Below are 72,089 nucleotides of genomic sequence, written 5' to 3' on the forward strand. Positions count from 1 at the left end.
TATATTATTTCTAACTCTATCAATTATAATGTAGTTATTAACTTCAATCTCAATAGCTCTATAAAAAAGTGTTGGACTTGGCCTTTTTCCCCCAAAATTTTTCGCTTTTGACCCCCTTATCTGGATTGTCTCCCCCATGGGATTAAACCTGTATAGGCCATGAGTGGTGTGAGACCCCTTTTGAAAAATGTAATTACCTGACATAATGTGAGCACTTGTAAAAACCCCCATTTTAAAACTGCACCTGACTGAAATGTATTGCTTTTAAAATGGATGCCATGGCCATGGGTTTTGCCACTGGACTGACATAGGTCAGCGGTCTAGTTAATATTACCCAGCTACCCCTAGCTTTTGGAGGGAAAGCCTGGCACCCAGGGTGCTCACCCCCTCCCCTAGAACCAGTTTAGGCTAGATGTGCCAACATTCTAGAAGGTCCTGGCACTGCCTGGGAGGAGGGGATAAATAGGGGGAAGTGTCACCAGAGAGTCAGTCAGCGCTGGGACAAGGAAGGGAGGGGGACCTGCTGTGAGGTGCTACCGCCACATGGGCCTGTGAGCTGGGCCCTGCACCCCTATAAACCCCCCCGCTGCTGTCCCCATGGGCCCCTGACAAGGGAGGACTCTTCATAGGTCCCTGACGCCGTGGGACCTTGAACTACGCCAGCGCTGAGGGAAAAAGGTGCCCAGAAGAGGAGGAATGCTGTGGGCTTGAATCCCCCAGGAGGTGAGGAGAGTGCCCCTGGGGCTGGCTGTGGAGCTGTTCGCCCCCCTCCGTGAGGAGCCTACTTGGAAACCCTAGTTCGCCTACCTAAGCGCTGAAAATTCCAAGACTGTTGCTGCCCTGACCTGAACTGTCCTGTCTGGGAAGCGCTATAATTTGGAAGCGCTAGAGAAGGACTGGGAGGAGCTGCGTGTCCCTAGAAGCCCTGAACTACCTCTATTCTGTCTGCTGAGAGGGAGGAGCAGTGCGCTGTAAATAGCGCCATCTGCTGAAGGGAATCGCGCTGGGTGGCCTTTTAGAAGCGCTGGGCTGCGAGGAGCCGACTGTGAAGCGCTGTGAACTGCCTGATCCCCTTTGCAGTTCTGCCTGGTTTCAACTGCTGACTAAGCTGCCTGATCTGCCAGGCGCTCATCCTTCGCAGCGCTAGCATCCGGAACTGAATAACTACTGAGGCGGCTGGACTTACCCCCACATCGTGAGCCACCCAAGCGCTGTTCTCTGAGGACCTTAAGCTCTGTAACGCCCAGCGCTGCGTGTGTGCCTGGGGGCGCTGCCTCCTCGAAGCGCTGGCTGACCCCCAATCACCACCGCGGCCCGTGCAGCTGATTCTGCCCTGTCAGGCGCGGTGACCTGTTGCGGCGGCCCCCGGTGTGAGGAGAGGGCCGCCGGAGTTTGAAGTGGGCCGCGCTAGGCCCGAGGAAGCCGTTCCGCCAGCCTCACGTGACGGGGGTGCGTCAAGTCACGCCCCCGCCGCGCAGTGATTGGCCGCGTGGCCGAGCCCCTGGCAAGCTAGCTTCAGATTGGACCTGGGGCTCGGTACACGCCATTGGCTGCCATCCACGCGCCTCCCTCCTGATTGGTCCCCGGGCCCGGCAAGCACCGGGGAGGGCCCGGGACGGCAGAGATATCCACGCGGGGGCTCAAGAAGTGCATCGGAGCCCCTGCCCGCCACTGACATCGCCGGAGGGCTTAGCAAGAGGCCCACCTGCCGGCGCAAATCAGCGGAAGGCCCTGACCCGCCAGCGCAGGCCCCCGGAAGGCCGGGGCAACGTTAAAGCTGAAGGGAGGCCCCGAGGGAAGCGCCGGAGTAGCGCGGGGCCCCCCTGACTGACCCACAACACCAGAGCGAGGAGGTGACGCTGCAGGGCCCGGGAGTGCCGGTGGAGCTTTGCCATTTCGTAGAGGAAGAGAAGCCAGAGCCCTACGGACGCCGGAGAGGCATCAGGAGCCCGGTGAGTGGGGCCTTGGGCACACTGTGTGGGAGTGGGGTGAAGAGGGCAACGGGGCACAGGGTCGGTGCTCGCCCCCCCTCCCCTTAGTTTGGACAGTTGTAGTTGGGCCCCGTTGGCCCCAGACGCCACGGTGGTGGCCCGGACTAACCCTGTGGTGGGACTAAGCGAAACTGTAAGGGCCTGGAGAGAAGGAACTGGCCCCCCCCCTCCCCTTTGAACTGGGACGGGAGGGGCATGTCTTCACATTAGATGCTCTGAGTTAGGCTTCGTGGTCATACGCCCGGGTTCATCTTCTATCCACCCATGAGTCAGTGCCCAAGGAAATGTTCTTCTTGATTAAGGGAAGGGGTAACCTGTCATGAGGAAGTGGATGTCCTGGATTAAAGAAAGGTTGCCCGAAGCCTGGTACTCGCAAATACTAAAGGTGTGGTGCACTACTGTGCCTAGTTGTATTGTAGGCTGATTACCCTGCTAATGTGAAGATGCTAATGATATGCCTACACTAAAGTTATTGAGGTCCAGGTATTCTGTTGTTTATACATGCTGGGAGTTTGTATGCTTTGGTACCCCTGGGTTTATGATAGAGGAAACCTTGCTGTGTTTCATTACAGGTGTTCCTGTCTATTATTATATGATGTTTTTCCCTTACAGGGGTTGGGTTGGCGTTGTCACGCATGAGGTGTAATTACGCTAATATGCATCTTACAATTTCAGCCAACCTCCCAAGGATTAAGGCCTGAGTAGGCCCTGCCTGATGTGTAGTTCCCTAGGTGGAGGGGGGAAGAAACCTAGTGTTTTATTACAGGTGATCCTGCCTGATGTTAATGCCGGGTGATTCCTATTCTTTTTACAGGAGTCGCCAATGCCAGCTATTTTGGGTTCTTACCCCTAATGTTTGATTGCATGTTTAATGGGCGAACACGCCAAATGGATTTGTCCCTTACATGGACGTCATTGATGATATGTGCCAAGTGCTAACCTTTTTATATTTCAGCTAGACACTATGGACTATGGACTCAACCCTTTTTGTCCCATGTAAATAATCCCCCACTGAAGTACTTGGCTCTGGTGCCAGTTGGCGCCGTGTTATGATGACACTGGTAATGCATTTTTGCCTTGCAGGTTGGAGATACTAAACTGCTTAATTTTCCACCTCAAATTGGTGTCCTGCCTCTTTTGTAGTGTGCCTGGTGTGTTGACTGAGGGTACTGCGTGAATGCTTCACATGTCCTCGAAGTTTGGCCTGCCCGCTTGATGCCATGCTACCCCCTTTGAGACTTGGGCAACCCCCATTTCCAACATTTGGTGGCAAGCGGTGGGATAGGACTTGTGTTTGCGCAGTACCACAGCGGCCACGGGTTACACTGCAAATAGAGCTTTGGATGTAATCTGAGCCTTGTTGTGGGGATTATTGTGTTTTTTATTGCTTCCTCCTGAAGAGTGTTCTGAATTGTCCCCTTGTTCCACTGGGAGGGTGTGTCCCGGGTGTACCTCGCCACGATGGGGTTGATCTACCAGGAAGTGGAACTGATGGAGTACACCGAACAGGAGGTGATAGACTTCCTCCTGGAGAGAGGGATACCCCCAGTAGGGAACATTAGGAGGAACCTGTTTCTCTATGAGGCCCTCAAGAGGGGAGAGCCCTTAGAGATTGATGGGGACTTGTCTGACTACCCCCCCGAGGTTTTAAAGGGTCAGTGGGTTAGAGACCAGAGAGAGGGCTCCCCATCCAGAACCCTGGGAGGTAATTACACCGATGAGGAGGAGGAAGAGTTTGAGAGGGCGGAGACGCCAGTAGCTGTGGAGGACACCGAAGATAGGGAGTCTCGCACTGGGTCCAGTCCCGGGGGCACTGCCCCATCCCTTTCCCTGTCCCCAGAAGAGTGGGTAGATAGGAGGGAAGAGAGGGAGTATCAGCTGGCGCTGGCAAAGCTCAGGCATGCCGAGGGCTTAGCGCAGCTGAGGGTAGAAGAGCAGCGACTGGAGACTGAAAAAGTCCTAGCGCTGGAGAGGATGGCGGAGGCGGAGAGGGCCTTCGCCAGAGAGAGATCAGCTCAGGTGGGTAGGTTGACCCCTGAGAGTGGTTTCAGGAGTCTGGATTCACCGAGGTGGGTGGGATCCAGTGGTGGCAGCGAGTGTAGGTCCAGTGCAAGGTGTCCCACTCCCGAAGCCCAGGAGACTGTGCCTGATTCCCCGGAGGAGGAGGACGGGTTAGTGTTGAGGGGCAGGGGAAAGCTGTCCCATCAGTCCTGGGGAGAGTTTGAGGAGGAGTGTTGGACTGTACTGGAGGATTGGGTGGTGAGGAGAGCAGTGGAGGATTGGGAAGGGCTGTGCCATGCCATTATCCGGGAGCACATGCTGAGGAGTTGTTTCCCAAGACTGCGTCACCATCTGTTGCAGTGCGGGTTCTCAGACCCCAGGGAACTTGCACGGGAGGCAGACCTCTGGGTAAGGGCCAGAGCCTCTGGGAAGGCTGAGGGGAGTAATCCTGAAGGGAGTGAGACGGGGAGGTGTCCCAAGGTACCCCAGCTGCGGCCACCAGGCCTGGAGTGTTCTTTAAGAGAACCCAAGCTTGGGAGGCTAGGCTGCCCCGATGTGTCATCCAGAGGGAAGGGATCCCCTTATGTCAGGAGAACCCGAAGCATCATTAATCAGAGCTCCAGGGGTTCGGGGGTCTGACCAGTCACAGGGTCTAGATCTTGGACTGGGGTTCCAGGTTCAGGGGTTGCCTGACCTGGCAGGTGGGGTTCCTGTAAAGCAGGTCCCTACCAAATTGACTCCCAGGGGTACCACTTCCAGTGGGAGGGTGCGGAACTCTGGGAGGGGGTGCAGAGGGAGGAAGGTCTCTTCTCTGTCACCAGCTCAGCCACAGGGCGCAGATCCCGGGTTGGGTGGCCAGGGTCAGGAGTTGCCTGCCCTGGTGGGAGGGACATCTGTAATCAGAGTCCCCCCGGAAGTGACTCCCAGGGGTACTTCTCCGGGTAGGAGGGTGCAGAATTCTGGGAGGGGGTGCAGGGAGAGGGAGGACTCGCCCCTGTCACCGGTTCAGCCTGTGAGTTTCGACTCCAGGTTGGGGAGAGAGTTGTGTGAGGGTGTCCCCAGGCGTAGGAGATGGAGGAACCCAAGGAGGAGAAGTAGGGGGAGGGGAGCCTCGCCCCTAAGGGCTGGTCATTCTGAGGGTGTAGACCCCAGGTGGGTGGACCAGTGGAAATTTGGAGAGAAGAGAGTGGTTCCAGAGTATCACAAGCCTGAGGCTAGAGCCTCCCACTCTAGGAAGGAGAGACATCCCACTAGGGAACACCAGTGGGGTGGTTCTGTTGGTGAAGGGAGGGTTGCGAAAGAGAACCATTGGGTTCCAGAGTGGAGGAGAGACTGCAGGTGCTCCTGTAGTTGCAGGCCTGCGTCCACCTTTTTCCGCCCCAAGCAGGGAAGCCCATCAAGGCATTGATGTGTCTACCCTGGCTTTTGGCTGGGGGGGAGTCGTGTTGGACTTGGCCTTTTTCCCCCAAAATTTTTCGCTTTTGACCCCCTTATCTGGATTGTCTCCCCCATGGGATTAAACCTGTATAGGCCATGAGTGGTGTGAGACCCCTTTTGAAAAATGTAATTACCTGACATAATGTGAGCACTTGTAAAAACCCCCATTTTAAAACTGCACCTGACTGAAATGTATTGCTTTTAAAATGGATGCCATGGCCATGGGTTTTGCCACTGGACTGACATAGGTCAGCGGTCTAGTTAATATTACCCAGCTACCCCTAGCTTTTGGAGGGAAAGCCTGGCACCCAGGGTGCTCACCCCCTCCCCTAGAACCAGTTTAGGCTAGATGTGCCAACATTCTAGAAGGTCCTGGCACTGCCTGGGAGGAGGGGATAAATAGGGGGAAGTGTCACCAGAGAGTCAGTCAGCGCTGGGACAAGGAAGGGAGGGGGACCTGCTGTGAGGTGCTACCGCCACATGGGCCTGTGAGCTGGGCCCTGCACCCCTATAAACCCCCCCGCTGCTGTCCCCATGGGCCCCTGACAAGGGAGGACTCTTCATAGGTCCCTGACGCCGTGGGACCTTGAACTACGCCAGCGCTGAGGGAAAAAGGTGCCCAGAAGAGGAGGAATGCTGTGGGCTTGAATCCCCCAGGAGGTGAGGAGAGTGCCCCTGGGGCTGGCTGTGGAGCTGTTCGCCCCCCTCCGTGAGGAGCCTACTTGGAAACCCTAGTTCGCCTACCTAAGCGCTGAAAATTCCAAGACTGTTGCTGCCCTGACCTGAACTGTCCTGTCTGGGAAGCGCTATAATTTGGAAGCGCTAGAGAAGGACTGGGAGGAGCTGCGTGTCCCTAGAAGCCCTGAACTACCTCTATTCTGTCTGCTGAGAGGGAGGAGCAGTGCGCTGTAAATAGCGTCATCTGCTGAAGGGAATCGCGCTGGGTGGCCTTTTAGAAGCGCTGGGCTGCGAGGAGCCGACTGTGAAGCGCTGTGAACTGCCTGATCCCCTTTGCAGTTCTGCCTGGTTTCAACTGCTGACTAAGCTGCCTGATCTGCCAGGCGCTCATCCTTCGCAGCGCTAGCATCCGGAACTGAATAACTACTGAGGCGGCTGGACTTACCCCCACATCGTGAGCCACCCAAGCGCTGTTCTCTGAGGACCTTGAGCTCTGTAACGCCCAGCGCTGCGTGTGTGCCTGGGAGCGCTGCCTCCTCGAAGCGCTGGCTGACCCCCAATCACCACCGCGGCCCGGGATGTCCGTGCAGCTGATTCTGCCCTGTCAGGCGCGGTGACCTGTTGCGGCGGCCCCCGGTGTGAGGAGAGGGCCGCCGCAGTTTGAAGTGGGCCGCGCTAGGCCCGAGGAAGCCGTTCCGCCAGCCTCACGTGACGGGGGTGCGTCAAGTCACGCCCCCGCCGCGCAGTGATTGGCCGCGTGGCCGAGCCCCTGGCAAGCTAGCTTCAGATTGGACCTGGGGCTCGGTACACGCCATTGGCTGCCATCCACGCGCCTCCCTCCTGATTGGTCCCCGGGCCCGGCAAGCACCGGGGAGGGCCCGGGACGGCAGAGATATCCACGCGGGGGCTCAAGAAGTGCATCGGAGCCCCTGCCCGCCACTGACATCGCCGGAGGGCTTAGCAAGAGGCCCACCTGCCGGCGCAAATCAGCGGAAGGCCCTGACCCGCCAGCGCAGGCCTCCGGAAGGCCGGGGCAACGTTAAAGCTGAAGGGAGGCCCCGAGGGAAGCGCCGGAGTAGCGCGGGGCCCCCCTGACTGACCCACAACACCAGAGCGAGGAGGTGACGCTGCAGGGCCCGGGAGTGCCGGTGGAGCTTTGCCATTTCGTAGAGGAAGAGAAGCCAGAGCCCTACGGACGCCGGAGAGGCATCAGGAGCCCGGTGAGTGGGGCCTTGGGCAAACTGTGTGGGAGTGGGGTGAAGAGGGCAACGGGGCACAGGGTCGGTGCTCGCCCCCCCTCCCCTTAGTTTGGACAGTTGTAGTTGGGCCCCATTGGCCCCAGACGCCACGGTGGTGGCCCGGACTAACCCTGTGGTGGGACTAAGCGAAACTGTAAGGGCCTGGAGAGAAGGAACTGGCCCCCCCCTCCCCTTTGAACTGGGACGGGAGGGGCATGTCTTCAGATTAGATGCTCTGAGTTAGGCTTCGTGGTCATACGCCCGGGTTCATCTTCTATCCACCCATGAGTCAGTGCCCAAGGAAATGTTCTTCTTGATTAAGGGAAGGGGTAACCTGTCATGAGGAAGTGGATGTCCTGGATTAAAGAAAGGTTGCCCGAAGCCTGGTACTCGCAAATACTAAAGGTGTGGTGCACTACTGTGCCTAGTTGTATTGTAGGCTGATTACCCTGCTAATGTGAAGATGCTAATGATATGCCTACACTAAAGTTATTGAGGTCCAGGTATTCTGTTGTTTATACATGCTGGGAGTTTGTATGCTTTGGTACCCCTGGGTTTATGATAGAGGAAACCTTGCTGTGTTTCATTACAGGTGTTCCTGTCTATTATTATATGATGTTTTTCCCTTACAGGGGTTGGGTTGGCGTTGTCACGCATGAGGTGTAATTACGCTAATATGCATCTTACAATTTCAGCCAACCTCCCAAGGATTAAGGCCTGAGTAGGCCCTGCCTGATGTGTAGTTCCCTAGGTGGAGGGGGGAAGAAACCTAGTGTTTTATTACAGGTGATCCTGCCTGATGTTAATGCCGGGTGATTCCTATTCTTTTTACAGGAGTCGCCAATGCCAGCTATTTTGGGTTCTTACCCCTAATGTTTGATTGCATGTTTAATGGGCGAACACGCCAAATGGATTTGTCCCTTACATGGACGTCATTGATGATATGTGCCAAGTGCTAACCTTTTTTTATTTCAGCTAGACACTATGGACTATGGACTCAACCCTTTTTGTCCCATGTAAATAATCCCCCACTGAAGTACTTGGCTCTGGTGCCAGTTGGCGCCGTGTTATGATGACACTGGTAATGCATTTTTGCCTTGCAGGTTGGAGATACTAAACTGCTTAATTTTCCAACTCAAATTGGTGTCCTGCCTCTTTTGTAGTGTGCCTGGTGTGTTGACTGAGGGTACTGCGTGAATGCTTCACATGTCCTCGAAGTTTGGCCTGCCCGCTTGATGCCATGCTACCCCCTTTGAGACTTGGGCAACCCCCATTTCCAACAAAAAGTCACAAGTGCAACACTACCTTCTGAATTGTATAATATTGAATTATTTATTTAAGGTGGATACGCAAATCCATGCATACGTTATACTGCAGACCGTGCAGAGAGCCGCAACAGGGTTGCAACTCCAACCACAAGGGAAAAAATATATTTAGCTCCCCCATTTCCATAGGATGATTTCGGCCCTAGAGCACCCATTCCCCGAGGCCCGACCATTTTTTAAAAATATTGTTCTTCCTTTAAGGAAGGGGGGGCGAGCGACATCCTCCCTAGGCCATTTTCAGCCCCATGGACACCCTAGCCCAGTGCTTGGACATTTTTTCATTTTATTTTTAGTTTCTAAAAGTGGGGTGCCACGTGGCCCCCCTCCACAGGCTGATATTGGCCCCAGGGACCCCATCCACCGGGGCCTAGCTATTTAATTAAAAAAAAGGGGAAGGGGCCACATTGCCCCTCCCGGGCCATTTTTGGCCCCATGGATCCCTTCCCCCAGGACATGGCTGCAACGTTGGAGGACCACGGGGGGAGCCCCAATGCCCCCACAGTACCTGCTGGCTCCTTGCCTCCTGCTGGATCCGGCATAGATTTTGGACAAAGGGAGCTGCTAAGATGCATCTCTCTTTGCCGAAAAGCATTTTGCTTCGCTTCATGGAAGTGAGAGTAGATTTCCGGCTCTTGTTTCCAAGAAGGGAAGCAGAGTTCGCTTTGGCACCCAGGGACATTGCTGGAGCCAGCCCTGGGGGGTGGCTTTCCCCAGGGCCTTGGAGGATATCTGGAGGGGTGTTGTTGAGCTCCCCTCCCATCTTTCTAATAGTCCTTGGGAGGTGGTGGTCCCAGAGGATTAGGGTCCACAACGGACCCCCACATATAGTTGATCTATGCCCCAGGGAGTTTTTGGTCCCCAGGGCAGTGTGGGGGGCTCAAGCCCCCCACACTTCTTTTTAATTTTAGTACCCGGAAGGGTGGTGGTCACCGGGGCAGTGTATGAGGATAGAAAGCCTGCTACACTTCATTCAAAAATTAAAGCCCTTGGGAGGTGGCATTCCCGGGGGCTGCAGGGGGCCACCTGGCCCCACATTTAAATAAGCATCAGCCAAGGGGACCTGGCCCACCCTTAGCTTAAAAGAAATGAAACAGAGGGTCAAGAAATGCTTTCTTTGGCCCTCGGGCCCCTGTGGGACCCCCTGAGCATGCCTTGTGGGTCAGGGTGTTTCTAATCTGACCCTTTTTTATCATTCTTCAACCTTTTTTTACCTTCCTGGTTTGAAGTGTTGCAGTCAATCATATCTCAGGTTCGAGAGCACTCACAGATCCTTTGCATCGCTAGATACCCAATTTGAAATGTCTTTATATTTCTCAAAAACTACTGAACGGATTTCCACTATTTAACAAAAAGACCACTTTCTAAACCAAGAGCTACCTTTTTGCCAAATTTGGTGTAATTCCGTTCAGCAGTTTGGGCTGTAGCATTGTCAAAAGTTTCCTACAGAAATTAACTTGCAGAAAATGTGTTTGGGACCTTTTTTCCCCGGCTCCCATTTAATGATTCACCCAGTAATTTTCAACACAGCAACTGAAGTGAGCAGACCATTAGTTTTGAAAATTGTGCGAAGATTCGTCAAACAGTGCCAAAGATATTGGCAAAAGAAAAAAAGCTTTTCCTATGGAAACTGGCACCTGCCAGTAGGTAAAATATATATGTATATAAAATATAGGTTTCAGAAACATTATAGTTAGAAATTAGTATTTAAATTTTTTTAGAAATTCATAGAAAAAACATAGGTTTCAGAGGTGTTAGAGTTAGCTGGACATTTCACTCGTACAAAACCATAGAAATTCCTCTGTTATAGCTGGTTCTGCTAACTATAACTTGCGCACCTGCAATGCACTGCTGATGATGTCACATATTACATCATTCATGACATTGTCAGTGACATCACTGATGACATCACTGATGACATATCAAATGACATCACTGATGACATCATCCAGTGAATTTGGTTAAGTTTAAAATTTAAATATGTATTATATGTATACCAATCTGTATTGAAGATTGAGTGGATATATAACTGTCTGGATGGAGGATTTAGTAGCTGTCTGACTGTCTGTTTAAGTGAGTAATTAAAAATGTCTCACTTAATACATGGATTAGTAACTAAACTATGTGAGTTTGTGCATCACTGTCCCTGTTGTTGTATAACATGCTGCATCAGCTGGTCACTAACTACATGAGTGTCTACATTCGTTATTGATTAGTTGGGTGAGTATTTGTATGGGACACTGAGTTTGTGGTTGGTTGGATGGGGTGTATGTAACTCTATGCATCAATGTGTGAATGGCGACCTCTGACCCTGCTCGAAGGCAGGTTGCTCCCCACACTGCTGCACGCTCTGCCTGACTTTTTTTTTGCCTAATCATGTATTTTTTCCCTCGGCCTAACTTGCTTTCTTGCCCAGGCTTGTTTTTATTCCTCTGTGCCTGTACTTGTTTTCTTGCCCATACTTGTTTTTATTCCTCTGTGCCTGTACTTGTTTTCTTGCCCAGACTTGTTTTTATTCCTCTGTGTCTGTACTTGCTTTCTTGCCTCAACTTGTTTTTCCTTCCTGTGCCCAGTTTTCTTGCAGCCCGCCCGTTTTTCCCACTGCTGCGTCCCTGCGGCCCTATCCCCCTGCAATCCCATTTGCCAACTGCTCCCACCTCCCAGCTGCTCCTCCCTCCCACATTCCTTCATATGGAGGCCGCGCAGCGGGCGCGCTGCTGGCACGCTGAAGGCAAGCCCATCTGCGCCTGGACCGTGCCCAGCAACAGGATCCCTGGACGCCGTTAACGTCATGGCGCCCCACACGCTATGATGCCAGAACTCTCCACGCACTCATTGCCGGACCATCACACACCTGCTTCCTGGCTGCCCCGAAGCACACCCACAGAGCTTTCACCTGCCGAAACTGCAGCTTCACAAGCATCCGCCCCACCATCCTGCCGACCAGGAAAGAATCCAAACACCTCAGATGCATCCTTCTCAACACCCGCTCCGCCTGCAAACAAGCTACTGAACTCTGGGACCTACTCGACTCAACCTCCTTAGACGTCGCCTTCCTGGCGGAGACCTGGCTGAACCCCGCCTCGGCAACCGACATAGCAATAGCCGTTCCGGAAGGCTACAAGGTCACCCGCAGGGACCACACCAACGGAGCAGGCGGAGGAATCGCCATCGGCCACAGGAACACTCTCAGAGTCTCGTCCAACACCGAAAACACCCTCAGCACCACCGAACACCTGCACTTCCAGATCCACACGACACCAACACCACCCTCAGAAGAACCCTCATCTACAGACCCCCCGGAACCTGACCACAGTTCAGCGACTCTATCGCCAACTACTGCAGCACACACGCCCCCGGGTCCACGGACTACATCCTCCTCTGAACTGAACTTCCACCTCGAGAACAACAATGACACCAACTCCACCACCCTGATCGACAACTTAGCCAACCTCGGACTCAGACAACTCATCACAAAACCCACCCACTCCGCCGGTCACATGCTTGACCCCATCTTCTCCGCAAGCCCCCATGTCTTCTTCAACCACACCACCGAACTCCACTGGACAGACCACTGCTGCATCCACTTCACCTTCACCCCATGCACCACCACAGCTAACAGAAGCCTCGCCGCTGCTGGAGCAAAGTCACCGAAGACCAGCTAACCACCAAACTCACCCAGACCCAGAGCCCACCCGCTTACCCATCCGACCCCGCCACCGCTGCCGGCAACCTCAGAGAGTGGAACAATGACTGCGCCAATACCCTTGCCCCCATCAAGAATCCCTCCAACAGTCACACCAACAAGAAAGCCAGATGGTTCACTGAAGACCTCTGGGCCTCCAAGCAAACCTGCTGAAAGAAAAGATCTGGCTCCGTGAACGAAAACCGGACAGCCACGCAGCCCACAAGTACGGCACCAGCAGACACCATCACCTCATCAAATCCGCCAAAAGGGCCTCCTTCAAAGACCGCCGAGACAGCAACGTGCACAACAGCAAAGAGCTCTTCAACATCTTGAAGGGACTCTCCAACACCAGCTCCAACACCAACAACATCCCACCCTCGCAAGACCTGTGCGATTCCCTGGCCACATCCTTGCACGGCAAGATCACAGACATCCACGACAGCTTCAACGCCACGACCGCCCCGAAAACCACTGAGACCTCCGCCCCCATGACCACCATCTGCACCACCCACCTGCTCTCCTGGACCAACATCAACAACGACAATACCATCAAGATCATGAACACCATCCACTCTGGATCTCCGTCAGACCCATGCCCACACCACATCTTCAACAAAGCCAGCACAACCATCCTACCCCAACTCCAGAAAGTCACCTCCTTCGAGACAGCATCCTTCCCGGAGAGCTGGAAGCACACCGAGATCAACGCCTTACTCAAGAAACCCAAGGCGGACACCAAGACCTCGATTACTTCCGGCCCATTTCCTTGCTCCCGTTCCCGGCAAAGGTCATCGAGAAGACAGTCAACGAACAACTGACCCGCTACCTCGAGGAGAACAACATCCTGGACCCTTCCCTGTCCGGGTTCCGCAGCAACCACAGCCCGAAGACTGCCCTCATCGCCACCACCTATGACATCAAGTCCCTGCTGGACAATGAAGAAACGGCAGCCCTCATCCTCCTGGACCTGTCAGCCGCCTTCGACACGGTCTGGCACCGCACACTACAAACACACCTTTCTCAAGCAACACTGCATGAAGTGTAAGAAACTTATATGCTTCGGTGAGCAGTCAGTGGATGCAGTTTGTGCTGCGCAACGCAACTGTCGTTGGTAATTTTTTTTTGTTGTTTTTGGAATGATAAGTAATTCCAAAAGTTTTCTGTTATATTTGTTCTTTTTTGTTCATTTTTTGAAAAAACATCAAAAAAATACAAAATTGTTAAAAAAAAATGTAGAAAAAAATACTAAAGAAAAAAGAATAAAAAAATTCTTATCAGAATTACCTTATCTGGTTAAAGAAAGAACTATAATTGCAAGGTAATGTGTGAAAGTTTGGTTGAATATATGTATACAGCATGATTGAGTGAAAGAATGCTTTAGTAGTGTATGGTGAATTTATAGGTGAAGATTTATGAGGAATTACTGCAGCGTGACACTGCCAGCTCCTTAGCTGCACTGCACTGTGGCACTTCCGAGGCACAGGGATGTGACATATGTACATGAACATGTTGCAACTCTTTGCTTCCCTCTGCACTGTTGCACAAACTGCAGCCATGCGGTGACACAGGTACTCTTGCACCATGGTGCAAGGATGTCTGTGTCGTGCGGAGATTGTTTTTGTGCCGAAGGGACACCTTCCTGCACAAAACAAACTGTAAAGGCATTTTTGTCTTTCAATATATGCAGTGGAATACAGCATGTATTGAAGGAGGAAAAAATGAGGTGAAATGAAAAGAATTCTCCTTGTTGCGCCTTGCCACACCAACTCTAGGATCGCGCAGCATTCACACACATCTCCAGATTTACTATTTCTCATAAATCTGGAGAAGTGTCTTGTTCTATTGGTGTTGCTTAGGAACACCCACAGCAACACCTATGGAACGCCCCTTCAATGCAAAGTTCTGTGCATGAAGGGGTCGTATTTACAAGGAGTGGAAAAACCATGCTGGGTGGCTTTTCCACTCCTTGTAAATATAAAGGAATGCCTTGAACTATCACTACATTACAAAAAGTGATGCACTGGTGGCGCAGGGTGCTTGTAAATTCGCCCCATAAGTGCTTAGGTATTAGCATACTGATACAATAAGAACATAGTGCTGGATGGGTGATTGAAGAATTGCATGAGTCTTACAGGAGGTATCCTACGCTGCATGGGTATTTCTTCAATATTTAATGGAGTGGACCAATAGTATGTATTTGCTTAGAGATTATTAGGGATTATGCACAGCATATTTTATGTGTACTTGTGTTGGTGCCTAGGTCATTTCATAAGAATACCACCAGTAACTGGAATAATGACAGTGCTGCAACCAGAGTGAACACTGAATTTATAAGTGCTTACGTGTTGGTGGAATGATAGGATAAGTAGATAGTGGTAGATAAGTGATTAAAGAAGTACATGGGACAGACTGGACGATTCCTATACTGCGTGAGTACTAACTGGATATTTAGAAGAGTGTATCAATAGTATGCAGCTAGCTAGAGGTCTGCTTGGATAGTGCACAAAATAATATAGCTGTTCTTGTGTTAGTAGATAGGCATTTCCATGAGTTCATGATTAGTAACTAGAATAATTACAGTTTTACAAACAGAGGGTATAGTGAATCTATAAGTGCTTAGGTATTGGTGGGGTAATACAATAAGTATATAGTGCTGGATGGGTGATTGGAGAAATGCATGGGAAAGACAGGAACATTCCTACACTGCATAGGTACTAACTGGGTATTTAGAAGAGCATATCAATAGTTCATAGCTGGTTAGCCGTGTGCATGCATAGTGTGCAAAATATTGTACCTGCACTGGTATTAGTGACTACGCTATTCCTTAAGCATACAACTAATAACTGGAGTAATTTCAGGGTTCGAAAGAAAGTGCGTGCTGAATTTATAAGTGCTCAGGTATTGGTGGAGTGATAGGATATGTAAATAGTGCTGGATGGGGGAATGGAGAAGCGCATGGGACAGACAGAAGGATTCCTAGACTGCATAGGTACTAACTGGGGGCCCGATTCACAGAATGAACTTACTACTTTTGGCATTCACAGAATGCACTTACTACTTTTGGTATTCACAGAATGAACTTACTCATTTCGGTATTCACAGAAGTTAGGACTACTAACTTTAGGACTCCTAAATGCCTTCTGTGAATACCGAAAGTCTTAAAATTAGGATTTTTCTCAATTTAGTAGTAATAAAGTTAGGACTCCTAACTTTAGGATGCCTAAATGCCTTCTGTGAATACCGAAAGCCTTAAAATTAGGATTTTTCTCTTTTTAGTAGTAGTAAAGTACGGAAGTTTTCTGCTGGTATTAAAATTGCATGTTTCAGTCTGCATGTCAGAATTTTTTTATGAAATAGAAGAGGCTTTGAGAAGTCACTCAAAATGTGCACTAATTTTCCTTTTTTCAGCACTAATCATAATTTCTAGAATTAGCGAAGAATCCAGCCCATCGGAGGGCGCCTAATTGAGCATTTATAAACTGGGTGTGTCAGAAAGCACAAACTGAGACGTCGAGCCTCTGAAGAAAGAGCAGGAGCTCTGAAACGCGTCAGGCTGATATCGACATTCAGGCTGTTAACACATATTGGTATGCTGGACGCTGTTCTCTAAAATAAAGGGCTTTCTGCCAGTTGCCGTCTGCGTGCATCCTTGCCTTGGGGGCACTTGGAGCTTGGATTTTTCACACTGCAGTCCCGCCGTGAAGGATTGCACTACCCCGTTATCACTGGGGGCCACTGGGATAGGAATCATGACAAGCCTGCTGATGTGGGATGACAATGTAATAAATGGAGAACGGACCCCCACATTCTGAGGCCCATTGGAGGGCTTTGAATAAATGACTACAGTGATAAATATGTGCCTCCATCTGTGGAGTTTAATCTCTGAACACAAACTACAAGGCCCAGAGGGCCCAGCGAAGAACTCAGCCCATCGGAGGGCGCCTAATTTAGCAATTATAAACTGAGTGTGTCAGAATGCACAAACTGTGATGTCGAGCCTCTGAGGAAAGAGCAGGAGCTCTGAAACGCGTCAGGCTGATATCGACATTCAGGCTGTTAACACATATTGGTATGCTGGACTCTGTTCTCTAAAATAAAGGGCTTTCTGCCAGTTGCCGTCTGCGTGCATCCTTGCCTTGGGGGCACTTGGAGCTTGGATATATATATATATATATATATATATATATATATATATATATATATTCAATGAAAAAACCATAGGTTATAGGCCATATATAGTTAGGAATTAGCATTTACAAAACCTTATTTTACTCGCATAAAACCATTGAAATTCCATATATAGTTAGCTAACTATAAGCGCTAACTATATATCGCGCACCCGCAATCCACTGCTGATGATGTCACATATTACATCATTCATGACATGGTCAGTGACATCACTGATGACATCACTGATCACAACATCCAGTGATTGTATGTGTCTGTAAAGTTTAAATATGTTTCACATATTGAAGAATGAGTGGATGTATAAGTGTCTGGATGAAGAATTTAGTAGGTGCATGACTGACTGTATGAGTGAGTGATTAAATGTGTCTCACTGAGTACATGGGTTAGTGACTAAACTGTCTTAATTCGTGCATCAGTATGTTTGTTGTTGTGTAAGCTGCTGCATGTGTTGATCAGTAGCTATAAGAGTGGCCATATGGGTTATTGATTGGTTGCCCAAATATTTGAATGGGAGGCTGAGTGTGTGTGTGGGTGGCTGGGAGGTGCGTGACTCTGTGCATAGATTTGTAAGCAGTTGATTCACTAGGAGTATGAGTTCAAGAGTGCATGTGGAAACAGCTATATGGGCGGTTGACTGTGCATGGGTGTGTTGGTGAGTGAATGGATTTCTCATTGCTACATGTGCAAGTAAGTACGTATGTAAAACACAATACATGTGAGAGTTGAGATATATAAATAACTGAACATAAGAGCCAGTGAATGTGTGAGTGGCTGTATCGATCACTGTGAGCTTGTATCAGGGATTATATAAGAGAGTAAATATGTGTTATTATATGTTTGAATAAGTAAGATGTGTATAACTGTATAGTTGAGGAAATGGAGGTGTGATTGATTCTTTGCATGACTGACTAGGTGTGTGAGTAACTCCATGGATGAGTGACAGTCTGTGAGTGTCTGTTTATACTGAGTGTATGTAAGGTTATATTAGAGTCTGAAGAGGTTCATTGTATTATCACATGAGTGATGTGATCAGTGATGACAAATGAGATGTCATCAGTGATGTCATTTGAGTTGTCATCAGTGATGTCATCAGTGATGTCATTTGAGATGTCATCATTGATATCATTTGAGTTGTCATCAGTGATGTCATTTGAGATGTCATCAGTGATGTCATCAGTGATGTCACTGACCATGTCATGAATGATGTAATATGTGACATCATCAGCAGTGGATTGCGGGTGCGCGATATATAGTTAGCGCTTATAGTTAGCTAACTATATATGGAATTTCAATGGTTTTATGCGAGTAAAATAAGGTTTTGTAAATGCTAATTCCTAACTATATATGGCCTATAACCTATGGTTTTTTCATTGAATTTTCAAGGTTTTGTAAATGCAAATTCCTAACTATATATCCACTATAACCTATGGTTTTTTCTGTGAATTTCATTGGTTTTTTAATAGCAAATATGAAAAGCTTTAAAATGTCAAGTACGTGATAGATAAAAACATTTTCGTATTTATGCACGCTGATGTGCTTTGAACGCTGCCCCCCCCCTCCCCTCTTTTGCCTTAGTAGTACTCTCTCTTTGCAGATACTGAAGGGTAGTTAACGCAGGCCTTTACCCCCGTTGTAATCCGTCGTGCCTCCTTGTCTCTCCATTTGATTGATTGTTGTCCAAGCATTTACTGTTTTAGAATTGGTTCTCTTTGGATCATTCTCTATTTACAAACAAGCACAAAGTCGCAATACTCTGTTTAGTCTTTGCAGATAGTGAAAAATCGTGTAAAAAAATAAAAGTAATCGAGCAAAATCAGTAGGCCACTAATTGGATCTCTTTTTGACCTCGCTAAAATAGAAATATTAGGAACAACCCTTCTTGAGAAATACGAAAATAGTGAGATGAACTGAGCTCCACACCATGAGGGCTGCAAGACAGCTCGGCTCCATCACCCATCCCGCACAAAATAACGACAAACCCTATGCAAATATTAAAAATATAGACAACACACCAGCAAAGAAACAGGGTAAAACATTTTATTAAAAAACTATTTACATAACGTTGGTTTATAAGATGATGTCTGTAGTGGACCGATGTGTGAATAGATCGAAAACAGCACAAGGCTCCAAGATCCGGATAGCAAGCTCCTGGATGTTGGGTGCCATAGTTTAGAGTTCTGAATTTCAGCCTTTTTCAATGCCTGTGCTTTGTTGAATCAAAATGGCGGCTTGACACAAAGCTGACTCAAGCGTTGTTACTGATGCTATGCAGACCAAAACTGGTTTTCAGTTTGTACATTTTTCTAGATTTTTCAATCCAAGTTTGGTTGACTTTGTAGAACGATGGCTTCAGATTTTCAACATACGGTGTGGTGGCGCTGACTGGGAGGGGGCGCTTCGCTCCTGCCCCCTCCCCAAGTAAGATTTTCATACGTGAAAGTACGTTAATGGTTTTGGTCCCTGAGATGCTTCGATGTCACTACCATTCTCAAATAGCATAAGTTCTGGATGTTGGGTGCCATAGTTAAGAGTTCTGAGCAGTGCTTGTAACACTGTCTGAAGCTTATTTCCACCTACTGCAGCTTCACTATTCTCAAAGTAAGTGAGTGTCGTTTGTGGACCTGACTGCATTAGAAAACAATGTGATATGTTACCTTCCTAAACAGCTTGACGGAGGCCCCTGAGGGGCGGTGTGATGGCCATGGACTCGGAGAAGACGCTTGGCTCCGACACCCTCCCCAAGTCTTATAGCACTGGTGTAGCCTGAGATCGCCCCCGACATAGGCGGCCGGCTCCCGGGGTCCGGCGGAACTTTTTGCCTTTTGATGACTCTTCAATTCTGGACCTTGTCCCACAATCCGTTTGACCTGAAGACAAGCTGTAGTGGGGCGCCCCTTTATCGTTTTAGTTGCCATTCCGCCCGCTTTTGCTACACTGTGCCTCTTCCGCCATTCAGCTGTTTTCCGCCCGCTCTTGCGACTACAGCGTCTCGCTCACCATGTAGTTGAGATGCGCCCGCTCTTGCGGTGCAGCGATAGGCGGCTGCCACAGGACTCTCAAAATGGCGGCCGGCTCTTCGGTTTTGGGCCTGGTCCACTAAAATGGCCCTGGGACACCTTGGAACTCGGACGCTTGTCTGCTAGGGCTTGGGTCCCATTCTCGAAAAGCGTCCCCTCAGCCGTGAAGATTCTACAAAAGTCTTGGGGGCCTCCGACTCCCGCAGGCTTCTGGTGGGGAGCGGCTGCCATGATTGCTCGTGGAATGGCCACGACGGAGCTACGCGATGGTAGTGGTCTCATGCTGACGCCAGCTTTAGTCTGAAACATCCAGAAACACTGTAGACTACCAATTCGATCAGTTCCGGTAGCGCCCCAACATGACCCGGAAGAGAAGAACTTGCCCTCCCCTCTTTGACTGATGGTTCTTGTTGCCTGTCCCCTCTGTTGTCATTTAACAGAACTTTTTGGACTGCTGAAAGGGGTTGTGTTCTGAACGCTGGTTGGTGGAGACATTTAGACTATATTCTTGACCTACGTTGTCGCGTAATGCGTTTTATGACACGCCGCGTTAGCGCACCCGGAAGTGATCCGAGGCGCGGCGCGCAGCGCGTAACGTAAGCATAACAGGCCATGTGACTTGTTAATAAAACTTTTCATTGGTTCATTTTACTTTTGTTAATTTAATGATGAAAAGCTTGGTCATATGACCTAAAAATTACGCTTTTTATTATTTTCGAACAATATTTTTTTTTCAAACATATGTTATAATATTCCAGGCTAATGTACTTTCCCGGAAAATTTACAACTGTCTTGCAAGTAAAATATATTCCTTTTTCGAGAAAAAGGGCGTTTCTTCCTTCCATGACGGAGCCGTTGAGTAAAAGAGATTCGGCCTGCTGTCTTAGTCGCCGATACGCCTGATTATCAGATTCTTATCGATCACTTTATGTTGCAGACATGAAAAACACAACTGCCCTTGACCATTTATCTTTACTGCGTTCCTACATATTATACCTTTTATCCGTCATGTAATTGGACTGCTTTATTTCACTTGCCTTTTACTGATTCGAAAACAGTCACTAAAAGTAAAAACTTTACAAATGAAAATACTACTACCGTGTTTTGTTTTAAAAACCTTTATTGTGAAAATGTCAGTATACAAATACGGGCCTATAACCACGTGGGCCGGCCACGGAGCAAACTGAAATCGTATATGATGAGGAGACATTTACACTGTAGAAGAACGTAACGAGCGGGCCATTAGGTGACAAGAACAAAGGTGTCTAACAGTTGCGGAATCGGTGGACGTACATTTTGTAATTAAAATACGACAGGGCCACTTACAATAACATTTTCTAGATATACATTTGCGGGCAAAGAGTTACGAGTCCCATTTATACCGGCGCCATTTTGGGCGAGGCCGGGCAGGTCCAAGATATAGTCAAAATGTCTCCACCAACCATCGGCCAGACCAGAACCCCTTTCGGCCCTTTATGCTACAAGATGGTGTCTTCCATTCAGAAAATATTGGTGGCAGCATTTTGAAAGGAAACAGAAACAGCCGTTCTCCTAGTGAGTTTCACATTGTTACATTTAGGAAGAATGTTGAAGAGTAGTATGTGGAAAATCTGAAGCCATTTTTCTACAAACTCTCAATCAGACTTGGATGGAAAAAAAAAACCTGAAGAATGTACAAACTGAAAACCAATTTTTGTCTGTATAGCACCAACAGTAACGCTTGAGTCAGCTTTGTGTCAAGCCGCCATTTTCATTCAATCAATAGCGTCCCCCTGCACACATTCAGGGACCTGGTCGTGTCTTCAGATGAAACGCATTGTAGGAAAAGAAGCAGAAAGGAAAAGGAAAAAAGTTCCGCCGGACCTAGTGAAGCTGCAGCAGGTGCAAATAAGCTTCAGACAGTCTTACAAGCACTGCTCAGAACTCTCAACTGAGGCACTCAACATCCAGGACTTGCCATTCGGATCTTGGCGCCTTGTATTTTTGTTTTGTTTTTGATGGAGGGGAAACAACAAAAAACAGACATTGAAAAAGGCTCAACAGTGCAGGGCGCCTTGTGCTGGTTCCGACCTATTCACACATCGGTCCGCTACTGACATCACCTCGTAAACCAACGGGGCACCCCACGCCGACTTTCGGCGCAGCATTGTAGGATGGCCACACCAGTGCGGCAATTTGCTGGACACCACCTCGGTGCCATCCAGATCTCGGCGCGTTCATTCAATCAATAGCGTCCCCCTGCACACATTCAGGGACCTGGTCGTGTCTTCAGATGAAACGCATTGTAGGAAAAGAAGCAGAAAGGAAAAGGCAAAAAGTTCCGCCGGACCTAGTGAAGCTGCAGCAGGTGCAAATAAGCTTCAGACAGTCCTACAAGCACTGCTCAGAAATCTCAACTGAGGCACTCAACATCCAGGACTTGCCATTCGGATCTTGGCGCCTTGTGCTGGTTCCAACCTATTCACACATCAGTCCACTACTGACATCACCTCATAAGCCAACGGGGCACCCCACGCCGACTTTCGGCGCAGCATTGTAGGATGGCCACACCAGTGCGGCCACTTGCTGGACACCACCTCGGTGCCATCCGGATCTCGGCGCGTTCGAGTCACTGTACCGGAAGAGTGACCGGAACTCAGCTGAACACGCCGTCTTTCGGCGCAGCATTGTAGGATGGCCACACCAGTACGGCAATTTGCTGGACACCACCTCGGCGCCATCCGGATCTCGGCGCGTTCGAGTCACTGTACCGCAACAGTGACCGCAATTCAGCTGGACACGCCGTCTTTCGGCGCAGCATTGTAGGATGGCCACACCAGTGCGGCAATTTGCTGGACACCACCTCGGTGCCATCCGGATCTCGGCGCGTTGTGCTGCCTTCGGCCTATTCGCACATCGGTCCGCTACTGACGCCGCCTCACGTGCCAACGGATTTTCTACGCTTTTTGTAGCCCTATGTCGCATAACAGGTCATGTGACTTGTTTATAAAACTTTTCATTGGTTCATTTTACTTTTGGTTTCCTAAAGATGGAAGGCTTGGTCATATGACCTAAAAATAACACTTTTCATTGGTTTAGAACATTTTTTTTTCCCAAACGATGAAAGCCCCACCTTGTTTCTGGATCATTCAGACTGAAGCTGGCGTCAGCATGAGAGCACCACCATCTCGTGGCTCCGTCGTGGTCATTCCGCGAGCAATCATGGCAGCCGCTCCCAACCGGAAGCCTGCGGGAGTCGGGGGCCCCCAAGACTTTTGTAGAATCTTCACGGCTGAGGGGACGCTTTTCGAGAATGGAGCCCAAGCCCTAGCAGGCAAGCGTCCGAGTTCCAAAGTGTCCCAGGGCCATTTCAGTGGACCAGGCCCAAAACCGAGGAGCCGTCCGCCATTTTAAGAGCCATGTGGCAGCCGCCTATCGCTGCACTGCAAGAGTGGGAGCAACTCAACAACATGGTGAGCGAGACGCTGTGGCCGCAAGAGCGAGCGCAACTCAGCTAGATGGCCGCCACCTGGGGAGGCCCGTTCACGCCGGCTCCCCCACGCCCCCCCCCCGGGCCGCCGCACGCCAATTTTCGGAGCAGCATTGTAGGATACCAAAACCAGTGCAGCAGTTTACTGGACATCACCTGGGTGCCTGTCGTACATGTTGTGTCAGCCATGTGACACTGGACACAGACCGCTACTGACGAGGCCTCCCCCCGCACCACCCGGGACGCCCCACGCTGTTTTTCTGTGCTGCATTGTAGGATCCCTAAACCAGTGCGGCACCCAGGCGACATCACCTGGGTGCCGTCCAGAACTCTGCACGTTGTGCTGCCTTGGGACTATTCGCACAACAGACCGCTACTGACGAGGCCTCCCCCCGCCCCACCCGGGACGCCCCACGCCAATTTTCGGAGCAGCATTGTAGGATCCCTAAACCAGTGCGGCACCCAGGCGACATCACCTGGGTGCCGTCCAGAACTCTGCACGTTGTGCTGCCTTGGGACTATTCGCACAAAAGACAGCTTCTAACCATTGTTGCTTTTTGTGTTGAGAAATGTTTAAATGTTTTTAGTTTTTGTTCCGTTTGTTAAAGTTAGTAGTTAATAAAGTTTTATAACCTTACTTTGTTGGAGTGTTATCTATTTTTTTAAAAACGGGTGAATGGGGCCTTGAATCGGGTTATTGTCATGTGTGGGCTTTGGAAGTGTGCTGCTGCAGGATCGGACATTTCAAACTCAAATGCACGTTCTTTTTCTTACCTTTCCGAAGCATGGAGCGCAATAGCAGGCAGAGAAAGGGTGATGCACGTGTTGAACACTACCTGACCTGGCAAGTTGCTGGCAGTGCCCACCCGCCCGCTCCTGAAAGAGGGCACACACACACCGCCGCCCCGAGTACTTCACAAATCTTTAAAAGACCATGCGCTTGTTCATGAGGCTTAAATGGTTTATCACCTCTTCTAGAACCCCTGCATCGACCCTCTGACGTTTCATGGAAAAATTACCATGTAACACAATACCAAGCCCTGTCAGCTGAAACCCCCAAGGAATCGTGGGGCATATTATCAAGGGGGTTTATCTCCGCTTTTTTGGCTTTAAAAACCATGAAAGCGGAGATAAAATTATTTCCCTATTATCAAGCTGTCGCTAACACCAGTTAGTGACAGCTAAAAGGAGATAGCGACCATCTTGGGCCCCGCTTTGCATGTCAGTGATACTTATCACTAATGACATGCAAAGTGGCGTGCCAAGATGTTAGCGACTGGAAACAGTCCCTAACATCGCTACCTTCTATTACCAACTTTTGGAGATATTCGCGCTAAGCGCGAATATCTCCAAAATCTAACACCTGCCCTGAGCAGTTCTTAGCCATGTTATCCAATGGGAGGTGGATAACATGGCTAAGAGCATTAGGTCGATAATACATGAATATCGCTGACTTTTCTGCGATAATAGCAAGGTTTATCTGCGATAAAAATCGCCGATGTGCGGCGATAATTTTTGTCTCTAAACAAGTTAGAGACAAAAATTATCGCTAGTTGTTCGTAATATGCCCCCGGGTTTTTGCTTGCAGAAATCGGGAGGCGGGAGACTAGCACTGAAATCAGTACTCACACGCCTGAATCAGGAGGATTGGCATGTCTGAATTCTCTACAGCTGGGGCCATAAACTACATCCGCAGGGTTAGGTGATAGCCTGGAACCAGCCTGGCATCTAAAATGGCTGCCGTGCACGACAAAATTGTGGCATTCGAAAAAAGGCAAGATGGCGCAGCCGCTGGAAGAGATATATCAACATATATCAGCCTCCTCAGCCACCCTCAGGAAACATAGGGGATTAGGATATGTCTCCCGCACCCCCTTATACCTAGTACTTTAATTAACGAAGCACAAAATGGCGAATTCCCGTTTCGCTACCAGTTTGCGGCCCAGTTCGCGGCCCGTGAAGCGCTTCTACCGTGAAAAATCATTTTTTTTTTATTTTCCCCACGGGACCCTTTAATAACCCCAACAACATTCCTAGGGGGTCAAGAGGGGGATACCTTGCCCCCTTTCATTAAATTCCCCCTTAGTTTTTCACCTTTTCTTCTCTCTCGATCCTACCGAGAGACAAGATGGCGGCCGCTCCGGACTGTCACGCAGCAAAAAAAAAAAAAAAGCTCACGCACAGCCGCTGGAAGAGATGTATCAACATATATCAGCCTCCTCACCCACCCTCAGGAAACATAGGGGATTAGGATACGTCTCCCGCTCCCACTTATAACTAGTAATTTAATTTACGAAGCACAAAATGGCGAATTCCCGTTTCGCTACCAGTTCGCGGCCGCGCTTCTACCGTGAAAAATCATTTTTTTTTTATTTTCCCCACGGGACCCTTTAATAACCCCAACAACATTCCTAGGGGGTCAAGAGGGGGATACCTTGCCCCCTTTCATTAAATTCCCCCTTCGTTTTCCACCTCTTCTTCTCTCTCGATCCTACCGAGAGACAAGATGGCGTCCGCTCCGGACTGTTTAGAATGTTGACAGACACCGGAGAGCCAATCAGCTTTCTGCGCGCAAAGTTCCGATAAGCGAAAAGTAAGCGGACCGGATCGCTGCCCAGAGCGCTGTTACAGATATACATCTTGGTTTGAACGTTAATTTCTCAAAAACTACTGGAGCACATATATTGAGACCTAGCAAAGGCACATCGGGCTAACAGTCCCTACAATTTTGCCAAGTTTCGTGCAAATCCATTCAGCCGTTCGAGCTAAAAGTGAGTCCAACCGCCCTATGGAAAACTCAATGCAAAAAACGCGTTTTGGGACCCCCCTTTTTTCTCAGCCCCCCCTTGACGAAACCCCACCAAATTTTCAGGGGCTGCTCAGAAACAAAATGTGCCATTTTCCTGAAAATTTCAGCCGATTCCGTCCACAAACGCCAAAGTTATTAGACATAGAATTTTCAAAAGTCCCATAGGGAAAAAATTCTAACTATATATACCTACTGTGAATATATATATATATTCACTGAAAAAACCATAGGTTATAGACCATATATAGTTAGGAATTCGCATTTACAAAACCTTATTTTACTCACACAAAACCATTGAAATTCCATATATAGTTAGTTGCACTAACTATATATCGCGCACCCGCAATCCACTGCTGATGATGTCACATATTACATCATTCATGACATGGTCAGTGACATCACTGATGACATCACTGATGACATCTCAAATGACATCACTGATGACATCTCAAATGACATCACTGATGACATCACTGATGACATCTCATTTGACATTACTGATCACATCACTGATGATATCATTCATGTGATAATACGATGAACCTCTTCAGACTCTAATATAACCTTAGATACAATCAGTGTAAACAGACACTCACAGACTGTCACTCATCCATGGAGTTACTCACACACCTAGTCAGTCATGCAAAGAATCAATCACACCTCCATTTCCTCAACTATACAGTTATACAAACTTTACTTATTCAAACATATACTAACACATATTTACTCTCTTATACAATCGCTGATACAAGTTCACAATGATCCATACAGCCACTCACACATTCACTGGCTCTTATGCACAGTTATTTATATATGTCAACTCTCACATGTACTGTGTTTTACATATGTACTTACTTTGACATGTAGCACTGAGATATCCATTCACTCACCAATACACTCATGCACACAGTCAACCGCCCATACAGCTGTTTCCACATGCACTTTTGAAACCATACATCTAGTGAATCAACTGCTCACACATCTATGCACAGAGTCATACACCTCCCAGCCACCCACACACACACTCAGTCTCCCATACAAATACTTGGGCAACCAATCAATAACCCATATAGTTACTCATATAGCTACTTATCAACACATGCAACAGTTTACAGAGCAACAGACATAATGATGCACAAATTAAGACAGTTTAGTCACTAACCCATGCACTCAGTGAGACACATTTAATCACTCACTCATACAGTCAGTCGTGCACCTACTAAATCCTTCATCCAGACACTTATACATCCACTCATTCTTCAATATGTAAGACATACTTTAACTTTACAGAAACATACAGTCACTGGATGTTGTCATCAGTGATGTCATCAGTGATGTCATTTGAGATGTCATCAGTGATGTCATCAGTGATGTCACTGACCATGTCATGAATGATGTAATATGTGACATCATCAGCAGTGGATTGCGGGTGCGCGATATATAGTTAGTGCAACTAACTATATATGGAATTTCAATGGTTTTGTGTGAGTAAAATAAGGTTTTGTAAATGCAAATTCCTAACTATACATGGTCTATAACCTATGGTTTTTTCAGTGAATTTTCAAGGTTTTGTAAATGCTAATTCCTAACTATATATGGTCTATAACCTATGGTTTTTTCAGTGAATTTTCAAGGTTTTGTAAATGCTAATTCCTAACTATATATGGTCTATAGCCTATGGTTTTTTCAGTGAACATATATATATACATACATATATAAACATATATCATCTGTATATCTATATAAATACAAACATAAATGCATGCATACATATACTTATATGCATACAGATGCATGTTATTTACATGAAAGTTGAAAAAACACTAATAAAAGCAAAGCTAAAAAGCCACCTCCTTACAAACAGAATGGCTTTAACTTAAACGAGGGCGAGATCTATTGCATTTTCAATGCTTGTTTACTTTGGTTCCATCAAGAAGGCATTCAGATGTGTCACACATTTGCCATAAATTCTGAATGTTAGCACTCTAGTTGCACATTAGATCACTGTAGTAAAGCTACTGCTCACCAGGGACGTCTGCTGCTGGTATTCAAAGTGCATGTTTCAGTCTGCATGTCAGAATTTTTTTAATGAAATAGAAGAGGATTTGAGAAGTCACTCAAAATGATCCCTAATTTTTCTTTCTGAAGCACTAATCATACTTTCTATGGCAAAATTAACCCCCTCATGTTGTTCCTTTTTAAATTGAGTGTTTTCAGACTTACCACTTCATTCCAATCAAGATGGCTTCTGGTGTGCCATACTTTTGTCATAAGTAAGACTGTTAGCGCTCTAGTTGTTCTTTAGAACACTCTGGGACATTCTGTCATTGGGCTATACTTGGGGTCCATCTGGGTGATATTTGGGCTACATTTAGGCTCTTTTGTCTCTGGTGGCCATCCTGGGAGACTGTATGTCAGAATATTTTAATGAAATTGAAGAGGGTTTGAGAAGTCACTCAAAATGTGCCCTAATTTTTCTTTCTGCAGCACTAATCATAATTCATATGGCAAAATATACCCCCTCATTTTGTTCCTTTTTAAATTAAATGTTTTAAGAGTTACCACTTTATTCCAATCAAGATGGCTTCAGGTGTGCCATACCTTTGTAATAAGTAGGACTGTTAGCGCTCTAGTTGTTCTTTAGAACACTCTGGGACATTCTGTCATTGGGCTATACTTGGGCTACATCTGGGTGATATTTGGGCTACATTTGGGCTCTTTTGTCTCTGGTGGCCATTTTGGGAGACTGCATGTCAGAATTTTTTAATGAAATAGAAGAGGATTTGAAAAGTCACTCAAAATGTGCCCTCATTTTTCTTTCTGCAGCACTAATAATACCTTCTATTGCATAATATACCCCCTCATTTTGTTCCTTTTTAAATTAAATGTTTTAAGAGTTACCACTTTATTCCCATCACGATGGCTCCAGGTGTGCTATACCTTTGTAATAAGTAGGACTGTTAGCGCTCTAGTTGTTCTTTAGAACACTCTGGGACATTCTGTCATTGGGCTATACTTGGGCTACATCTGGGTGATATTTGGGCTACATTTGGGCTCTTTTGTCTCTGGTGGCCATTTTGGGAGACTGCATGTCAGAATGTTTTAATGAAATAGAAAAGGATTTGAGAAGTCACTCAAAATGTGCCCCAATTTTTCATTCTGCAGCACTAATCATACTTTCTATGGCAAAATATACCCCCTCATGTTGTTTCTTTTTAGATTAAATGTTTTAAGAGTTACCACTTTATTCCAATCAAGATGGCTTCAGGTGTGCCATACCTTTGTAATAAGTAGGACTGTTAGCGCTCTAGTTGTTCTTTAGAACACTCTGGGACATTCTGTCATTGGGCTATACTTGGGGTACATCTGGGTGATATTTGGGCTACATTTAGGCTCTTTTGTCTCTGGTGGCCATCTTGGGAGACTGTATGTCAGAATTTTTTAATGAAATTGAAGAGGGTTTGAGAAGTCACTCAAAATGTGCCCTAATTTTTCTTTCTGCAGCACTAATCATAATTCATATGGCAAAATATACCCCCTCATTTTGTTCCTTTTTAAATTAAATGTTTTAAGAGTTACCACTTTATTCCAATCAAGATGGCTTCAGGTGTGCCATACCTTTGTAATAAGTAGGACTGTTAGCGCTCTAGTTGTTCTTTAGAACACTCTGGGACATTCTGTCATTGGGCTATACTTGGGCTACATCTGGGTGATATTTGGGCTACAGTTGGGCTCTTTTGTCTCTGGTGGCCATTTTGGGAGACTGCATGTCAGAATTTTTTAATGAAATAGAAGAGGATTTGAAAAGTCACTCAAAATGTGCCCTAATTTTTCTTTCTGCAGCACTAATAATAACTTCTATTGCATAATATACCCCCTCATTTTGTTCCTTTTTAAATTAAATGTTTTAAGAGTTACCACTTTATTCCCATCACGATGGCTCCAGGTGTGCTATACCTTTGTAATAAGTAGGACTGTTAGCGCTCTAGTTGTTCTTTAGAACACTCTGGGACATTCTGTCATTGGGCTATACTTGGGCTACATCTGGGTGATATTTGGGCTACATTTGGGCTCTTTTGTCTCTGGTGGCCATTTTGGGAGACTGCATGTCAGAATGTTTTAATGAAATAGAAAAGGATTTGAGAAGTCACTCAAAATGTGCCCTAATTTTTCATTCTGCATCACTAATCATACTTTCTATGGCAAAATATACCCCCTCATGTTGTTTCTTTTTAAATTAAATGTTTTAAGAGTTACCACTTTATTCCAATCAAGATGGCTTCAGGTGTGCCATACCTTTGTAATAAGTAGGACTGTTAGCGCTCTAGTTGTTCTTTAGAACACTCTGGGACATTCTGTCATTGGGCTATACTTGGGCTACATCTGGGTGATATTTGGGCTACATTTGGGCTCTTTTGTCTCTGGTGGCCATTTTGGGAGACTGCATGTCAGAATGTTTTAATGAAATAGAAAAGGATTTGAGAAGTCACTCAAAATGTGCCCTAATTTTTCATTCTGCAGCACTAATCATATTACTATGGCAAAATATACCCCCTCATGTTGTTTCTTTTTAAATTAAATGTTTTAAGAGTTACCACTTTATTCCAATCAAGATGGCTTCAGGTGTGCCATACCTTTGTAATAAGTAGGACTGTTAGCGCTCTAGTTGTTCTTTAGAACACTCTAGGAGGCTGCAGTAGAACACAAAGGAATCAACTGACAGTCTCTGTCCTTGTTGGATGTACATGTTTTACTGAGAATGTCAGACTTCATTTTCACATGACTGAGAAAGATAATGTGCATTTACAGAAAATATGCTTTCAGTTTAGCTTATAGATCCCCTTCCAAACCACTGTGGGAAAATCATGAGATATTAGTTTTCTTTCAAACAATATTCATGATATCACAGCAGAAGGTTTTTTCACATGGTAAAATCACCTTAGAACCCACCACAATTCCTAAAACGAGTATGGTACCATCAACAAATGATTTATAATGTAACTAAAGTCCTAAAACCCTCTATTAACTACAATGCTTTTTAATGAGGTGCTATCATGTATATTGGTCCCAAGATGGCTGCCAACACTTCTTGGATGAAGTGCTGACAGCCAATCAGATCAGATGTGTGGTTAGGCTCCGCCCAGATATATATCTTTTTTTGAACCTAAATTACTCAAAGTCCACTGGAGCACATATATTGAGACCTAGCAAAGGCACATCGGGCTAACAGTCCCTACAATTTTGCCAAGTTTCGTGCAAATCCATTCAGCCGTAGAGCTAAAGGTGAGGCCAACCGCCCTATGGAAATTAACATGGGAAAAACGTGTTTTGGGACCCCCCTTTTTTCTCGGCCCCCCCTTGATGAAACCCCCCCAAATTGTCAGGGGCTGCTCAGAAACAAAATGTTCCATTTTCCTGAAAATTTCAGCCAATTCCGTGCACAAACGCCAAAGTTATTAGACATAGAATTTTCAAAAATCCCATAGAGAAAAAATCCTAACTATATATATATATTCACTGAAAAAACCATAGGTTTCACACCAGTTATAGTTAGGAATTAGCATTTAAAAAACCTATTAAATTCACTGAAAAAACCATAGGTTTTGCACCAGTTATAGTTACCTGGAAATTTTACTGACATAAAACCATTGAAATTCCCACGTTATAGTTAGTTGGACTCACTATAACTTGCGCGCCTGCAATGCACTGCTGATGACGTCACATATTACATCACTCATGACATGGTCAGTGACATCACTCATGACATCACTGATGACACCATCCAGTGAATGTGTGTCTTTCTGAAAAATAAATATGTTTTATATATGTATATGTAAAGGTCGATGGAAGAATAAATGTTTTAATAAGTGTGTAAATGGATGTTTTAAAAAAAAAGTTGATTGTTTAACTGGCTTATTAAATGTATCTTCGTGAATACATATATTAGCAAATACATTTTAAATATTTAAATATATGTATCAGTGTTTCACTTTGTGTATAAGTGGCTGCATGGGTTGGTGAGTAGCTATATGTGTGTGTATAGGGGTTATTAGATATTTTTTTAGTATCAGAATGAGTGTCTGTATGGTTTGGTGGGGGCATTACTTAGCACATAGCTGCATCAATGACTGACTCACTGTTTGTATGTGTTTTGAAAACAGCATATGTGCAGGACTGTATGGGTGGAAGAGTGTGTATATGTGTGTGTTAGTGAGTGAATGACTGTGTCACTAGTGTCTTTATCAGTAACGACATATGTTTTAATCTAGTATATGTGAGTATTGATGTATATAAGTGAGTATATGTGAGAGTGAGAGATTGTAAGAGTTCCTGTTTAATTAAGTATATGTTTCTATAAGTGATTGTTTAAGAGAGTAAGTATGTGTAAGTTCCCTTAGAAGTAAGGTGGTAGTGTGTGTATACTTGTATATGCAAATAAATGGATGTTCAAAAGTTTATTTGCATGTGTGAGTATGTGTGTGAGTAACTTTTGGATGACTGTCGGTGTGTAACAGGATTTATAGGTGTATCACTACAAATGATGAGTGAGTATATATATGAGTGACTATATAGAACTGTTGGTGAATGAGTGGATGTGTATATAGATGGTGGAATTACTGAATTGTTTGTTGTAACTGGTATGGGTATCTCCACTTTTTTGAAAATGTTAAATACTATTTTTGAATATGTGTTTCAAGGCTTATATTACACTGAAAGGAGGTCTGTCACTCTGTCACAAGGATGGTGTCATCAGTGATGTCATGAGTGATGTCACTGACCATGTCATGAGTGATGTAATATGTGACGTCATCAGCAGTGCATTGCAGGCGCGCAAGATATAGTGAGTCCAACTAACTATAACGTGGGAATTTCAATGGTTTTATGTCAGTAAAATTTCCAGGTAACTATAACTGGTGTAAAACCTATGGTTTTTTCAGTGAATTTAATAGGTTTTTTAAATGCTAATTCCTAACTATAACTGGTGTGAAACCTATGTTTTTTTTCAGTGAATTTCAAAGATTTTTTAAATGCTAATTCCTTTCTATATCGAGTTTCTAACATTTTTTTTTTTTTTACAATTTCCTGTTTTGTGTAAGTATTCATTTTTGATTTTTGTTTTTTATATATTTTTTTCTTTTTGCGCTCTGGGTACGCGCTCCGGTAAGCTCTCCGGTAAGCTCTCCGGTAAGCTTTCCGGTAAGCTCACCGGTAAGCTCACCAGAAAGCGCACCCAGAGCGCTACTTTCGTTCGTGAAAAAAATATGAATGAAAAGTTAATAATAATGCAAAACATTTTGTACCATACAAATAAAATCAGTTTTTTTTATAAGGAAAATGATTATGCATTTCCGTAAAAGTTTGATGACGTCACTTCGGCGCGCAAAGTAAGCGCCCTCGGAGGCGCCTACGTTCGCGCCGCGTAAACGCACCCGGAAGTGCCTACGTTCAGAAATGAGGCCTACGTTCAGAAACGCACCCGGAAGCGCCTACGTTCGCGCCGCGTTTGCGCACCCGGAAGCGCTCCGGAGCGCGCATCGTAAGCGCGTCGGGTCATGTGACCTTAAAATAACACTTTTCATTGGTTGCTAACAGTTTTTTTTACAAAGAATGAAATCCCCACCCATTTCCTTCACTTCTTCTTTCACTTTTGTGACTGCAAGACCTGCCTTTTTGCTCCTGGATATTTGTTGGTTTTACCATGGCTGCAAGACAATCCAGCAGTGAGGATGATCCAGAATTCATCAATGAAGAGCCTCCTCAACGAAAAGATAAGGAACATTTCATTTGGAAATTTTTTATATTCCCACCTGGACTAAAAAAGGTAAATACGCCAAAAGTGCAGTGCAGGATCTGCAAAGAAGAGCTGTCACGAGGAAACCCTTTGAAAAAGTACTCTTTTGGGAACTTCACAATGATCCGGCATGTGGAGAGGAAGCACCCCCAGAATTTTGCCCGGGAAAGTGTCAGGGCTCTGGCACAAGAGGTTCCCAGTGATGGGGCCTCTACATCAACCGGAGGAGCAACTTCTTCTGGGAGGGGGCAATCGCAGGAGCTGGTGCCAAACATTCAACCTGCATTTAACCATGGTGTCCTCAGATGCAGATACTGCAATCAACTCCTCACCTATGGGGAGCAAAGTGTCCAGCTCATGGTTCGAGCATTGGAGAACCATTGCTGCCCTTCCCACCCCTAATTTATTTTGTTTTTTTTGCTCCTGTTGAGCAGTTTCCATTCCCTGTTTTTGTTCCTGTTTAGAAAAAAGAAGAAAACCAAAAGTTCTTTTCAGAACTACCTCCAATTCTCATCAAAGAGCTATATTCTTAAAAAATGAAAAAGAGTAAGTGAAATAGAGTGCATTGATAATGGAAAGGAGAATGAGTAAGAAAGAACAGAAAGGTATGAGTGGAAAAAGGAAGTGAAGTAGGAGGACTGAAAGAAGGTGAGTGCTAGGAAAGAAAGTTATGAGAAGAAGAGTGAATATGGGGAATGTTGATATTCAATGGAAATGTTGAAAAGGAACAGGGGTGTGAAAGGATAAGAAAAGATGCATTGCTGGACTTGAAGGCAGAAGGCCTCATTTATAAAGTCATGCGTCACTTTAACGCCACCAAAACATCACTTTTTGTGACACAACAGTCCAATAAAAAATGCACCTTATTTATTCATATTTACAAAGTGGCGTTTCTAGGTAAATACGTCACTTTGTAAACCCCTGTGCCACATTATTCCTGGTGTAATGTATGCAAAAGGGACGTATTGACGCAAGAAAGGGTCGTAGCGGTGACACAGTGAATAAACTGAAGGCCTCATTTCTGAAAAGTGACGCATCGCTACGTGAAAACAGCGATGCGTCACTTTTCTGGGCGCACTCTTTATGACATTCCAGATGTGTCATATTTAATATATGACGAATCATGTCGCAAGGAGTTACAGATACGTCAGTATTTCTGACGTATCTGTAAACACAAAAGTGACGCATTGCTGGAGTGCGTCACAAAAGTGACGCAACTCCAGTAATGCGTCCTTTCCTATGGGGAAAGCACCATGTGAAAGGTCTTGCGTCAGTCTTACACCTGCTGTGCGGCAGGCGCAAGATTTTGACGCAACAGCATCCTAAAAGTGACGCAGTGAAATCTCATAGATTTCACTGCGTCGCTATTAACAAGCTTTTTGCGGGGGAACGCCCCCTCTGCATACATTATACCTGACGCAGGTATAATGTGGCGCAGTGTTTTAAAAAGTGACCCATCTACCTACATGGGTCACTTTTTAAATATAGCGCAACGAGGCGCATTATTTTACACCGCTGGTGCGATGCGTCACTTTTCTGTGCGCACTCCTTACGACATTCCAGATGTGTCATATTTAATATATGACAAATCATGTCGCAAGGAGTTACAGATACGTCAGTATTTCTGACGTATCTGTAAACACAAAAGTGACGCATTGCTGGAGTGCGTCACAAAAAAGACGTAACTCCAGTAATGCGTCCTTTCACATGGGGAAAGCACCATGTGAAAGGTCTTGCGTCAGTCTTACACCTGCTGTGAGGCAGGCGCAAGATTTTGACGCAACAGCATCCTAAAAGTGACGCAGTGAAATCTCATAGATTTCACTGCGTCGCTATTAACAAGCTTTTTGCAGGGGAACGCCCCCTCTGCATACATTATACCTGAGACAGGTATAATGTGGCGCAGGGTTTTAAAAAGTGACCCATCTTCCTAGATGCGTCACTTTTTAAATATAGCGCAACGAGGCGCATTTTTTTACACCGCTGGTGCGTCACAAAAATTGACGCACAGGCGGCGCAAAACTGGCAGTGCAAGGCCTTCATAAATATGGTCCTGAAATTTCCCCTTACTTCGCTCACCGGTGCGCTTCCCTGTGGCGGTACCGGGCGCTCCCCCCGCGTAAATCGAAAACATTTTTTTTTTTCAAATGCCCCTTTGGACCCTATTTTAGCCCCCACATTAAACCTAGGGGTTCAGGAGGGGGTCTACCCTGCCCCCTTATGGTCAATTCCCCCCTTTGTTTTTTCCACCTCTTGTGTCTCGATTTTACCGAGACATAAGATGGCGGCCGCTCCAGACTGTTTAGAATGTTTACAGACACCCCAGAGCCAATCAGCTTTCTGCGCGCAAAGTCGCGTGTCGCGCCTGGTGCGCTCCCCGGTGCGCGCACCGGAGCGCGCCTATAGATATATATATTTTTTTGAACCTAAATTACTCAAAATCCACTGGAGCACATATCTTGAGACATAGCAAAGGCACATCGGGCTACTAGTCCCTACAATTTTGCCAAGTTTGGTGTAAATCCATTCAGCCGTTCGAGCTAATAGTGAAATCGACCGCCCTATGGAATTAAGCATGGGGAAAACGCGTTTTGGGACCCCCCTTTTATCTCAGCCCCCGCTTGTCGAATCCCCCCAAACTTTCAGGGAAAGACCGGAACTTGACGAGGCCATTTTGAGGAAATTTTCAAGCAGATTCGTCAACCGGTGCCAAAGTTATTCCAAATAGAATTTTGAGATTTAACATTGAAAAAAATCCTAACTATAACTACCTACTGGCGACCGCCAGTAGGTAATATATATATATATATATATATTTATATATATATATATATATATATATATATATATATACCTTGCATTCACTCCGTCCGACGCTGCTGCATCTCAGTCACACTTTTTAGACTGTTGAAAAACGAATAAGCCAGACCCAATTCTGGTGCAAAATCAGTACTTTATTCTGTGAAGCAGAATAGCACCCAGCAAGCCCGCATGACGCGTTTCGCCTCTAGCCAGAGGCTTGATCACATCATACATTGCTTGAAAGGCATGAGGGTACTTATTGAGCTCATGAAAGGAGGGTGGCGCTAATTGTACATGGCCTACCCTAGTTAACCCTGTATTGATCAGTAAGCATACCAATCTCTCTTTATGTTAAATAAATGGCGCAGTGCCATGCTTTCCAAATTTGGACAAGTTGTTTGTGCAACACATATACAGTGCAAAATACGCAACAATAATTTAACTTATTGCATATCTTATTACAATCTTTAAAATCACAATCAAGAGAGAAATATATATAAAAATGTAAATAATTACTATACATTCATTATTTATATTTTTATTACTCTGCCCAGGCCTAGTAACAACTTTGTTTAATGTGTTCTTTTAGAGTGGGCTACTGCCCCATCTTATTGCATGTATTAATTTTCATATATATATATATATCTATATATATATATATATATATATATATATATATATATATATACATATATATATTCACTGAAAAAAACCATAAGTTTCACACCAGTTATAGTTAGCTGGAAATTTTATTGACATAAAACCATTGAAATTCCCACGTTATAGTTAGTTGGACTCACTATAACTTGCACGCCTGCAATGCACTGCTGATGACGTCACATATTACATCACTCATGACATGGTCAGTGACACCACTCATGACATCACTGATGACACCATTCAATGAATGTGTGTCTTTCTGAAAAATATATATTTTTTTTATATGTATTTGTAAAGGACGATGGAAGAATAAATGGTTAAATAAGTGTGTAAATGTATGTTTGTTTTTAAAAGAATTGATTGGTTAACTGCCTTATTAAGTGTATCTTAGTGAATACATATATTAGCAAGTAACTTTTATATATTGAAATGTATGTATCAGTGTTTCACTTTGTGCATAAGTGGCTGTATGGGTTGGTGACTGACTCACTGTTTGTATTTGTTTTGAAGACGGCATATGTACAGGACTGTATGGATGTATGAGTGTGTATATGTGTATGTTAGTGAGTAAACAACTGTCTCACTATTGTCTTTTTCAGTAACGACATATGTTTTAATCTAGTATATGTGAGTATTGATTTATAAAACTGAGTATATGTGAGAGTGCGAGATTATAAGAGTTCCTGTTTAAATTAGTATGTGTTTATATAAGTGATTGTTTAAGAGAGTAAGTATGTGTAAGTATTCTTAGAAGTAAAGTGGTAGTGTGTGTATATAGCTGTATATGCAAATAAATGAATGTTCTTTACTTTTTTTGCATGTGTGAATATGTGTGTGAGTAACTTTTGGATGACTGTCGGTGTGTAACAGGATGTATAGGTGTATCACTACATATAATGAGTGAGTATATGTATGAGTGACTATATAGAACTGTTTGTGAATGAGTGGATGTGTATATAGATGGTGGAATTACTGAATTGTTTATTGTAACTGGTATGGGTATCTCCACTTTTTTGAAATGTTAAATACTATTCTTGAATATGTGTTTCAAGGCTTACATTACACTGAAAGGAGGTCTGTCACTCTGTCACAAGGATGGTGTCATCAGTGATGTCATGAGTGATGTCACTGACCATGTCATGAGTGATTTAATATGTGACGTCATCAGCAGTGCATTGCAGGCGCGCAAGTTATAGTGAGTCCAACTAACTATAACGTGGGAATTTCAATGGTTTTATGTCAATAAAATTTCCAGCTAACTATAACTGGTGTGAAACCTATGTTTTTTTCAGTGAATTTAATAGGTTTTTTAAATGCTAATACTTAACTATAACTGGTGTGAAACCTATGGTTTTTTCAGTGAATTTCATGGGTTTTTTAAATGCTAATTCCTTTCTATATCAACTTTCTAACCTATGTTTTTTTTTACAATTTGCTGTTTTGTGTAAGTATTAATTTTTGATTTTTTTTATATCATTTTTTCCTGGGGCGCTCTGGGTGCGTGCTCCGGTAAGCTCTCCGGTAAGCTCTCCGGTAAGCTTTCCGGTAAGCTCACCGGTAAGCTCTCCGGAAAGCGCACCCAGAGCGCTACTTTCGTTCGTGAAAAAAATAAGAATGAAAAGTTAATATTAATGCAAAACATTTCGTACCTTACAAATAAAAGCAGTTTTTTTTAATGAGGAAAATGATTATGCATTTCCGTAAAAGTATGATGACGTCACTTCGGCGCGCAACGTAAGCGCCCTCAGAAGCGCCTACGTTCGCGCCGCGTGTACGCCCCCGGAAGCGCCTACGTTCGCGCCGCGTATGCGCCCTGGAAGCGCCTACGTTCGCGCTGCGTTTGCGCCCCGGAAGCGCTCCGGTGCGCGCAGCGTCAGCCCGTCAAGTCATGTGACCTTGAAATAACACTTTTCATTGGTTGCTAACAGTTTTTTTTACAAAGAATGAAATCCCCACCCATTTCCTTCACTTCTTCTTTCACTTTTGTGACTGCAAGACCTGCCTTTTTGCTCCTGGATATTTCTTGGTTTTACCATGGTTGCCAGACAATCCAGCATTCCATTAATAAAGAGCCTCCTCAACGAAAAGTTAAGGAACATTTTATTTGGAAATTTTTAAAATCCCACAAAAGTAACGCAACTCCAGTAATGCGTCCTTTCACATAGGGAAAGCACCATGTGAAAGGTCTTGCGTCAGTCTTACACCTGCTGTGAGGCAGGCGCAAGATTTTGACGCAACAGCATCCTAAAAGTGACACAGTGAAATCTCAAAGATTTCACTGCGTCGCTATTACGAAGCTTTTTGCGGGGGAACGCCCCCTCTGCATACATTATACCTGACGCAGGTATAATGTGGCGCAGGGTTTTAAAAAGTGACCCATCTACCTAGATGCGTCACTTTTTAAATATAGCGTAACGAGGCACATTTTTTACACCGCTTGTGCGATGAGTCACTTTTCTGTGTGCACTCCTTACGACATTCCAGATGTGTCATAATTAATGTATGACGAATCATGTCGCAAGGAGTTACAAATACGTCAGTATTTCTGACGTATCTGTAAACAAAAAAGTGATACATTGCTGGAGTGCGTCACAAAAGTGACGCAACTCCAGTAATGCGTCCTTTCACATAGGGAAAGCACCATGTGAAAGATCTTGCGTCAGTCTTACACCTGCTGTGAGGCAGGCGCAAGATTTTGACGCAACAGCATCCTAAAAGTGACGCAGTGAAATCTCATAGGTTTCACTGCGTCGCTGTTCTGACCAACTTTTTCGGCCCTCCTTTGAGGGAGGATGATTGGAAGTGACTCCAGTCTATTATCATTCTAGTGCAAGGAGTAGAACCATAGACAGGGCCTATTCAAAGGGCACAGTAATGCACTTTTGTACCCTTTTCCTTAGATCAGGGCTTATAAATTTATGTTAGGGGAGCAAGAGTGTTAGTATATCTTCTATGGAGTTATGCTTATTTCGGGCCTTGTAGGCCTCAAACGGGAGAGACTCCATCTTGCTCTCTGCCCCGGCAGCTTGAGATGCTTCTAGGTCAAATGTAATGTTTTAGTTTTGAAGTATTGTTCGCTTGGAGAGAACCGGCTCAGGCTGGCCCTTATCGAAAGACTGTATTTTTTCTCCACTCCGAAAACACAACATCAGATCGGCCGACTGAGAACGTGTCCTTGGTACGGGGAGGTACAAGAATTTGGTGGGCGGCAGGTTACTGGCCGTAACTTTCCATGAAAGGACAAGCTTCCATATTAGCGAAAGCATGAGGCAATGAGTTAGTCAGTCTGTAGGCGGCAGCTAGCCGTTAGCATCAATGCCATTAATTATTTCCAGGCAGACAGTCGCCATTTTGAAGTCTGAGAAAGACCAATAAGCTGATACTCTCTTAGAAAGATTGAAGTTATTTTAGTTGGAGCAGCTGGCGAGCTTTGACCTATACGATCAGAGCATTCCGAATGAAGCAGTTAGTCAGGAGAACGAATACCAGAGTGGCTGAAATTATATTATAAGTTATAAGATCGAAGCCGAGAAGTGAAGATGGTCCGTGATTGAGAGGAGAGAGGAGTAGCGCAGAACAGCCGGAGAGAAAGCAGCTAATAAAAGGAAGGTTCCAGTGACTTGGAGGGAAGCCGAGAAGACAGAGCATAGCGGTGCAGACTGCCGAAGTGTGACTTTAAGACGAGCCAAGGCACAAACGAGAAGGGAACCTAGATGACTGCTGAATCCAGACTCCACATTAATCAGGTGACGTCGACCTTTTTCTCATAGTGTGCACATTCTAACCTTTCACTTTTCTTTGCAGGATATATGTCATGGTGTAGTATTGTGTTTTTATGATCATTGTAATAAAGTACCCCAGTTCTTAGTGAACTAGCATGTGCCTCGTATTCTTGTTCAATCAGGGTAACCTGTTCTTCTAGTCAGGCATTGTTTTCATGAACGGATGTAATTCACGGTCAGGTAAGAAGTGACTGAGCAATGAGGGAGAGAGGGACCCCTTGATGTGAAGAATAGATTGTACATCATCTCATTCGGTAAACCGTTGTATAATTCATAATATTGTAGTATCATATCCCGAGTAGCCAATGAAAGATTCCTTCCAAAGGTATTTATAGGAAAGTGATCGTCGTTGGTAAGCGGCGTTAATGAGAACACCAGGCGGGACACTGGTGCTGATACCCACAGGATTGCGGCTTGGGATGTAAGTAACGAGAACACCAGGGAGGATACTGGTGCGTAGATTTGCCGGATTGTGGATCGGGATGTGAGTGAGAGAACACCAGGGAGAAGCCTGGTGCGTAGACACGCAGGATTGCGGCTTGTCGAGCGAGCACTGACTGTGGTCAGTGTGTAATGGTAACTAATCGGAACTGCCCTAGGGTAGACTAGTCTGGGCCTAAGTTGCCGTGAGACTAACTGGTATGAGTGGGATATTGTAGAAAACCTATGCATGTATATTGCTAATTCCCCATCCTTAGGTACAAGGCATATACATACCTATTGTAAATACGTCCTAAGGAGGGAGGTGATCACGTTCCGGCTGGGTTGGAGGTGCTCTGAGGAGCTGATCCTATCTGGTCCGAGAATCCGGCCGTTACATCTGGCGTCACAAACTGTTTACAAAGCCTGTGTGCGCTGTATTGTTTTAATCTTGTTGGTTTGCGCTCGGTTTGTACGTGGTTTCTTTTGTATATTATTTGTTGATAGTTGTGTATATCTTTTTTGTGTGTCAAAATGTTTTCGCGAAAGTCGAAATCTACTTTTAAATTGCCTGTTGAAATTCCCGGCTGGGAATCAACGCCTTACGAGGCCTTGGCCCGTGAGTGGGCCGATTCTACTGGTTTGAGTGAGAATTGGACTTCTTGTTTGGAGCTGGCGGAGCCGGCTGATGTGGTTTCTTGCTTGCAGAAGGCACCAGTAGTGAAGGGTGAGGAGCTTCCTATTTTAGGTCGCAGAGGTTGGATCGTTTTGACTGCATACAGAATTCTTCATGAGAAATATGTGAAATTACAGCAACGATTTGTGGATATGGAGGAAAAGTTTGTTGAGGTGCAAAATGCGCATACTCTTTTGCGATGTCAAAATAAATTGCTTGCCGACAAACTTGAGACTTATCAGACAATTGCTGAAAGGGCTGCTGTTCGCATTGCGAAATATAAGTATAAGCATCGTCGCGGTCGTGTTTGTAAACGGAAAGTGCGTCTGGTCGTGGCGAAAGCCGGACTGGATTGGAACCCCGACAAATGGGATGGTAATATCTGGGACTCAAATGATTCTGGTTCCTCGGCTGAGGAGTCTGACAGGCGTGAGTCTTCTCGCTCCGGACGTGACTGTAAATCTACTCCTTGTGACAAAAATGATGATTCTGGCAACCGTGGTCGCTCTTCCCATTCTAATGACGTTTCTCATCCTGATTGTTCCTCTAAATCTATGGATCGGGCTTCTTCGGATGCTCGTCCGGAGGTTTCTGCGCACCCGGTTTTTTGACGCAAATTACAACAGGCTCCTGGTAACCCAAATGGTATTGCTCTGGATAGCTTGGAAGACTTTACTCAACAGGAAGTTAGTGATATTTTGCAACGATTTCGACAACGGCCTGGTGAGACCTTACTTACGTGGATGGTGCGCCTTTATGAATTGGGCGCTGCAGGTATCATGTTTGATGCAGGAGATGCCTTAAAATGTTGCTCTTTGAGTTCCGATTCTACTGTACAAGATCATTTTCGAAATTTTAATGGTGCTGGCCAGATTAGTCTACTCCAGTTAGCGACTGACGGCTGTAACCATAAATATCCTACTGAATCTGACTGGCCTGTCAATGACAAGCCGTGGTACACTTTGCGCGATGCGGCGCAGCGATTGAAAGAGGAGGTGATGAAAACTGCGATTTTTCTCAGTACTGCTGACAGGTTGTTGGATGGCTTATTAACATCTTCTGTGCGGAATCGCATTATCCGTTCTTCCCCTGTTGCTTACAAGCAGGTTATGATGACTTTGTTGATTAATCAAACTGGCAATGCTTTATCTATGGTGCTTGAATCTGTTCGTCAGCTTGGTGAGTTGGGTGACTGGTTTAAACCTGAGAGACAGTCCAGACCGGAGGGTCGTACTGCTGGAGATTATAAGTTCTCTAGACGTGATATGTTTCTTGCGCTGTTGGATGATGGTGTGAAAAAGGAGGACATTGATGGTGAACCTAATAATCGCTTATGGGAAATGTTTCGCAAGCGTGGTTTGGATCGTAAGGAGGGTGCCCGTCGTGTGCGTTAGAATGATTGTGATCGTGGTTGTTCTGATGACAGTGGTGATGACAGGCGTTGTGTGGATTCTGATCATCGTGGTGAACGGCAATATGAGCGTGATGTGGCCCCTCGTCGTGAGAAGGAGAGGGGGCGAGAGGGGGAAAGAGAAAGGGGGAGAGATGATCGTGTCTACAACAGATATAGAGATGAAAGGGATCAGTCCCCTGAGTTGAGGAGAAGGGAGGATCGACACAGACTTTCCGATCGTAATTCACAGTACCATACAGATGACAGGAATCCATTTCGTAATGGAGATGGATATGAACAGGATGTTTTGATACCCAAAAAACATGAGAGCATTTATCATGATTTGTCCTGGTTGACAGAACGCAGTAAGAATGACTAGGAAATAGGTCAAGCTCCAGTACGCAGGTGGGCTCACAAAGACAATAGACCCTATGTAGATATTGAAATTTTTTGGAAACATCGTAATATCCAAAGGGCCCGAGCATTGGTAGATACAGGAGCGGAGGCCACTCTTATTCATGGAAAATCATAGAAATTCAAAGGCCAATTTTTCACAATTACTGGTTTAGGTGGAAAGGAAACTCCTGCAGTGCAAATTACACTTGAAATGAGAATAGGCAGAATTCCCCGAAAAGAATATTCTGTATTAGTTGTACCACTTTTGGAGTATATAATTGGAATTGACATTCTAAAAGGAATGACTTTACATTTAGATGACGGCTGTTATCAATTTGGAACTAAACATGGTGGGCCCGATTCACAGAATGAACTTACTACTTTTGGCATTCACAGAATGCACTTACTACTTTTGGTATTCACAGAATGAACTTACTCATTTCGGTATTCACAGAAGTTAGGACTGCTAACTTTAGGACTCCTAAATGCCTTCTGTGAATACCGAAAGTCTTAAAATTAGGATTTTTCTCAATTTAGTAGTAGTAAAGTTAGGACTACTAACTTTAGGACGCCTAAATGCCTTCTGTGAATACCGAAAGTCTTAAAATTAGGATTTTTCTAAATTAAGTAGTAGTAAAGTTAGGACTACTAACTTTAGGACGCCTAAATACCTTCTGTGAATACCGAAAGCCTTAAAATTATGATTTTTCTAAATTTAGTAGTAGTAAAGTTAGGAGTCCTAACTTTACTACTACTAAATTGAGAAAAATCCTAATTTTAAGACTTTCGGTATTCACAGAAGGCATTTAGGAGTCCTAAAGTTAGGAGTCCTAACTTTACTACTACTAAATTGAGAAAAATCCTAATTTTAAGACTTTTGGTATTCACAGAAGGCATTTAGGCGTCCTAAAGTTAGTAATCCTAACTTTACTACTACTAAATTGAGAAAAATCCTAATTTTAAGTCTTTCGGTATTCACAGAAGGCATTTAGGGGTCCTAAAGTTAGTAGTCCTAACTTTACTACTACTAAATTGAGAAAAATCCTACTTTTAAGACTTTCGGTATTCACAGAAGGCATTTAGGAGTCCTAAAGTTAGTAGTCCTAACTTCTGTGAATACCAAAATGAGTAAGTTCATTCTGTGAATACCAAAAGTAGTAAGTGCATTCTGTGAATACCAAAAGTAGTAAGTGCATTCTGTGAATGCCAAAAGTAGTAAGTTCATTCTGTGAATCCGGCCCTATATATCGTCCAGACCCGTACGGGTTGGTCGTTTACGAATGCCCCCCATAAGAATCCCCCAGGCTACAAAAGTTGTTTCTCAGAAGCAATATCGTATTCCAGGTGGCCATGAAGAGATTAGTGCCACTATTCAGGATTTGGTTGATGCAGGAGTTATAGCTCCGGTTACTTCTGCTTGGAATAATCCCGTTTGGCCCGTGCGCAAAAGTGATCATTCTTGGCGCATGACTGTTGATTATAGCGAGCTGAACAAACATACACCCCCTTTGACTGTTGCAGTACCGGATATTATTACTTTAATTGAAAGAATCCAAAAGCATCCAGGTACATGGTATGCATCCATTGATATTGCTAATGCTTTCTTTTCAATTCCGATTGCCCCCGAGTGTCAGGAACAATTCTGTTTTACATGGAATGGACGTCAAATGACGTTTAGAAGTCTTCCCCAAGGCTATGTACACAGTCCTACGATCTGTCACCGGCTGGTGGCGGAACATTTGTCTGAAGTAACTGTACACCCGCAAATTCAGGTATGTCATTATATTGACGACATTTTGATTCAAGGTGAAACACAAGATCAAGTCTAGACCCAATTAGATCAAATCCTTGAGTGCTTACGTGGAAAAGGTTGGGAAATTAATCCCGATAAGTTACAAGGTCCATCCCAAAGTGTAAAGTTTTTAGGCATCAATTGGCATGAAGGTCACAGAGAGGTGATCCCACAGGTTAAACAAAAAGTTTTAGATTTTGCAGTCCCAAGAAATCGGAAAGAAGCCCAGAGCTTCATTAGCTTGTTCGGCTTTTGGCGCCAGCATATTCCACATTTGAGTCAGATATTGGCCCCTTTATATTGAGTTACTCGTAAAAAGAATGTGTTTGAATGGGGTGAATCACAGCAAACTGCGTTTAATTTGGCAAAAGAAGCGATTCAGTATGCTTTGGATCTGTGGCCTGTTTGCGAGGGTGATGTGGATTTGAATGTGTCAGTGCAAGGTCTTTATGCAAATTAGAGTCTGTGGCAAAAACAAGGCAGACAAAAACTACCACTAGGTTTTTGGACCAAAAAGTTACCTGAGGCTGGTGAGCGTTATACACCTTTTGAGAAACAGTTGCTTGCGTGCTATTGGGCTCTGGTGGATACCGAGCAATTGACTTTGGGTCATGACGTGATTTTGAGACCTGAAATTCCTATCATGCAGTGGGTTTTGAGTTCGCCGAAAACTCATCGAATTGGACATGCTCAAGAAGCGAGTGTGATTAAGTGGAAATGGTACATTCAAGACAGGGCACGTGTGGGTCCGAAAGGTGTAGCATCTTTACATGAGCAAGTGGCGCAGGCGCCATCAATTGAATCTGGAAGTGATTGCTCCGTACCTGTAGTACAGGAATTTCCTGTTAAGTGGGGTAAGCCATTTGATGATTTGTCCGTGGAGGACAGAAAACATGTGTGGTTTACGGATGGTTCAGCGAGGTTCATAGGAGAGAAACGGCATTGGAAGGCAGTGTCCTATAACCCGATCACACAGAAATTGTTGAGTACAACCGGTGAGGGTAAGAGTAGTCAATTTGCTGAATTATATGCAGTTTACCAAGTTTTGAAACAGGAATTACCTGGCACATGTCATATTTTTACTGACTCCTGGTCCACTGCTAATGGACTGGCGGTTTGGTTACCAACTTGGCATTCTCATAATTGGGAATTGCATTCAAAAGAACTGTGGGGAAAAGAATTATGGCAAGACATTTGGGAAATGCTCCCACAGAGTACTGTGACAATCTTTCATGTGGATGCTCATACCCCGATAGACTCCCTTGACAAATTCTTTCATAACATTGCAGATGAGAAATCTAAAATTGCTGAGGCAGTGGTGGACATGCAAGATTCTGATTTGGCGGGATTGGCGAAATGGGCCCACCAGAAAGCAGGACATTTTGGAGAGAGAGCCACTAGCAGGTGGGCCGCCGATCGAGGAATTTATATTCCTTTAGATTACATTAAAGATATAATTTTGCATTGTCCCATCTGTCAACATTCTAGACGACGAAAAGTACCACAAATTGTTAAAGGTCATTTACATCGAGGAAAATTGCCCGCTAAAATTTGGCAGATTGATTATATTGGTCCACTCCCTATGAGTAAACCTTGCCAATATGTTTGTACAATTGTCGACACCTACAGTGGCCTTTTAGTGGCCTTTCCTTGTAAACAAGCTACCCAAGTGAATACCATTAAAACATTGGAATTGATTATACTGTATTATGGCGTTCCATTTCAAATTCAATCTGACAATGCATCCCACTTTCGTGGAAGATTGGTACAGGAATTTTGTGCGGAAAATAATATTGAATGGGTGTTTCATATACCATATTACCCACAGGCATCAGGCCTTATTAAAAGAATGAATGGTTTGCTTAAAGAACAATTGCGAAAATTGACTGACAATAAATATAAGAATTGGAGAGATTATTTGTTTCAAGCATTGTTAATTCTGAACAATCGTCCCTTTTTGAATGCTGAATCTCCTTTAATGCGTTTGTTTCCCCCAAATGTCGAGGCGAAACTCAATTCCATTTGCAGCACTGTAATGTATTGGGAAATTTCCCCCGTAGCCCTGGCTCCATGCAGAGCAACCCCAGGTCCTGCAGGCTTGGACCTGCATGCCATGAATGACACTGTGATTAAGAGTAAAGATCGAGTCATCATTGAAACCGGTGTTGGTGTCTGTATACCAACTGGAAATTTTGGACTGATTGCCCCTAGATCGGGCCTGGCCTTAAAAGGCATTCAAGTACTCGGAGGAGTAATTGACAGTGATTATCAGGGAGAGATTAAGGTTCTCCTGCTGAATAGCGGTGAGGTTGATTTATCGATTCAAAAGACTGACCGAGTTGCTCAATTGTAATTATGCCTGTTTTCAGTGGTGAGATTCAGAAAGGCACCGCCCCAACTTTGCTAACTGTGGGAGGCCAGAAAGGCTTCGGCTCTACAGATAATCCTGGAGCGAGAATATGGGTGCAATCGCCTAAAAATCCCCCTGAACAAGCTGAAATCATTGCAAGCGGTCATGACAATACCATTTTGGTAATGAGACCAGGGAAAGATAGCTGGGAAGCTGTCCCGGCTGACAAATGTTATCTACGAGAATGAATAATGCCTGTATTTGATTTTCTTTCAGATCATTCTCTGGACTGCTGCTACAGGATGTGCCGGCGTTGGGCTCCTTTTGGTCTGCTACGTCGGGAGAGGAGAGAACCCACAGACTTCGGTTGATTGGAGAACCCGAGTACCGCGTTCCTTCGCTGCGTGGGATTCATCATCGAACTTTTGGACAACTTTAGCTAAACGAGTTATCAATTCTCAGCATTTTTGCTTGACACCGATGTGTTCAGTGACTGACATTCTAGCGACCTGTTTGGTTGCTGTCCCCGCCTCACTAGAGACTTTGAAGCATATTTTTAATATATCTAATGCCCGACTCAATGTGATTCTTGGCGATCTTGCCGCGCATGAGTACTGTCCCTTGTGTACTATTCTTTCGGATTCAATGCCCCCGATTCATTCCCAAATCACTACCTATAATATCACACAGGGTGACCTGTGCTTTTTCCTTACTTGTGATCCCAATGCAATTGCTGACCGTGTAAAGTTGAAGCTCAAAGTAGCAACCTCTTTTTCGGCTCATGAACGAACTTTGTGCTCCCGGAGACCTTCAAAGTCATGTACTTCCGTTAAAAATAATATGATTTGTAAGAGTATAGTAGTTGCCCCTAGCCATTACCGTACAATGTTGTTACCTTCTGGTTGGTTATTTTCCTGTGGCAACACCTCTTGGCCCTATATTCCTGCAAATATTTCCGGAGGCCCATGTGCCATCACTAGATTGAGTTTATTAATGTTTTCCTCACATCCTAATACCTATTCCCGTATAGTTCGTGATGCTATGATGTTACATGAGGACTGTGATTCTTCCCTACATCTCTATTCCAAATCTGAATACCTTAGTTTAGCTATTTCAATTATTGGTGTCCCAGCATTGGCTGTTTATAATGCCAAATCAATCGGGAAAATGGCATGTTGGATGGTCAAATCAATTAATCATACTTCTACAATTTTATCTGATATGTTATTAGATGCCCAGGGTGAACGCAGAGCTATTTTGCAAAATTACGCGGCTATTGATTACCTTTAGCTTAAACATGGACATGACTGTTCTGATTTTGAGGGTCTTTGTTGTTTCAACCTATCAGACCATACTAAATCCATTCAGGCTCATATTGACAAACTACATGACTTGACTGAAGAGGTTAGAAAACACATTGACCAGGGCTGGTTTGACTGGCTCTTCAATTGGTTACCTGACTTACATTCCTTACAACAGATATTAGGGGGTATTGTGATTACTATTAGTATTTTAGTGGCTATTTGCTGCTTTATTCAGTCATTCCTTCCCTACTCCAATACTGTAGATTCGGCACGAGGAATAGATCAGTTAGTTTTGTTTCCTATTATTCTTCCACAGATGTTAGTTCCGTATAACGAATGATTAATAGACTAAAGTCAAGGGTGAAGTGTTCTGACTGACTTTTTCGGCCCTCCTTTGAGGGAGGATGATTGGAAGTGACTCCAGTCTATTATCATTCTAGTGCAAGGAGTAGAACCATAGACAGGGCCTATTCAAAGGGCACAGTAATGCACTTTCGTACCCTTTTCCTTAGATCAGGGCTTATAAATTTATGTTACGGGATAGATTAATTAGTATTAGTGATAATCCATCCTTTTGCGAGAGTGTTAGTATATCTTCTATGGAGTTATGCTTATTTCGGGCCTTGTAGGCCTCAAACAGGAGAGACTCCATCTTGCTTTCTGCCCCGGCAGCTTGAGATGCTTCTAGGTCAAATGTAATGTTTTAGTTTCGAAGTGTTGTTCGCGTGGAGAGAACCGGCTCAGGCTGGCCCTTATCGAAAGACTGTATTTTTTCTCCACTCCGAAGACACAACATCAGATCGGCCGACTGAGAACGTGTCCTTGGTACGGGGAGGTACAAGAATTTGGTGGGAGGCAGGTTACTGGCCGTAACTTTCCATGAAAGGACAAGCTTCCATATTAGCGAAAGCATGAGGCAGTGAGTTAGTCAGTCTGTAGGCGGCAGCTAGCCGTTAGCATCAATGCCATTAATTATTTCCAGGCAGACAGTCGCCATTTTGAAGTCTGAGAAAGACCAATAAGCTGATACTCTCTTAGAAAGATTGAAGTTATTTTAGTTGGAGCAGCTGGCGAGCTTTGACCTATACGATCAGAGCATTCCGAATGAAGCAGTTAGTCAGGAGAACGAATACCAGAGTGGCTGAAACTGAGTTATAAGATCGAAGCTGAGAAGTGAAGATGGTCCGTGATTGAGAGGAGAGAGGAGTAGCGCAGAACAGCCAGAGAGAAAGCAGCTAATGAAAGGAAGGTTTCAGTGACTTGGAGGGAAGCAGAGAAGACAGAGCATAGCGGTGCAGACGTGTACCCGTGGCTGCCGAAGTGTGACTTTAAGACGAGCCAAGGCACAAACGAGAAGGGAACCTAGATGACTGCTGAATCCAGAATCCACATTAATCAGGTGACGTCGACCTTTTTCTCATAGTGTGCACATTCTAACCTTTCACTTTTCTTTGCAGGATATATGTCATGGTGTAGTAATGTGTTTTTATGATCATTGTAATAAAGTACCCCAGTTCTTACTGAACTAGCATGTGCCTCGTATTCTTGTTCAATCAGGGTAACCTGTTCTTCTAGTCAGGCATTGTTTTCATGAACTGATGTAATTCCCGGTCAGGTAAGAAGTGACTGAGCAATGAGGGAGAGAGGGACCCCTTGATGTGAAGAATAGATTGTACATCATCTCATTCGGTAAACCATTGTATAATTCATAATATTGTAGTATCATATCCCGAGTAGCCAATGAAAGATTCCTTCCAAAGGTATTTATAGGAAAGTGATCGTCGTTGGTAAGCGGCGTTAATGAGAACACCAGGCGGGACACTGGTGCTGATACCCGCAGGATTGCGGCTTGGGATGTAAGTAACGAGAACACCAGGGAGGATACTGGTGTGTAGATCCAACGGATTGTGGATCGGGATGTGAGTGAGAGAACACCAGGGAGAAGCCTGGTGCGTAGACACGCAGGATTGCCGCTTGTCGAGCGAGCACTGACTGTGGTCAGTGTGTAATGGTAACTAATCGGAGCTGCCCTAGGGTAGACTAGTCTGGGCCTACGTTGCTGTGAGACTAACTGGTATGAGTGGGATATTGTAGAAAACCTATGCATGTATATTGCTAATTCCCCATCGCAAGGCATATACATACCTATTGTAAATACGTCCTAAGGAGGGAGGTGATCACGTTCCGGCTGGGTTGGAGGTGCTCTGAGGAGCTGATCCTATCTGGTCCGAGATTCCGGCCGTTACAGTCGCTATTACCAAGCTTTTTGCGGGCAAACGCCACCTCTGCATACATTATAACTGACGCAGATATAATGTGGCGCGGGGTTTTAAAAAGTGACCCATCTACCTAGTTGCGTCACTTTTTAAATATAGCGCAACGAGGCGCATTTTTTTACACCGCTGGTGCGATGCGTCACTTTTCTGTGTGCACTCCTTACGACATTCCAGATGTGTCATATTTAATGTATGATGAATCATGTCGCAAGGAGTTACAGATACGTAAGTATTTCTGAAGTATCTGTAAACACAAAAGTAACGCATTGCTGTAGTCCGTCACAAAAGTGACATAACTCCAGTAATGCGTCCTTTCACATGGGGAAAGCACCTTGTGAATGGTCTTGCGTCAGTCTTACACCTGTTGTGAGGTAGGCGCAAGATTTTGACACAAGAGCATCCTAAAAGTGACGCAGTGAAATCTCATAGATTTCACTGCGTCGCTATTACCAAGCTTTTTGCGGGGGAGCGCCCCCTCTGCATACATTATACCTGACGCAAGTATAATGTGGCGCAGGGTTTTAAAAAGTAACCGATCTACCTAGATGCATCACTTTTTAAATATAGCGCAATGATGCCCATTTTTTTACACCGCTGGTGCGTCACAAAAAGTGACGCACAGGCGGCGCAAAACTGTCGCAAGGCCTTCATAAATAAGGTCCTGGATTTTCCCCGTGCTTCGCTCCCCGGTGCGCTTCCCGGAGCGCGTACCGGGCGCTCCCCCCGCGCAAATCGAAAAAAAATATTTTTTTAAAATGCCCCGCGGGACCCTATTTTAGCCCCCACATTAAACCTAGGGGGTCAGGAGGGGGTCTACCCTGCCCCCTTATAGTCATTTCTCCCTTTTTTTATGTCACCTCTTGTGTCTCGATCCTACCGAGACACAAGATGGCGGCCGCTCCAGACTGTTTTGAATGTTTACAGACACCCGTAAGCCAATCAGCTTTCCGCGCGCAAGTCGCGTGTTGCGCCTGGTGCGCTCCCCGGTGCACGCACCGGAGCGCGCCTATAGATATATATATTTTTTTGAACCTAAATTACTCAAAATCCACTGGAGCACATATCTTGAGACATAGCAAAGGCACATCGGGCTACCAGTCCCTACAATTTTGCCAAATTTGGTGGAAATCCATTCAGCCGCTCGGGCTAAAAGTGAAATCGACCGCCCTATGGAAATTAACATGGGGAAAACGTGTTTTGGGACCCCCTTTTTATCTCGGCCCCCTCTTGACGAATCTCCCCAAACTTTCAGGGAAGGACCGGAGCTTGACAAAGCCATTTTGAGGAAATTTTCAAGCAGATTCGTCAACCGGTGCCAAAGTTATTCCAAAAAGAATTTTGAGATTTAACATTGAAAAAAATCCTAACTATAACTACCTACTGGCGACCGCCAGTAGGTAATATATGTATATATATATATATATATATATATATATATATATATATATATACATATATATATATATTACCTACTGGCGGTCGCCAGTAGGTATATATAGTTAGGATTTTTTCCCTATGGGATTTTTGAAAATGCTATTTCTAATAACTTTGGCGTTTGTGGACGGAATTGGCTGAAATTTTCAGGAAAATGGAACATTTTGTTTCTGAGCAGCCCCTAAAAATTTGGGGGGGGGTTCGTCAAGGGGGGGGGCGAGAAAAAAGGGGGGTCCCAAAACGCGTTTTTCCCATGTTAATTTCCATAGGGCGGTTGGCCTCACTTTTAGCTCGAACGGCTGAATGGATTTGCACGAAACTTGGCAAAATTGTAGGGACTGTTAGCCCGATGTGCCTTTGCTAGGTCTCAATATATGTGCTCCAGTGGATTTTGAGAAATTAACGTTCAAAGTAAGATATATATCTGTAACAGCGCTCCGGGTAGCGATCCGGTTCGCGTACTTTTCGCGTAACGGAACTTTGCGATGCGAAGCTGATTGGCTTTCCGGTGTCTGTCAACATTCTAAACAGTCCGGAGCGGCCGCCATCTTGTCTCTCGGTAGGATCGAGAGACAAGAGGAGGCCAAAATAAAGGGGGAAATTACCATAAGGGGGCATTGTAGATCCTCGTTGACCCCCTAGGTTTTATGTGGAGGTTTTAAAAGGTCCCAGCAGGGCCAAAAAAAAAAAAGAAAATTTTTTTTTTTGCGTGGTGAGCGCCTAGTACGCGAACCGGAAAGCGTTCTGGGCAGCGTACTATAAGGATAAAAGAATGATAGACTTTTCTAATACTGTATGGTAATTGTTTGTTGTTTTTGTTGTTTTTTTTTGTTTTCTTTATTTTTAAAGTATTTATTTTTTATTTTGATTGTGTTTCATAATTCATTAAACTTTCTAACATTTCATTGTCAGAAATTTCAAAATTGAATATAGGGTGTAACATGTCCTCATTTTTAAGCAGGTTATCCACTGCTTCAACACATTGTAGTAGTTCCTGGTCTCTACTTTGATCCATAAAATCATCAATTTTTCCTTGGCTGCTCTCTTCCAGTACAATTGTAAATTGAACTTGTTGCTCGCCTTCCATTTTGCCTGAAATTTTGAATAAAAAATATATATATTAGTAGAGATAGGGCACTGTTGGGATTAATTTTAGATAGGCAGTTTTTATCAGTGAATTTATCTTTTGGCAGTGTATAGTATCAGAGTGGAAATAGGACTATAAAAAAGTGTATGTGATTTAACCAAGACAAGCCTAACTCCATTCATAACTATAACAGAGAAGTCTATCTAAATCTATAACTACTACAGAGGGATAGTATATATCTATCAGAAAAAGTCTACCATATTAAGTTATAGTGCATAATATACTTCAGTTTTAAAAATAACAACTTACCTTCACAAACAAGTTGAAGTGTTTGGTAGCTATTCAAATGTGATGTACAACAAGAAGTAGCAGTCAAAATGGCTGTGTTTTCTTCTCTTCCTTTATATATATTCAGGTATATAACCAATCAAATGTCAGGTAATATAAGTAGAAAATGAAAGTAATATTTTCATTGGTTGTCAATTCCAACACTTCAGATGTGTTTTGTGAAGTAATTTACCTCACGGTATTTAGAGAGGTCTACAGGCTTAATGGCTAAATGGAATTTCAATCAAATTTGTGAAAATGAAAGGAATTGTTATGTAGTATGAGCTAATCTATATTTGGTGAGAGTGTCTCCAGTCGTTTTTCTGTGAATTACTTTCCCACCTTTTTTTTGGACCGCTTTCCGGGTAGCGGTCCGGTCCGCGAACTAGGAGCGTAACGAAAGTCCACCATTTTGTGTTTCGGTCGAATTAAGATATAAAATGGAGGGCAAATAATGTTCAGAATGGGTAGAAGGGGGCACGCTACAAGTATTTTGACCCCCTAGGTTTTCTGAGGGTGGCTGAGGAGGCCCATATGTGCGGGAAAAAAACATTTTTTTTTAAAATTTTGCGCGGTTAGCTTCCAGTTCGCGTACCGGGTAGCGCTTTTTGAGCGTAGTTTGTTGAAAATTACAGAAAAAAGTTAGAGAAAAATAATAATTGTGAGTGATCAGATGTAGGGTAGCTCTGAGAAGAGCTTTTGGGTTTATTGTACATTTTGGTACTTATAAGTAGGTACCAATGCACAGTCTTAAATTCAAAATGAAAATTCTGTTGCCCTCATCTGAGAAGTGAACTCCATCTCCTCTGTAGATATCTTGCATGTAGTAACGCAAGTTATTGTTGTACAAGGAGCCCATTCCATGGTCTCTCATGTAAGCTGAAACAGATTTGTTTACATGCTTCCTCGCTTTCTCAATTTGTGGACAAAATTGGTTGGACCACCTCCATTTCTGTCTTTGGCATATATTGGAATATACCAAGGCAGTTTGAGGAAAAAGTGCCATTAATTGCTCAAAGGTGTCCTTTAAAAGCATTTCCAGACCTACCCCAGTCAAAGTGCCCAAATCATTACCTCCACAGTGTACTATTAACAGGTCAGGTTTTGGCAAATGCATAAAGGTTTTCACCAATGGTATCAATTGGTGACATTTCAATCCTCTTTGGCCCAACCACTTAATTTCCACATCTTGTAAATTGAGGTTAGGTAAATTTCTGTTCTCAGCATACCTTTGAGCCCAGTAGATGTAACTATGTCCAACAATCCAGACATTAAACATGGTGGGAGAAGGTTGTGCTGCAGTCAGATGAAGTGTGGTAATGAAAGGGCAGTTGAAACAGTAGGAGTTTGCAAAGAAAAAAAACTGTGGATTTCCAGTGCTAATGATTCATTAGCAGTGATTGGTGCATTTCCATTTCTGAAAACAGAAAGTTAGGGTGCATGGATGTGTTCTTTGAAAGATGTAATTTGAATGGTCAAGGAAGAAACATTTAATGAAAGATTGCACTGGATACGCAGGTGCACTGAGAGTTCAGAGTTCAATTGAAACATTGTTGTGTGAACTTGCAAACATGAGAGGTCTTTCAGGAGGTGGTTGCTAAGCAAAAAAGGCAGAGAGGGCAGAGGGGGGAAGGGTTTTGATTTGAAAAAAGTGAGGGAAGAGTTATGATTGGCTAATATGAGAGATATGTGTAATGAATATCTGTATTTGTGTGCTTTCAATAGCTGCAGCCTCTGGAGTGCATCCTCTTTGTTCTGCTGAAGACAATTTGGAGTATTTCTGAGACTGTTTTGAAACTCAAAAAGTATTTGCTAAGGTGAGAAAAGATTTATTTAATTTAGATAGAGAATAGTATGATTTAAGGAGAAAATGATGAAGAAAGCTGTGTTTTTAAAATGTGGCTTTGTCTCAAGTGATATACAAATAGATTTTGTTTTTTGGGAGAAATTGTAATTGCATATTCGGTGTAGCATTCTGGCATGCAGTAACACAAGTTATTGTTGTACATGGAGCCCATTCCATGGTCTCTCATGTAAGCTGAAACAGATATGTTGTTTTTAAAAACGATTTTTGAAAACAATTACATTTCTGGATATGTACTGCTAGAGCTTCATAGGTTGTTTGGGTCATATTTATAAGGCATTTGAGTGTCTATGATGTTATTTTTCCCTTTTTAAATGGAAAGCGTTCTTCATGGGGCAAGTTTGTTGTAAATACGCTCCCACCTGTGCTTGGCAAATTTAGATTTTGATTATGGGAGTTACATAGCCATGTTAATAATGTCCCAAAAATGGTGCAAGGGCATTCAATAAAACGCTTTCATGTGTCTCAAGGACATTTTCAGTCATTTCCTCTTGAATGCAGGTATACAATTGATTTATATGCTGTGTTTAAAAACGATTTTTTGAAATCAATTACGTTTCTGGATATGTACTGCTAGAGCTTCATAGGTTGTTTTGGGTCATATTTATAAGGCATTTGAGTGTCTATAATGTTTTTTTCCCCTTTTTAAATGGAAAGCGTTCCTCATGGGGCAAGTTTCTTGTAAATACGCTTCCACCTGTGGTTGGCAAATTTAGATTTTGATTATGGGAGTTGAATAGCCATGTTAATAATGTCCCAAAAATGGTGCAAGGGCATTCCTAAAAAGTTTTCATGTGTTTCAAGGACATTTTTAGTCATTTCCTCTTGAATGTAGTTATACAATTGATTTATTTGCTGTGTTTAAAAACGATTTTTTGAAATCAATTACATTTCTGGATATGTACTGCTAGAGCTTCATAGGTTGTTTGGGTCATATTTATAAAGCATTTGAGTGTCTATGATGTTATTTTTCCCTTTTTAAATGGAAAGCGTTCTTCATGGGGCAAGTTTCTTGTAAATACGCTCCCACCTGTGCTTGGCAAATTTAGATTTTGATTATGGGAGTTACATAGTCATGTTAAAAATGTCCCAAAAATGGTGCCAGGGCAATCTAAAAAAACCCTTTTATGTGTCTTAAGGACATTTTAAGTCAATGAGGAAACACAGGTGATGTAATTCTGAAATGAGGAAAAGAAACTCCACATTTTTCAATTACATCACTAGTGTTTCCTAAGTTTATGAATGACATTGTGCAGATGAAGTTTAGGTGTGACCACAGATTCAAAAGAGGTCTGCCCTTTGTTCAAGAGTGAAGTGGACATGATTTACTTCATTGGTAGGCCTTCACATGTATTATCTCCTTTGTTTTCTTCAACAAGTGAAAATCTCATCTGCAACCATGTGTTGGCCTCACCTCAAAGAAACAAAACAGGTGATGGACCGAATGTGGATCAATGACACACATTCACCCCAGTCCAAAGATCTGGGCCCAAACAAACCTTTAGATAGGCCACACCTTATCGTCAACCTGAATTAATCATTTAAAATGTTAGGGAGAGATTTATGATTGTTGTATGCCTGTTTTGTACCACTGTGTGTCATTTTTGTGACGCAGTGCTGGTGCAAAAGATTTGCTATGTTAAATAATAAGTAGGGTGTTAAGTTTTTGATGACTGTTATTCATTTACTGTTTGGTAATAGTGGTTAATAACATTTTTTATTATATTTTTCCACAGATTCAACTGCAGATCATTTCAAAATTTGAAAAATGCCAACTAAGAATCGAATTAGAAAGGCTAGAAAACGTCAAAGACAGCAAGATCATGTATTATTGCAGCAGTCCTCTCCCCAAAATACTTGTGAAATCACCAAGAAAGCTCCGGGTAAGAGCACGAAATCATTCTTAAGAAATATTTGTAGTAAAAAAAGTATTTCTCCAAAAAATGTTTCAGTCCAGAAAAAGAAAAGCAATTTAAATGGAAAGGAAAGCCCAATCAAAAATGTTACTGGTAGAGCAAGAGATAACTCTGTGCATGATAGTAGAAGGAAACAACAGTTTAGGGACATTCGAAAACGAATGTTCCGCAACAGGATAATAGTTAATTTATTAAAAAATATTAAGAAAGGCCAACAGAAAGTGACATTTTATAAGAAGAAGAAAAATGTAGAGAAAATTATTGATCATGCTTTTGAAATTAAGCGAAAGTTGTTTATTTTGGTAATCAATAGAATTAGGAAACTAAGCAAGGTAATTTCTGATTTCAAATCAAATAGTAGATGGAAGAGAGTAGTAAATCGTAGTAACTTTTGTGAAGTTTTTTCCGGAGAATGGATGCATAGTTCAAGTTGTGAGGCATTTTTTAATGAGGAGAGTTATTTTCAGGATAATGATTTGGTGTTTGCAGTTGACACCAGTGGTCGAGCTTATGAAGTGAAGGATGGTTGTCCAGTTGAAAAAGAAAAACTTGTGACAACAGAGACAGGCGAGGTGTTAGGTAATGATGTTTTAGGAAGACGTCCTAAGGGTCCTGTGTACATTTGGAAGTGTAGTTCTATTTGCAGTGTGCGACAGATTTCCATCAATTTGCTTTGTGATTTTATACGGACATTTAACAAGAAAAGTTTGAAGCAGAAAATGAAGTTGTTGCAAGATTTAGATCCTTGCAGAGTGAGACAAATGACAGGTTTGCGTGGTCATTCACTGGCTTGTCTTTCCAGGAGAGTATGCCAGAGTGTTTTTCATCATTTCAGGATGCTAGCAGTGCATCATAATAAAGTGAGAAAATTAGTGAGAATGTTGTATTATGCTAAGAGTCCAGCAATTATGCTTAAACAATTATGTGCTGCTCTTTTGCATGGTTCTGAAATAGATGTCAAGAATATTTGTGAAGAAATTGAGTTTTGTTACTTTGGTAGTAAAGATGAGAATGTTCAAATTGACCCAGAAGTAGAAGGTAATGTTGAAGATAATGTACAGGTTTCTAGTACAGATAAATTTCAGAAGGAAATTGCCACGTTTCAGATGAAATCAAGTGAGAGGCCTAATTTCACTTGTATGTGTTGTCGACGCACTTATTATAAGAATCAGACTAAGTTAGTGGATTTATATGCAAAAAGTGAAAGGGAAAATAACAGTGAATGGAAGGATTTCGCCACATACTTGATGGTAGAAAATTGTTTTGATTTGGGATCGGATCAACGTGTGTGTACTTATTGTTGTAACAAATTAAACCAAAACCAGATGCCTGCTAGGGCGGTTCATAATAATCTTGAATTGGTTGAGGTTCCTTCTGAATTGAAGGATTTAAATACTTATGAATCTATTTTGATTCAAAGTATCCATCCCTTTCAGGCTATTGTAAGAATGGAGCCAAAGACAGGGAAGTTGCCTCCAGCAGATTTACAGAGAGGATTAAAGGGAAGAGTTGTTTATTTGCCTTTAGATTTGAACAAAAACATTAACACAATTGGAGTAGAAAAAGTTGAAGAGGAACCTCTGGTTATCTTGGTTAATGGGGTTCCGACAAAGAATAAGAAAATATGGCAAGATTTAGTGGATGTTAGGAAAGTCAAAAAGGCAACATTGTATTTGAAGAAAAATAATAAGTACTATATAAATGTATATGTTGCAGAAGAGGAAGAAAGTGATGAAGAGGATAGCGATTTGTGTGCTGGCCAAATTGAGAAAGTAGAGGCCTCTAAAAGTGAAGAAATATATGAACATTATAGTGTTCATCCTTTGCATTCCAAGGAAGTCATGGGGAATGCAATTGAGTTGTTTCACATGAAACACGCCAAAGGGAGTCCCATTAGTGTTTGGGAGGAAAGTTTGGAAGCTCGGTGTTTCCCACAGCTATTTCCCACAGGTCGAGGAGGAAGATATGATGAGCGACCTCATCAAATTCCTGCGTCTGAATACCGGACTTTACGATTGTATGCAGAAGATCCTAGGTTTCGTCAATGTATTCCCTATTTGTTTCATCTCCTGTTTGAAAGCGATCTGTCTGGACTGTCATATGCAGTGAACCACATCTTAAAAAGTGGTATACAGATGCGAAACATCTCGGCAAGTGACTTTATGCATAAAGTCAATGTCCAAGACAGTATTTTGGATTCTCACCTAATTAATCTCATGGCGTGTCAGCGTGGTACTAATGAGTACTGGTACCGTCGTCATGGTGATTTAAAATGTATGCTGAGGAACTTAGGAACTCCAACATGGTTCCTTACTCTGAGCTGTGCCGAGTATGGCTGGGAAGACTTACTTGAATTTCTACGAGAGGCAAATGGAAATATTGAAAACATTGAATTCAAGACACCTGGAGAACTGTGTTCTTTGGATCCAGTGAATGTATGCAGGTACTTCAATCATAGATTTGAAGCTATGATGTCTTTCATCACAAATAAGAAGAATCCACCTCTTGGAGAGGTGTTGGATTTCTTCTGGAGAAAGGAGTACCAAGCAAGAGGTGCTCCTCATATACATATGTTGTTGTGGATCAAGGATGCACCTAAATTTGGAACAGATCCGGATGACTTAGTGATGAATTTCATAGAACAGTATTCTACGTGTGCTGTTCCAAACGCAACGGAGAAGAAAAGCCTAAGAGAACAAGTTCTACGTTTCCAAAGCCATCGTTGTGGAAAGTACTGTCGTCGTAAATTCAGAAACAAGGACAAGTTCTACACCAAATGTCGTTTCAACTTTCCACGACCGGTGATTTCTAAAGGAAGAGTGAACAGTTTGATGTCTTCGCTGCGACATAATGTGACGAGGAAATCACCCAAAAATACATACAATTTGAAAAGGAACGAAGAGTCCAAGTACATCAACGACTACAACCCAGTGATTTTGTCCATGTGGAATGCTAACATGGATATACAGTTTGTGGCTGACAACTGTATGGCTGTGGCTCGGTATGTGACATCTTACATCACCAAAAAAGAAAAGACAGAATTGAAGGATATGTGGGAGGACATTTCCCATGAAAAGAGCCTCAGCAAGAAGTTGTACAGTTTCAGTCTGAAGATGTTGTCGCATCGAGAAATCGGAGCTTACGAATGTTGTGACCGGTTGTCTTCAGCAAGTCTCTATGCCAAATCCAGGAGTATCGTTTGGGCGAGTCTTGGTCTTGCTGCAACGTGAAATCGCGTTCTAAAACCTGTCCGAGAAATTGAGTATTTGGCAGAAAAGGAACCAAACAGTACCGACATTTTGAAGACCAACATGTTGGATACATATTATCCAAATCGAAGCAGTCACCTTGAGAATGTTTGTCTATATGAGGTTCTACAAAATTATACATTCAAGAGGAACATCAAAGAAGATATTGAGAAAGGAGTGTATGCTGTAATTGGAAGTGAGGGATGTCTGGTCAAGCAAAGAAAATGCCAATTAGTAAACCATCGAAAATTGAGTGGCGAATCTCCAGAAAAAAAGGAGTTTTTCTATTTAGCACTTTTGCAACTGTTCAAGCCTTGGCGTGCAGAAGAGGAACTGCTTGGAGATTGCCTCTGTTACGAAGACTCTTTCACTGCCGCAAAGGAGACCATAGAATGTCCTGCTTTTCCCAAATATCAAGAAATGTTGACTTTGGAAATTGAGCAGGAAGCAACGATTGCAGCCGAGATTCCCAGAGACAGTTCTCAGGACAGTCAGAGTTCTGTTTCATTGAGTCAGGATCCACTAGGAGGACCTATTATCGAAAATGAAGCTGCCACTGCTATGAATGAAGTGGAAAGAGCCATGTCACATGCTCAGGAGGATGCGGTTAACTTAGAAGACTTGGAAAAACAACTCAACGTTGAGCGGAGGAAAATATATGACGAAGTTACCAAGCAAATTGATCATGGATTAAGTCATGAGAAGAAATAGTGCTCATGTACGTCGTTGAAGCCTGTCCGACTGTACGTGAGTGGAGAAGCGGGAACTGGAAAAAGTTTCCTTATTAAAGCAATTTCTTGTTATTTGCAGGAAAGGACTGAGTCATCGCTGTCTTGTGTTGTTACCGCTCCTACTGGACTGGCAGCACATAACATTAAAGGATTACTTTGCATCGTCTACTGATGCTGCCAGTGGAGCATGACAACAAATTACAATACCACAAGTTATCTGGGGATGCTTGTTGTGAAGTTTCAAGAGTCTTGAGGAAAATGAAACTTCTTATCATTGACGAAGTAAGCATGGTTTCCAATGTCATGCTTGCCTTTGTGCATTTGAGAATGCAAGAAGTTCTTAAAACTGAGTATGATGTGTTATTTGGTGGCAAACACATCATTGTTTTCGGAGATCTTCTGCAGCTGACACCAGTAAAAGGACAACCTGTGTTCAAAATACTCACGCATGAAGATACTAGGAAGTGCCTAGGGAGCATTGGCAACGTCAATATATGGTTAAACTTCAATTATGCTGAACTGCATGAAAATATGCGTCAGGCAAAGGATGAAGATTACAAGAATATTCTACAAGATATTAGAATTGGAAAAGTGACCGAGCATGGCAAAGAAGCTTTAAATGCACGATTACTGTCAAATTTATATCCAGAACAAGACGTTGTGCCTGAGAATATTTTTCAGAAAATTACTGAGAAGAAATCCGGAATATGTTTGATGCCAACTCTTGCAGAATGTGCCATCTTCAACAACAAAATGTTGAATTTAGAAAAGCAAGAGATTGTGAAACTTGAAGCTATTGACAGAATAGAGCATATGGGATCAACAATTATTTTGTCTGAGAATTTGAAATCAAAATTGGATTCATTAGAGAAGACTATATCTAAAACAGCGGGTTTTGAAAAGACTTTGAATGTGTGTTTAAATTGCCGAATCATTTTGAGAAGGAATTTACATGTTGAAAGAGGTCTGGTAAATGGATCAATGGGTAATGTTGTTGATTTTGAGAAATACAGAAGTAGAGATGGAATTGAATTTTTAAAAATTTAATTTGATGGCATTGAGGAAGTACAGGTATTTGGTCGTTGTTCTGCTAGGTTTTTGCTTGTTAAAGACTTATATGTTCGCCGTAAACAGTTTCCTGTTTGCTTGGCATATGCGGTGACAATCCATAAATCACAAGGTTTAAGTGTAGATAGTGCATTGGTGAATATTGGAAGTTCTGTGTTCAAGGAAGGTATGGCATATGTGGCTTTGTCACGAGTGAGATCTTTATCGGGATTGTACTTGATTGACTGTGATGTCACAAACATTTGTGCGGATCTAGATTGTGTTAAGGAATACAATAGGTTAAGAAAAGAGTATGCGCCACATTTGCCTCAATATCCTTTGTTTGAGAAACGTGTGGTAGGCCGGAAACGAAGAAATATCAGTAATAGTAGGGAGGTTGTAGCAAAAAGCCCAAAAGTAGATGAACCGAAAATTGTAAGCAGAAAGAAAATGGATTCTGTTGAAGATGTTGTCGGTTTTCAATTTGAAAACAGTTCTGGTGTCAACTGCTATGCTAATGTAGTGGTTAATGTTCTCTTTTCACTAGAGACTTTAAAAGAACAGATTGTGAATAATTCGGAACAAAGTTTATGCTGTTTGTTGAATTCTGTGTTAGAGAAATGTAGTGCTGATAGAACGAGAGTAGAAAGTGTGTCTGAAGTTCGTTATCTATTAGACGAATGTTCAGGTCAAACAGACTTCTCTGAAAATATTCAGCAGGATTGTCAGGAGTTTTTAATGTATATGCTTGATGTATTGCAAGATGAGGGTGTAGATGTAGATCACCTGTTTGGGCTTTCTTATCAATGGCAGCATGACTGCGAGAACTGTATGGTATCAAGTACTACTAGTGTAGACTCAGAAAGATTTATATATTTAACTTTGCCAGACAGTAAATCAGTCTCCTTTAATAAGCTAGTAAATGCAGCGGATCACAACATGGAGTGTAGCCAATGTAAATCTGAAATGATGTCAACATTATTTATATGAAGATATGGCCAGTATGTCATTTTAATGATCCAACGATGTAGGCCTGATGGATCAAAATTGTCAACTTTAATAAACAATTTTGTTGCTTCTCAGCTGTCAATATCAGGAAGGACTTTTGTAACTGTAGCAATTATCTATCACGATGGTCCTTCAACAACATCAGGACATTACACAGCTTATTTAAAGTCTCGAAACGGCTGGTCATTCTGCAACAATTCTGTTGTAACTTTCAAAAAAAAATTGCCGTTTGACCTTAAAAATTCTTACCTGGTGTTTTTAAAACCAAAATTTTAAGGAAAGAATCTCGGGATTTCCTCTGAGGAATTGCAAAAGGTTCATGAAGTAGAGGCAATGTAAGTCTGCAATGCTATCTAGATTATTGGTCCAAAACTTTTAATTATAATGTCAATTTAAAAATCCAACTATATAAACCTGATGCAAGTAAGTCTGCTTCATAGTAAGCAGTATCAGTGTCATAGGAAAAGGAGAACATGAGTGAGAAAGAAGGGTAAGATATTAGTAGTCCAGGATTGTGAAAATAATCTTAAATGTTTTCTTTTTGAAAGTTGCGAAAATAGAAAATGACGGGATTTGATTGGAAGAATTACAAGAGTTGTGAATCGCTGCAACATGATTTGGCCAAGTGGAAACATGTGGTAGAATGTGAGAAGTCTTTTATTGTATGTAACATATTTTTCAAAACGATGGAGGTTTTCTTTCAGAAAGTGGCGGGCTGAAAATATTTATAGCACAACAGAGTGGACGCTGTTCATAGGACATCCTTCGACGTTATGGAAAGTAAGTTAATTTTAAGGATTTTTGAATTCAGATTTCTTAGGTTGTATGGGTTTTTTAAACACAATCATTTTGATTGTGTTTTCTTTTCCCGCTGTTACATGATGAATGCCTTCAAGTCACTGATTTAAGTGAAATTTGATACATTCTGAGAACAGCAAAAATAAACCATTTAACATGTATAATTAATGTTCTACTTTTTGTACTTATGATATACATTTAGAAATGTGAGGTAGATATGGAGAAACTGAGGCTTCTGTAAGTGTCAAAGTTAATGCTTACAGTGCTGCACTTCTGGGTACTGTTTTTTTTAAAAAACTGAATAGGCCTCACCTTAAAGAAACCTCTTGAAAGGACACATCTTATTTGCATCCTGAAACAATCATTTAAAATGTTAGACACAATTTTATTATGGCTTTACATCTTTTTTGCGCTGCTATTGCATCACTATTGTGAGACATCAGCAGTGCAAAAGAAGCACCATGTTCCAAAATAGGCCTCACTTCATCAGCATCAAGATACTGTTTGTTTAAAATATATATCTTTAGGATTGTGTAGAGGACGTAGAGCAGCAGAGGCTTCTGTAAATGTCAAAGTTGTTGAAAAACTGTTTCTTCTTGAACCTTTTCCCTTGTCTTTTCAAATTTTTAAATACATGTTTTAATATTTTTGAAATGTTTCTTCTCTCTTTTACAGATTGAAAGTATGAAAAAATATTTGAAAAAGTTAACAAGAATTATGAGGTAAATGTTTTCTACTCTTTTAACCCGCAATCCACTGCTGATGATGTCACTGACTATGTCATGAATGATGTAATAAGTGGACATGACTTACTTCATTGGTAGGCCTTCACATGTATTAATGCATACACTGCTGCACTTCTGCGTACTGTTTCATATGCTGAACTACATCTGCACTATGAGATACCTAAGCAAAGGCAACACAGGTGATGTGATTGTGAAATGAGCAAAAGAAACTCCACGTTTTTCAATTACATTACTTGTGTTTTCTAAGTTTACGAATGACATTGTGCAGATGAACTTTAGGTCTGTCTATGGACACAGAAGAGGTCTGGCCGTTGTTCAAGAGTGAAGTGGACATGTTTTACTTCAATGGTAGGCCTTCACATGTATTATCTCCTCTGTATTCTTCAACAAGCATAAATTTGATATGCAACCCTGAGTAGGCCTCACCTTAAACAAACTTTTGGAGAGGACACACCTTATCGTCATCCTGAATCAACCATTTAATCTATCACATTTAACATCTATTAGTTCTACTGCTTCATTTCTTTAATCCTTACTTTCCTGCGTTTGCTACTTCCCTCATTCCTTTCTCTATTACTTAATTATTCTACTCCTTCCAGTATTTTTCTCAGTCCCTCTCTTCTCATACTTCTTCATTCTTATTCACTCATTCTGTCTCTATTAATGTTACTGTTTCTGAATGATCTCAAAATTTTTTTTAAAACAAGAACAGTAAGTATAAGGATAGGAAACAGACATTTATGTTACAAGAAAGACAGCTATAGGAAGTAAACAAAAGATACTGTTACTCGCAATCCACTGCTGATGATGTCACTGACCATGTCAAGAATGATGTAATATGTGACATGATCAGAAGTGGATTGCGGGTAACAGTATCTTTTCTTTACTCCCTATAGCTGTCTTTCTTGTAACGTAACTGTCTGTTTCCTTCCCTTATACTTACTGTTCTTTTTTTTAAAAAAAATTTTTGGTTCGCTCCTGGTTCGCGTACCGGAGTGCGAAATGGGAGCGAACTAAAAGAAATAGAGGTTGGCAGAGTTTCAAAAATTCTACCATTTTTTTTATAATGGGGAGGTAGTTCTGAAAAGAACTTTTTTTTGGTTTTTGTTGTTTTAAATTTTTTTAATTATTTTTCTGAACATTTTTTATATTTTTTTTGTTTTTTCTGAACATTTTGTAATTTTTTAGTTTTTTGGGGGGGAGGGGGGAAACAAAAATGATTCATTGAAAAGGGCTCAACAGGAGCAACGAAAAAAAGAAGAATTTATTTTTTGGGGCGTTTCGGGCAAACATGATTATTGATAGCTTTCACTATAAGAGTAATGCTACTTTCTCGGTAGCATATTATTTGGTTGCACCGCATGCACACTTGCTTTACTTCCCCCATGTCCATTTGAATGTTCGGGACCACCTCCCTCGCCTCTGGTCCCGATACTTCTTGGACGACAGATCTTCTCGCCATTGCCGGGGGATTTTGCAGTTCATCGCGAAGCTGGGCAGCACTATAATTGTTTGGGTGCCACCTACTCATATGCCTGTGCATCGTGTAATTTCCGAAGCTATATTTTTTGTCAGTCCCCCTTGAAAGTCGATCGTCGCAAATACGGCAAAAGACATATCTGGCATTGACTTTTTTTTGCCCTGCTGGAAATTTAAAAAATTGCCAGATATAGTTTTCTTTTCTGTTGTATCTCCTGGGCTCCTCTGGCAAAAACTCAGGCTCTTCCTCCTCTTCCTCCTCTTCTTGATCTTCCTCTTCTTCGAAGATTGCTTGAGCAGGTGGTCCTTTCTTCCCTTGAGGAGGTGGAGGTGGTGGTGGGGGAACACTAGCTGAAGCAACTATTGAAGCCATTTCTCAACAATGGAAAAGGGTCTTTCTCTCACCAAGATGAAAGTCAGAGTGAGGAAAGAAGGAGGGGTTTTCATCATTTGGGAAAAGCAAAAGTTCTAAACCAATGAAAAGTGTTAATTTTAGATCACATGACGTAGTATTACATCATTAGGAAACCAAAAGTGAAATGAACCAATGAAAAGTGTTATTACCGAGTCACATGACCTGCTGTGTTTACGTTTCGCGCTTTGCGCCGCTTTCTGGTCCGTTTCCGGGTCCGCTAACTTGGCGCGTCCAATGACGTATTAGGCGACAACGCAAAACGTCATGCTAACGTAACAGTTACGCTAAAGGAACGTTTACTGGTTCGCGGACCGAGCCGCGGCTTTAAATTGAGCTAACGGGAAGCAGACCGGTTCGCGGACTGGGAGCGAAACATAAATTTTTTTTTTTTTTTTTAAATTGTCTAAAAAACATGTAAAAACATTTTTAAGATTTAAAGAAGAATACATTTTACAGCTACAGATATTAGCTTTTAAAAAACCATTGAAATTCAATGAAAAAACCATAGGTTAAAGACCATATATAGTTAGGAATTTGCATTTACAAAACCTTGAAAATTCACTGAAAAAACCATAGGTTATAGACCATATATAGTTAGGGATTAGCATTTACAAAACCTTATTTTATTCGCACAAAACCATTGAAATTCCATATATAGTTAGTTGCACTAACTATATATCGCGCACCCGCAATCCACTGCTGATGATGTCACATATTACATCATTCATGACATGGTCAGTGACATCACTGATGACATCACTGATGACATCTCAAATGACATCACTGATCACATCACTGATGACATCTCATTTGACATTACTGATCACATCACTGATGATATTATTCATGTGATAATACGATGAACCTCTTCAGACTCTAATATAACCTTAGATACAATCAGTGTAAACAGACACTCACAGACTGTCACTCTTCCATGGAGTTACTCACACACCTAGTCAGTCATGCAAAGAATCAATCACACATCAATTTTCTCAACTATACAGTTATACACACCTTACTTATTCAAACATATACTAACATATATATACTCTCTTATACAATCCCTGATACAAGTTCACAATGATCCATACAGCCACTCACACATTCACTGGCTCTTATGCACAGTTATTTATATATGTCAACTCGCACATGTACTGTGTTTTACATATGTACTTACTTTGACATGTAGCACTGAGATATCAATTCACTCACCAATACACTCATGCATACAGTCAACCACCCATACAGCTAATTCCACATGCACTTTTGAACCCATACATCTAGTGAATCAACTCTTCACACATCTATGCACAGAGTCACACACCTCCCAGCCACCCATACACACACACTCAGTCTCCCATACAAATACTTGGGCAACCAATCAATAACCCATATAGTTACTCATATAGCTACTGATCAACACATGCAGCAGTTTACCGAACAACAGACATAATGATGTACAAATTAAGACAGTTTAGTCACTAACCCATGCACTCAGTGAGACACATCTAATCACTCACTCATACAATCAGTCATGCACCTACTAAATCCTTCATCCAGACACTTATACATCCACTCATTCTTCAATATGTAAGACATATTTTAACTCTACAGAAACATACAGTCACTGGATGTTGTCATCAGTGATGTCATCAGTGATGTCACTGACCATGTCATGAATGATGTAATATGTGACATCATCAGCAGTGGATTGCGGGTGCGCGATATATAGTTAGTGCAACTAACTATATATGGAATTTCAATGGTTTTGTGCGAATAAAATAAGGTTTTGTAAATGCTAATCCCTAACTATATATGGTCTATAACCTATGGTTTTTTCAGTGAATATATATATATATATATATATATATATATATATATATATATATATATATATATATATATATATATATATATATATATATATATATATATATATATATATTCACTGAAAAAACCATAGGTTATAGACCATATATAGTTAGGGATTAGCATTTAGAAAACCTTATTTTACTCGCACAAAACCATTGAAATTCGCATATATAGTTAGTTGCACTAACTCTATATCGCGCACCCGCAATCCACTGCTGATGATGTCACATATTACATCATTCATGACATGGTCAGTGACATCACTGATGACATCACTGATGACAACTCAAATGACTTCACTGACAACATCACTGATGACATCATTCATGTGATAATACGATGAGCCTCTTCAGACTCTAATATAGCCTTAGATACACTCAGTGTAAACAGATACTCACAGACTGTCACTCATCCATGGAGTTACTCATACACTTAGTCAGTCATGCAAAGAATCAATCACACCTCCATTTCCTCAACTATACAGTTATACACACCTTACTTATTCAAACATATTCTAACACATATTTACTCTCTTATACAATCACTGATACAAGTTTTCAATGATCCATGCAGCCACTCACACATTCACTGGCTCTTATACACAGTAATTTATATATGTCAACTCTCACATGTACTGTGTTTTACATATGTACTTACTTTGACATGTAGCACTGAGATATCCATTCACTCACCAATACACTCATGCACACGGTCAACCACCCATACAGCTGTTTCCACATGCAGTTTTGAACCCATACATCTAGTGAATCAACTGTTCACACATCTATGCACAGAGTCACACACCTCCCAGCCACCCACACACACACACTCAGTCTCCCATACAAATACTTGGGCAACCAATCAATAATCCATATAGTTACTCATATAGCTACTGATCAACACATGCAGCAGTTTACATAACAACAGACATAATGATGCACAAATTAAGACAGTTTAGTCACTAACCCATGCACTCAGTGAGACACATTTAATCACTCACTCATACAGTCCGTCATGCACCTACTAAATCCTTCATCCAGACACTTATACATCCACTCGTTGTTCAATATGTAAGACATATTTTAACTTGACAGAAACTTACAGTCACTGGATGATGTCATCAGTGATGTCACTGACCATGTCATGAATGATGTAATATGTGACATCATCAGCAGTGGATTGCGGGTGCGCGATATATAGTTAGTGCAACTAACTATATATGCAAATTTCAATGGTTTTGTGCGAGTAAAATAAGGTTTTGTAAATGCTAATCCCTAACTATATATGGTCTATAACCTATGGTTTTTTCAGTGAATTTTCAAGGTTTTGTAAATGCTAATTCCTAACTATATATGGTCTATAACCTATAGTTTTTTCAGTGAATTTCAATGGTTTTTTAATAGCAAATATCAAAAGCTGTAAAATGTATTCTTATTCTAATTCAAAAATATATTTTATAATATAATTTTTTTATTTATATATTTTTTTAATTATTTTTTTTTTTGTTTCGCTGCCGGTCCGCGAACCGGGCAGCTTCCCGTTAGCTTCATTTTGTTCAGCGACCCGGTCCGCAAACCGGTAAACGTTCCGTTAGCGCAACTACCGCGTTAGAAAGCAACATCGTGACGTGTCGCGTAAGCGTGACGTATCACGTTACCGCGTAATGCGTCTTATGACGCTCCGTGTTAGCGCACCCGGAAGCGCTCCGGAATGCGAACCGAGGCACGAAGCGCAGCGCCCCGGAAGCGATCCGGGGCACGGCGCGGAGCGCGTAACGTAAGCATAACAATTCATGTGACTTGTTTATAAAAGTTTCATTGGTTCATTTTACTTTTGGTTTCCTAATGATGGAAGGCTTGGTCATATGACCTAAAAATAACACTTTTCATTGGTTTAGAACATTTTTTTTCCCAAATGATGAAAGCCCCACCTTTTTTCCTCACTCTGACTTTCATTTTTATGAGAGAAAGACCTTTTTTGAATACCATAGAAATGGCTTCATTGATTGCTGCAGCTGGTGGACCCCCACCACCACCTCAACCTCCTAGGAAGAGAGGACCACCTCCTCAGGTCATCCTACAACAAGAGGAGGAAGAAGAGGAAGAAGAGGAAGAAGAGGAAGAGGAGCAAGGGACAGGGAGGTTTTTACCTGAACAGCCAAGGAGGTCCCATGTTAAAGAAAGTTATATTTGGCAATTTTTTCCAATTCCCCCAGAACAAAAAAAGGTAAATGCCCGGTATGTTACCTGCCTGATTTGTAAAAATGAACTGTCCAGAGGAACAGAAAAAAAATACAGTTATGGTAATTATACCATGCATCGCCATATGGAAAGGTGGCACCCTATAAATTACAGTGCTGCACAACTACGTGATCTGGTGGATAACCCCCGACCTGTGGCCAGTACATCCACCAATGAAGAGGCAGTGACGGGACCAGAGGCGAGGGAGATGGTCCCAAATATCCAAATGAAATTTGGCAATGTGAAGCACGTATGCATTTTTTGTGGCCAACTCATTTGCTTCAGAGAGAGAGCAGCATAAACTTAATTAATAAAGCAATTGACAATCACAAATGTGCAAAACGCCCCAGGAAATAAATTATCATTTTTTTTTGTTGCTTCTGTTGAGCCCTTCAT

The sequence above is a fragment of the Lissotriton vulgaris genome, chromosome 8 (genome assembly GCF_964263255.1).
Source record: "Lissotriton vulgaris chromosome 8, aLisVul1.2, whole genome shotgun sequence".
NCBI classification, from domain to species: domain Eukaryota; kingdom Metazoa; phylum Chordata; class Amphibia; order Caudata; family Salamandridae; genus Lissotriton; species Lissotriton vulgaris.